Consider the following 72,089-nt stretch of genomic DNA (forward strand, 5'->3'; position numbering starts at 1 on the left):
ATTAATTTCTCTGGCTGTTAGCCCAGCAGGATATTGGGTCAAAAGCATCCACCTAGTGCTTAGGAAGCAATGAGCTACACCTTCTGGTAGCTTGGCCCATCCTCCTCTTCATCCAGACCAGATAAGTAAGAGGCTAGGTCTGCGTCAAGTCACTAAATATAGTCAGCATCTTCCCCTCCAGACAGCTTCCATTGGTGATATTAGCAAATATGGACCTGAAAATTACTCCTGTCCACACTTAACTCATGGCACAAGTACCGACACCTATGCCCAGAAATATTTCCAACTGACACCATTTGAATAGTTGTGGATACTGATATGGAGATGTGCTTTTGTGGCCAGTGTACTGAAAAGGTAAGCAGGATAATATCTGCTTATGAAGTAAGCCATATGAAGTAGCTCACACTGCAATGGAGCTTAGCCATTATAACTAAAAAGCATTAAATGTCCAGAAAAGAGTGTTACCCAACAGCTTTTTAAGGAGATATGAAAATTAATACTTTGTGTGGTTGGTAGCTGAAGTAATGCCCTATAAAATGATAGCATCTTTTTTTAATTATTTTTTCTTTAGATTAAAGATAATATCTTGGAAGAAAAGCAGAGGAGTCTCAATTTTGAAGAAATGAAAGACTGGGGATCAAAAAATATCATTAAAATGAACCCTCCTACAGTAAACAAGATGTCAAATTCAGTTGCTAATTTACCTCTTAGGTTTGGAAGAAATTATCCAGAAGAAAGAAGCATTAAACCAATTGCTAATTTGCCTCTGAGATTTGGGAGAGCTTTTGCAGTGAACATACCTAGGCGTGTTCCAAAAGTATCACATAGGCTTGGGAGATCTCCACTTGTTAAAAGTTCCGGTCAGTCACTTCTAAATTTGCCACAGAGATTTGGGAAGTCATTGTCGACCAGTCTGTCTCAAGATGTTCAGGAATTTGAACCAGGTAATACGATGCAAGCGTTCAAGCCATATATTAAAATGCATATTAAAGAAGGTTAGCAATGATCAAATACAACCACACTTCCTCAAGGGATATTCCCTAAGCGTTTCAGTATGAGTCCAGTTTGCCGAAAGAAAGATTTGCAGTTCATCAAATCAAAAAGTTTCATCACAATAACTAGTAGAGAATCTTTTTATGAAATCTCTTCTAATGAGAAGATGCCAAATAGCCAAACCCGAAAATGTTCATATGACAAGATGCGATTTGACAACACTTTTTTAGATCAGGTTTCATTTTGAAAAGTTTAAAGCTTTGGCAAAAAAGATTTAGACTCATTAAAATATCCCATTTCAGTACTATAAAACGACCAAACAAAACTACCCAAAAATTACTCTTGCATTTTCTAAATTTATGCAAATTAGAGTTAACAAAAAGACAACATTTCAAGCTGAATTGCAGGGTTTTGAAAATGCTAGTTTTTTTCTCATCCAAACCTTTTTTCTTTCAGATTGTCTTACTGAGAAAATGTTTGAGATTTTGATTTTTCACTCCAAGTTAAGATGAAAATTTTTTTTGACATCTCAGAAATTTTTTCAGGATAGGAAAAATATTTCCATCCCTTACTAAGAATAATTTTAACCAGCTCTTCAATAACAGTCTTTCTTATCATATCTGCTGCTTTATCTGAACTGTCCATATGTTTTGGAACCAAGTTTCAGTTGGCGACCCCTGACTTGCATCTGACACATGCGTAAAGTAGAAGTTCAGGCCAGGAAAGATAACTGACATATCAGAAGCCAAGATTCTTTCTTATTTAATTTGATTCCTTTCATTCCTTTCTCTCTGTCTCACCTGATTGTAACAGATTATGTTTTATTTGTCTGATATTTTTAGGGATGTGAATTCTGTTACATTAATACTGCAATGAAATCATGAAGACAGAAATTGAGAGTCTTGGAAAAGCTGCAATGTGTTTTCAGAACTAAAGGTCATGAAAAGGAAACATGAGAACTGAAATGTAAACCAGTCTTCATGTTATGAATAATGTATTTATTCTGCACAAACCCTGATGTATAAGGCAATGATAATTGTAGTGATTGTTGTAGTAGTTTACTTCAGTGGCAGTATAGCATAAATTCTATTTACTTCCGTGCGACTTATGTCCTGTTGGTTGTAAAACCTAATTTCAGAACAATGGCTGTATAATTGAAAGCATTTTAAGCAAAATTAAAAGAAGCATAGTATGAATAAAGAAGCATAGTACAAATAAAAAGAAGCCTATGGTCTGAATTACAAACAGAAGCAGAATCAAAACCACTGGTACCCTTTGTGTCATATGCAGCTAAAGAAAATCAAGTAAAATGTAGAGAAAGCACTTTTCCTGTTGGTTATAAGTTATATTAGATATAAATCTGAAAGGTGACTTGTCAAGAATTTGTCACAAATAAAACTTAGCTTCTTGGACCCCCACAGAGGAATAACACCTAACCAAAGTCATATTCTAATGCAATTATCTTGGGTTTTATATCTGAGATAATGCCCTCCCTAATGTCCTACAAGTTGTGCCCTGTGGGTGTCCCGAGTCCTCTGTTAATGTGAATGACATTACAGCTACCAGATATACACACAGAAGGGGCTAATCCATTATAAACCCGTATTTCCATTTCATATTTCTTATGAAAACCATTCCCTTCTAAGTGGAATACTGTGTGTTTAAGCTTCCTCCAAAACTGAGTTTTCAGTAAGCTTTGAAGATAAGCTGAATTTGCATCAGTTACAGGGAAGTCAAATCTGGTGGACTATGGAATCTAAGGGATTCTTACTTCTGGCCATCATATACTGCATTACCTTGACACCAGGTCTGGCCAATAGTGGGGCTAGGCATCCCTAAAAAAACATACCACATGTACACACACACACATATACAGCCACAGCTGACTACCAGCAGACGAGAAAGCAGCACCTTTCCAGTCTCCATATACACACCAAGACGACTCACGTAAACATACAAATGGGCTGATCCTCTTCTCACTCCCAGGCTAGTCAGACTGAAAGCTTGCTAGCAGATCTCCCACCCCAAAACACACAAACAGGTCCCTCCAGTAGCTGTTTCAGACTGGTAGTCTCTCCAGCAGCTGGCTTTCAGACCCTTGGTCCCTCCACTGTCCCATCCTATGGTCTCTGGTAGCTGGCTCCCACACCTCTTCTCCTGCTCACCGGTTACTCCAGCTTTAAATTCCTATTATAATCACACACACAGATGGGTCCCTTCATCAGCAGTTCTTAGATGCAGATGCTCGATCTGTTCAATAGCTGGTATCCAGACAATCAGTCTCTCCAGTTGCTAGCCCTTCAATCCTCAGTCTCTATCTCCAGTTGCTGGCACTCAAACCACTCACTGTCCTCACCAGATAGCCTGGCTTGAAATTTGCCAGCAGATCATGCACACATGCACATAGAATAGGGAGCACACTCACATAGGAAAACATTCAATTATTTAGTTTAACAAGAAGATAGGACACACTGTGATGATCACGCACAAGGCATAGCCTGACAACAAATACTGACAGCAGCTTGACTGCATGCAGACGACCTCTTTTATCCCCCTCTTTATTTTCCCATGCTTCTTCATCCCCCATCTATCTTGATGCCTGCCTTTGACTGTCTTTGGCTGTCCCCTAAACATCCCAAAATAAGTTTAGCACTTTCCCACATCCCTTAAAACATCCCATAATAACTTTTATGTGATCCTACAAGCCCTCTCAAATATCCCATTGTGAGTTTGCTCTTTCCCATGAGATCCATGATAACCAGTTACAGAGCTCTGGCTGAACCTCCTGAATGCGTTGGGTAGTTCCTTTAAGGTCCCATCAATCAGTGATCTAAGAGTTCTGCTCTTTGTTACTGTCTTGTTATCTCCTCTTCCTCAGGGTATGGGTATCTGAGAGTCTAATTTATTACTTCTCCTGTCTCTTGTCTTAGTCTTTTATGCTGAATAGCCAGTAACCAGATATCCTTACATTCCACATCTCTTTAGAGGAACCTGGAAAAAGCCCTGATCAAATTGATCCTTTTTATCAGGTAACTTCATAGTTGGGGCAGAGCTTGACTTGCCATTCCTCTACAGTTAATGCAGCTACTTGAAACACAACACTATTCCACCTGTGGCTGGTGAATTTAATTCAATCCGAAGCAGAGAGACCACAGTCCTGAAAATGTCTAGTCTCTCTGCTCACTCAGACTAGAAATATCAAAGTGATAGGGACATCTAAACAGATTATAAACAAAGAGAATGTACCTTTTGAAAGTCAGAGTCCCAAATCAATCTTTGGGCTTCTCTAGGAGTATCAGAAAACACTTTACCTAACAAGTGCTGGTGAAACACCAGTTTTGCAGCACAACACTTGGGTACTGCAGCCAAGTCCATGCTGATGGACATTGGTCAATAAATTACCTATGTGGGGGAAAGTCCAGAACCCACCCTATGAAGCAAAAAGTCTTGTCATTGCCTTCCACCAGAACAGGATGTTATTCTTTCTGTAGTCAGGAAAACTGTGGGATTTTTTCGTGATTTACAGCCAAATGAACAGCAGAAAGAAATGACCTGAACTTTGAGTTGTGTTCTGGTCCTGCAAACCTTACTGCACATCATGTGAACCAAGAGCAAACAAGATTTGTGAGAATCCCTGAGCAGCAATAGGAGCTGCTTTTTTTAAGGCACATATCACCTAGCAACAGGGAAAGGGTACACATCAATTGGCATTAATGATGGCTGCTGTGGGAGGAAAGCAGAAGCTCAAACATTGGCCCAGCAGCAAGTACAATTAGGTTGCCCTCTTATTGCAAGCTCCACAGCACGGATACAGGAGATGGATGTTGATTTATTTTCTCTCAGCAGAGGAAGAGCCAGGTGAAAAGTACATAAAGGAGGAATTATGCTATGCTGTGCGAAATTTCTGTTTGGTTTGAGAGCATGTTAGCCAAGAAAACAATCACTGGATAGTGCAACGGGAAGAGAGAGGGCACAACAGGCAACATACATTGCTATAGCTATTACTCACCAGATTATTTATTATCCATATACAGATATTATTCATGAATTGGGAAAAAGAAAGGCAAGGACTCAAGTAAATCAAGTGACAGACTATTGAGGCTTACCGGCATGAATTCTAGTAGGGTTCAGGAGCTCCCAGCCTTTCCTGCCATACACGTAATATTTATGTCTGTTATTAAAGCTTCCATGCAAAAACAACAGCAGGCTTATTTTAGATTCTGACTTAAGCTTAGAGAGAAGACAGCTGACAATCTATTGATTAATTTATAAGTCAGAGGGCTCATCATGTTGATGATTTCAATGTATCATTTGGACAGATTTAGTGGAACGTAAAGAGACACTGTTGTTTTACCCTCAGAAGGAGCCAAAGGCTTGGGCATCTGGCATTTGAAATCTTTCAGTCTTAGATTCACTTCAATGCTTTTGCACCTGCATTTTCTCCAAAAGACAACAACAGGGCTAGCCTTGGCCATCACAGACCACTAGAAATTGCCAAACACTAAACAAGACATTTTTAAAATTGCCCCCTCTTGAAAAGTACCCATTAACAGGAAGTGGAAATGTTTTCATTAGTGACACCCACTGAAGTACATCTAGCACAGTTGCATGGACACACATAGATACCCAATTTGCACTTGTGCTTCTCTCCTGATGACATAAGGCGTAGAAGGGCTTCAGCTAGTGCCACTCAGATCTTTTGTAGCACAGAATATTGATGAGAAAAATCTGTGCTATTAGGAAGGGGAAAAGAGGCTTAAGGTATCCTTATGTGTGTTTTATCTCAAAGAATCACAGACAGTATAAAATATTTTTTTTTCTTCTTTTCCTACCTATGCACATGGATCCTATGAAGTGATTAGCCAGAAGTTTGGTCCTATGGCCTTACCTGATACCATACCCAATAAAAATTTTCGTGAAAACCAGCAAAAAATGGCTTTATCTTAGAGATGTCATCCCAATTATCCATTTAGAGCCCTAGAATCAACCGGCAGAAGAAATACTCTAAATAGGCTTTCAGAAAACTTACATATATTTGCAGGCTACCATTGTACTTATAAGAAAAGTACATGGTTTCAATAGTTTTCTAAAACCAGAAGGTATTAAATGCTACTCAAGTTCATTCCATCCCTTTATGGCCATTCTCCAACCTGCTAATAGCGTGTAAAGTAAAAGGAAAACCAGAAGGTTTTTTCTATTGTTTGCAAGTCTCTAAAAAGAGAGTCAGGTGATTAAGACAGAAATAGGTCAGAAAAACTTGCACAGGAAAATTCATTTTCCTACATCCCAGATTTTCAGAGGCACCCAAGTACTGCTTTGCCTCACACAGCAGCATCTCAGCAGATCATTATTTCTTTTAAGGCCCTCCTTTCAATAGGAGGTTGGACCAGGTGATCTCCAAAGGACCCTTCTAACCCACATGGTTTTTTGATTCTACGATTCTTCAAGCTTTGAAGATGCAAAGCTAAGACAAAACCATTACTTCACAAAGGAATCTATATTTCTATTTTCTTATATACCTTTATAGCTTTGACCCCAAGTCCCTCAACAAATGTAGGTCACTTGCCACAGCAGAAGGCTTACTAGTCAATAGCAGCAATGGTGCAGACAGGTAGGAGCCTTTAACTGTTCCCATTTTCTGGAACTTGTTGACCACTTAGCTCTTTCCCCCTGCTTTGTCATATTAGGTTCTGATTTTGAAGCTTTTGTACTTAATATATTTATCTCATCTCTGATGCTCATAGCAATTGACCACACTTAAAACTACTGTGTTCATTGTCCTTAGTATGACATCCAGCTACTTTGTCTCTTGCAGCACATTGAGAATTATAGGCACAAGCCAGCAAGCAAATAGAAGTCAGTTTATGGCTCAACAGAGTTGAAAGCAAAGCATGTATCACAAACTTTCCTCCTTCACTTCTCTCATAATTCATGCGATTCAGGTGGATCTAAAGGGTTGATCTTACATATACAGCTAGAGGCAGCCAATAACCAAATAAAGAATATTTTCAATCCTTTCAACTACAGCTTCACATTCAAAATATTTATTCTCCTCTTTCCTCACATATATTTGGTAGGTCACCAATAATGAAAGAAAGGGTTAAATATTAGAAACAGGAGCTAAACTTTGCACGCTTCATACTGTAGCACAAATGCACAGACATGCACAATGCAATACATACATTGTAGGGCACATGAAGTCATCATATCTGACTTTGAAAATACCACATTTGTGCATATATTGGTAACAAGTGATAGATGAGCAGTGGTTCAAAAGCAGCGGCAACTATTAGGCATTTCCTAACACAAAATCGTGCTTGGGTTTTGACCCTCAGTGCCTAAAGCCACCCTGCCTCACATCAAAGAGAACATATTAAATTATTTTGCATCACTGAGATTCAAAGTATACAATAGGCCACCTTATATATTTGAGGAATTTTATAACATTTTTTTTCAGTTGAAAACAAATAGATTTACAATTTGTGGAAATGCTAAACAGAGCCAGTAACATCTGATGAGTTCCATGTGCTGTTCATTCCCAGCAGGGCTTAACTGGCCCATTTGCATGAATTAGTGAAGGAGAACAGAGAGGAACTTTTTAAAATCAGCCGCTTCTCTTAGCGGCTCAACTCTGTGAGTACATAAAATACATCTGCATCTCTGGTTAATAAAAGTGCTTAGAATTAACTGCATTATATGAACAATATGGAGAATTTTATTTGTAAAAGAATGAAGACAAACTTTCTTTGAACCCTGCTGTTGAAGACAGAGGCTCAAGGAAAAAACAGAAGCATATGTTGGGTGCTGAGCTTGTCTTTGAGCACAGTTACCTTTTTGACCAAGGACCTACTTGCCCTTAGGCTCATCAATTCACTGTCAGGAGGCATTTCAAATGAAATGGTACAGCCCAATTCAGCAGTTGATTTCTTTTGGCAGCCATGAAAGAAAAGTCAGAAGTTTAATTTAGATGCCTGTGAAGAAATTAAATGCTAGTGAAGGTATACCAGGGTACTTATACTGGGATCACATATGGCTTATGAAATCTTGAAATAAGGAAGTGTGAACCCAGGTGATTCTGAATTGCTTTTTAACTAGAAGTGTCAGTCTTGTGTGGAAAGAGCAGGGGTGGGGAAAAGAGCAGATAGTTATCAGAAGGTACTTCCCGTGCCGACTCAGCCACCACTGTATGCTTCTCAAAGATCCATATTTCGAGACTTTTTCTAACAAATGTATTCTTGCACATAGTTATACTGCATATGAATTTATGAATCCCCAGGGGTGGCCTGGAGGATTGCAGAGCCCACCCCCCTCTCAAATTTACAACTAGTGATAAATTCTTTCTAGGTCTTATATCCCTCTTGTGCTAAGGGCAGATGGTGCACAGTTTGGCACTGGCACAACAGCAGTGCAGGCTGTGCCTGTGCAGTGGTGATTTTGCTAGTTACCCCAGAAATCACAGAGATAAGGATATGGTAACTTGAGCTGTCTGGGAAAAGGGGTACACAGGAGAAAGTCTGCAGGTAATGTATAAACGAATGACTTCCCCCCACTCCCCACCCCCTCCTGTTTTCCAGTGTATAACAGCAAAATATTCTCATCTCCTTAATATTATCTTGACAGTGAATAATCTATTCTTGTTTTTTATAATACTGTTCTCTTAAATCACTATTGCATTATATGCTCTCACACATCTGCTACAGAATTTCTTTTTCTGATGCTCACCAGCTAACAAGCCCTAGAGACGCTACTGTGCGTGCATCTACACCTATTCTGTCTTTGTATAATTGATTGTCAGAAAAAGTGATAAGTAGAAGCAGCTCACTTTGGCCTTAACTGAAACTATACAACTCTCTATAAGCCTGTATTTGATAGCATTATTCATACAAGGGACACATGGTAACCTTTAAACTGTATCGGACATTTGTAAAATATAAATTGGCATTGTGGTCTGATCCTGCCCTCAGTCTGGGATAAATCTAAAGTAACCCCACTGTAATAAATGTATTTATTGATTGCTTGATGTGACATGGAACCTGACTGCAATTTAACTCATAAGTAAGTTAAGAATCACTGCAGGTGTGAAGAAGCTGGTGCATGCAATTATGCAACAATTTTCATCTGAACAGGTCAAAAGTGAGGCATGGGCCCTTGAACTAAAATTACCCTAGTGGCTAGAAAAGAAATTATTCTTACCTGTTTCTTCTAACATACAAGCTACATCTTCATCTTCTGGGTTATAAGGTACAACTAAGAAAATAGTATGTAATTAATTTGACAATCTAAATAGTCAACTGCTGTACTCAAATGAAAGATACACATAAGTACATTATATAGAGAAAAACTGGCTCGGGGATACAAAATGTTATGTTTGTTCTCTAAAGCAAAAGCAAGACATTTGGGATTATCGAAATGCAATGCACGTCGTCTTTGAAATTCCCGTCACTGCCAAACTGCAAAACTGCCTTGTGACCACGAGAGGGCAGAAAGAACATTCCTTGTAAAGCCTGATTTTGGGGAGAATCGTGTATTCCCTTACAGAACCTGGGCTGTAAATTGCCGTTAAGAGGCTGCTGGAGGAGTTAGGAAAATGCAAACTACATAGTTAGCTTTACAAAAGTATCATCTCATAAATTTTCAACTTTAACAAAGTCTGATCATATTAAGCTTTTCATTTTTAAATAACTGTTCCTAGAACAGCTAAACTAAAAAAAAAAAAAAAATAAATCACAATGGCATTTGACGTAAAGATTGAAAAGAGCATTCCTTGAAGTGTGTATTAATCTGTGTACCAATGCTTTCTAACGTTTTCCTTTCAGCACCGGCTTAAGGACAAGAATATGTATCATTTCTCACTTCAATAAACAGGTTGCTTTGGCTCTTTTTGTATCCGAATGCATGTGTAGTTCTCACAATATCATAGCTATCAAAATCAGTGAGAAGTCCAGAGAACGACATCACAGTCCTCTTCACTGAAATGCTCACATCCCTCTATTTTTTCCACCACAATTAGGGAAAAAATGTGGATTAGAGAAATTACGTCTCCCTATTTAGCTGAGCTGGCCTCACCTTTTCTCAGCCAACCACCATTTAGGTAACAGAAACACAGCTTTAATCAGTTAGAAATGATCTTTCTGTTTTGTTTCCACTGGCCATGTCACATTACACCACCTGAAGCATATTCAGTTTCAGCATGGAGCGGGCTGGAGCAAGGCTCTTTCCTCTCTTTGCCCAGAAAAAGGGATAGTTTTCTTTATCCCACTTTCCACATAACTGCCACAGCATGGGGACACCTTTGACAGCCCTTGATTGTGGGACTGTAGGAGCAAGCAGTCAATAGGGCACCGGAGTAACAGAGGGCAGCTCTCAAGAAAAGCCATAGACAGGTAGATGTGGAAGGACTACATGGGGAACTCACTGCAGGACATCTTTAATATGCTTGAGTAGATAGCTTAGTAAAGTTGTCAGGCTTGTAATTATCATTTTTAGGATTGGGTTGAGGTCACCTTTCTTAGGTGTCCTGAATAGCCTGGGAAGAATCCTTAAATGATCATGCTTCTTAATCACACCTCATTTCTGCTTTTGCCTTCTGACTTGCACAGCATTTCAGAAATAGAACTAGTTATGAAAAGCTTATTCTCTATATTCTTCATGACACAAGACAGGACCAAAAGCACAAGAGTGTTTAAAAAACCTTTAAAACACACATACACAAGTCTATGGGCCCTGATGGCATGACTACTGAGGGAGATGGCTGATAACATTTCAAGCTCACTCTAAACCCTAAACAATCAGAGCAACTGGGAGAGGTGTCTGAGGATTGGAAGAAAGCAGATGCCATTTGTACCTTCAAAATGAGCAGGAAGGAGACTACAGGCTGGTCAGTCTCACCTCCATGCCTGGGAAGGTGATGGAACAACTCACCCTGAAAACCACTTCCAGGCATATGAAGGAGACAAGAAGGTGACTGGGAGCAGTCAGCATGGATTCATCAAGGGGAAGTCATGTCTGACCAACACAATGACATTCTATGATGAAATGACTGATTTGGTAGACAAGGGGAGAGCAATGGATATTGTCTACCTTGACTTCAGTAAGGCTTTTGACACTGTTCCCCATAAAATCCTCATAGAGAAGCTGATGAAGTATGGGCTGGATGACGAGACTGAAAACTGGTTGAATGTCTGGGCCCAGAGGGTGATGATCAGTAATACAAAGTCTAGTTGGAGGCCAGTAACAAGCAATGTGCCCCAGGTGTCACTACTGGGGCCAGTCCTGTTCAATGTCTTCATTAATCATGTGGATGATGTGGCAGAGTGCATCCTCAGCAAGTTTGCTGATGATACAAAATCGGGAGGAGTAGCTGATACACCAGAGGGTCATGATGCCATCCAAAGAGACCTCAACAGGCTGGAGAAATGGATTTACAGGAACCTCACACGGTTCAACAAAGGTAAGTGCGAAGTCTTGCGTGTGGGGAGGAACAGCCCCAGACACCAGTACATGCTGGGAGCTGACCAGCTGGAAAGCAGCTTTGCAGAAAAGGACCTGTAGGTCCTGGTGGGACACCAAGTTGGACATGAGCCAACAATATGCCCTCACTGCAAAGGCCAATGGTACCCTGGACTGCATGAGGAGGAGTGTGCCAGCAGGTTGAGGGAGGTGATCCTTCCCCTCTACTCAGCACTGGTGAGGCCACATCTGCAGTAATGTGTCCAGTTCTGGGCTCCCTAGTGCAAGGGAGAGATGGACATACTGGAGAGAGTCCAGTGAAAGGCCACTAAGATGATGCAGGGTCTGGAACATCTCTCAAATGATGAAAGGCTGAGAGACCTGGGACTGTTCAGCCTAGAGAAGAAAAGCCTCTGAGGGGATCTCATCAATGCATGCAAATACTTGAAGGGAGGGTGCGAAGAGTATAAAGCCAAGCTCTTTTCAGTGATGCCCAGTGACAGGACTAGAGGCAATGGGCACCAACTGAAACACTGACGGGTCCACCTGAACATAAGGAAACACTTTTGACTGTGAGGGTGACTGACCGCTGGCACAGGTCACCCAGAGAGGCTGTGAAGTCTCTGTCCTTGGAAACACAGTCCTAGGCAGACTGCTTTAGGTGGCCAGGCCTGAGCAGGGGTTGGACTAGATGACCTCCAAAAGTCCCTTCCAACTTCAACCATTCTGTGATGCTGTGATTTTGTGATATCTATCTTTCTCTGACCTCTTTGTCACATCAGCACAGAATAGCCACTGTAGTGTGGTAAGGGAGCTATACAGAGAGGTATCAGGGACCTTAGTCCTACCAGTTAGTTGTTTCCTAAAGAAACTCACTAACCTGGAGATACGGGTGACAGAGATACATCCAGCTTAGGTATGATAGATTTACATGTGGGGTGACCTCTTCTGTGTGAAGATTTAGAGGGTAGAAGTGATGTCCTAAGCCTTTTTCCTCCAGTCAGCACACCCTCTATAATAACAACTAAGGCAGGTCATTCCCATAGTATCTTAAAACCACAACTCTAAATCTTCCATAGTATTTTTTTTGGAAGGGAATAACAGTTTTTCAACAGCTGAGTAATTAATTAAATGAAGGAAAAGGTTTTGCTGAGCCTTTACATACATTCAGCTCTAGACTAAGATGAAGCATGAAAAAGAAACACTAAAAGTACTTTTTTCAAAATATATTAAACTTCTGAACTCTGGGAATTACTAATACAGCTATATCACTTGTACATGGCACAAACATTAAAGTGTACTTCACTTTAATGTGATGGCCAAGCCATCCATGTTAAAAAGAAACCGGTGGTCCAAAATCAAAATAAACCAATTACCAGCTCCACTGGATAATAATAACACAACAGTGCATTTAATAGGTATTCAGAAAAGCTATTTATGTATTATCACTTGCCAAAAGACTTGCTTCCAGCTTTTTTCACACTGCTTTTCCAAGAAAAGTAGGACCTCCAGCTAATTTTACCCTGTCTGGTGAAAGAAACAACAGAACAAAACCACTCTTTTCAAACACATCCATTTATTTTGACGCCAATTCAACTCAAACAAAAACCACATTGAGAGAAAAGAAAAGGTCAGCAGAAGAGAGTAAAACAGATCAAAATCTATCACCATGTCTGTCAAACACAGGAAGGCAGAAACATCCAGCATGCCAACTAACCATAATCCAAGCTCCACCAGTGGCCAGGTCCAACTGTTTCAAAGAATGGTGTGAAAATCCCACACAAGACCTAAGCAAAGACTATTGATATCTCCAAGAATGGGAATAAGAAGTGTCAATTCACAGAAGTCCTGCTGCTGTGCTGCCTGCCTTGTTTGAAATGTTCTAGGCTCAGCCAATCTGTCAAGAATTGAACTGACACTCAAGGTAGAACAGACCATCATCTACTTGTGTCTTGGATCCTAGCTCCCAAGTGTGTTCTAACATCGTCCCCCCTCACACGCTAGGTAATCATCTGCTGATATCACCAGCTGCCTCATTCTGTATCACCCCAAAAGACCCCAACACCCTCTCACTGTGATGTCACGTACTACCAGAACACGGGCCAGAGCACGCTCACAGTGCACTGCACCGAATGAGAAGGTAGGCTTAGTTCATAGATCTGCTCTACACAGTTTCCTTTGTCTTCTGCAAACAGACAGATAATAAAGCTTGTGAGGAGAGGGGCTACTCCCCCAGATACTGTCTCCTGCTTTGGAATAATATCTCTCTGGTGTTTCATAAACACAATATTTGAAAGGTTGTTACATGTAGAAGTTAATTTTTACTTAGGTATCGTTCCTCAGGACAGAAATGTATTGTTTTCCTATACCTTCCTGCCTTACCCCCCTAGAAGCTTTTCCTCATCAAAAGGCTCATAGTGAGATAATTCATTCTCTTAGCCATGGATTTCTGAAAGCTCCGTCGCTGAAATGTGAACGATTGTGTTTCCTGCTTTGGAGAGACCACCCAACCCATCATCTTGGAATCTAGTGATTTCCTTTGTAGGTGATTTCCCCTGGATCAATAAGGACTTGGGACTTTGGTCCTGCCAGCAACTGCCTCCACCTGACTTCATCATCTTTCTCCTCCTGTTATCCTCCCCTATCCATTGCCAGACCTCTAGCCAGAGCAGCCTCACTGAGCTATAAGCCTCTTGGCTTCTTCTGCCAAGGAACCGGGCCAGTTTGACAGGGAACAGAACTGGACAGCGGGTGTCCTCCTGCATGCACTGGACTGTGTCCAGACAGCGTTGTTCATAGGGATGCCTTGACCTTTGGTCTGGATCCTGCTGATAAAGGCAGGGGTCAAAGGCTGGCAACCTGAGGTTCCCCAGCCAGCCACCTGGAAATGCTGTGCAATGAACTATGGTTCTGGAGCTGAAGGTATGTTTTAGGATTTGTGTGGTGGCTTCAGACTTGTGCAGCTGCAAGGACATGTGACTTATATGTTCAGAATCCTTTTGATGAGGGGTTACGGACTGCTACCTATCAGTAGGGCTGGTGTTGGTATGATGGGTAAGACAGCAGATGGATGTAAGTCTGTATGTACTTTGTGGATTTGAAGCTGAATGCAGTCAGATCACAATCTGGTGCTATGGACAATGGCTGAAATGTCAGGAGACTGAGGAAGTAAAATTGGTGGTGTAGATCTCTGCCTCAGTGGGCAGTTGCTGTCATGGAGCTGCAAAGAGAAGCGGTGAACTGTGGCACCTCCCTGTACGTGCAACAGACAGGGGCAAAAAAACCTACTAGTCGTAGGCCCAGCTGTAATTCTGGCAGCCAGAAACAGATTTCCCAGAAAGCTTAATCAAGCTGGATAGAGAGGAAATTCTGCTAGGGTCTGAAAAGTGTGGACTCAGAACTGCATTACATTGCAGAACCACAGCAGTCCTGCTGGAAGGAAAGTCTTACTTTTGTTTCTTGCCCACTTGCAGATTGCAAATCAACAACTCTGAACATTTTTCTCTTTGCAAGCCCGTAGTACAAATCTAAGTCATTAGTATGGGATTCCCATAGTGCTCATGTAGATATAGCATATCACACAACACTCTAGAAACTGCCAGCAGGACAGAATTCATTTGAATTTTTTCACTTGAACATGCTACATCAGCTTCTTTTCTTACAATACATCCTAGAAGAATAACATATTTCAAATATTTTCAAATTAGTTTCCCATTTTAGTAAGACAAAGCAAAATCTTTTGCATTTCACTGACATATGCCTGAGAAGAAAAGGGCTTGATCAAAATACCCTTTTTGTCAAAGTTAGGATAGCAAATATACCAGTAAGATAAATGTATATTGCTCCTTTCTCCTTGAGACTGTCCTCAGACTCCTCTTGCCATTGTAAGATCCATATCCAAAAGCTAGCAGACCATTAAGTGCAGAGCAACACAGAAGTGGCTTAAAGCTACAACTCAAAACGTAAGGAGGTAAAACAAAGGCCTCTCAGCCTTCTCCATGTGATGAGCCACTGGTTTTTAGTCAAAAGGAGCCTTGTCGCAGCTTGTCGAGAGCAGAGTGAATTCAGTGCTTCCCTTCGTACCTGTGAACTTCTAAATATTATTACATACCTCTGCTGGGCTTGTCACAGAGCAAACAGGCTCCTGAGGGCTTCCTCAGGAAAACCAAGGATTCTCCCAGAAGAAGGGAGATACAGGTACAAGGGAATGCTCTGCTGAATCCTGGTGGAGGGAGAGGAAGCAGTTGTGCTGCTTCATATACTTCATCTAAGAAGTTGCTAGCGTTGTTTGAGAGAAGGCTCTCAACGCTGTAACTGGAGCTTCACTGCACAACAGGGCAGCTTAGGACAGAGACAACTTGCTCAGATACAAATGTCTGCATGGCATTCTAGAGAGCAGAGGGGTTTATGCTGAGCTAATATAGCACCTCTCTTCACAAAGAGCTAAGCAACCAGTGCTGAAATACAACTTCACTCAAGTGAAAGGAAGACGAAAGCATTTCCCCTTGGCACAGAGGCAGAAAGACAAAAACCATGGCAACTAAAGAAAAAAATATTTTCCATGAGAAGTATCATGGATTTAATATCGTCCTTTTCAGAGTGGGACTAGAACTTTACAGTGAATGCAAATTCACCAAATGAGACTTTCACAAGTGAGACTTTCTGAGTGCAACTCCAAACTTTCTCCTCCCATTACTTGAAAGTTTATTTCTAGCTTCTGTTTATCAGTAATACAAAGCAACAATATCACATCTCTTGAAACTGCCTCTTTTTTATGTTATTTTGCAACCTGGAACAAATAAGCGGTAGCAGTAGTAAAAGCAATCAGTTTCCTGTTGACACTTGCCAGAATTAGGCAGAACTCACGTATGTTTCCTCCTTAGCATCCAGATACACTAGCAAAACTTTTGATATTTGGTATTTTATCCCTGTATCTTCCCCTAGAAGCTCAAATACGAAACATGATGCTGCTGCATGACCTGCCCCACTACTATAGACAAATTGGGGGAACTGAAATACTATCAAGAACCTTTGAGTCCAACGAGGTACTAACTCCACTTCAAATTCCTTCTCGTCCAACTGTCTCACAAGATAGGTAAGAACAGAACTCGAAAAGGTAAATGACTCCATTAAAAGTATTTGATATCCATTTGTTGTTACTGGAAGTATTTTCTAATGGTAATATTTTTCTGTCGAGACACGATTTTTTTTCTTTTCATTTTAATGAAACAAAATGTTTTCTACTTTATGCAATAGTCTGTAAGCTCCCCGGGAAATATGTTGATTACATGTGAAAAGAGGACTACTAAAATATGTTGCTATGGGGCTCAAAATCTCTTGAAATAAGTTTCATAATGAATAAAACCAACATGTATATTGTATTTCTAATCTGGAAAAAGTTAGCATATTTCACAAACCGATCACCAACATTTATCATGTTATTCTTTGATCTACTCCTGTTTTGAACCTTTCTTTTTCGCTAGATTACAGGTTGACCTAGAATTACTGAGATAAACTTTAAAATTAAAATTAAAATTACAGGAAGCCTGTATTTTGCTTTCGTAACCATCAAGGTGTAATCAGGAAGTTTCAGGAATCAAGGCATTTTTGCTATAATTTGCAGGTCCAATTATACTGTTAGCTAGGGGGCAGGATATGGCAGAATTCCGGCAGTTTTTAAAGGTCTGGAAAGCTGAACCTCCATGGTGCTCAGTAGTCATGACAATTTTTTTTAAATCTAAATTTCTATTTTTTACATACATAACAGATTCCAGAGTAAGCCTCAAGTCTTCCAGTTCTTTCATGTGAGATTTTATCTCTTTTGTTAGCAAAATCAATTCTTAGTTTCTATCTTACTGACAGCCTTTTTGATGTACTACTACTGCTAACTTCTTCCATTATTTGTATTGTCCCATGTCAAATTGTGTCTTGATGCCTCCCACTTACATATTTTCCCTGAGGCAAGTTTTTGTTGTATTCCTCGCATTACAGGAATTTGGGTGAATTTCCATCTGAACCGTTTTAACTATGGACAGACTTGAAAGTTTACTGAATTATAGGCCTGATCTAAATTTTAGTGAATGTAAATTTTAGTGGATTCTTGAAGCACATCTTCCAGTTAATTTCACCCAGAAGGAACCCAGTACATTTACTGCAAGACCAAGGCAGTGCAAAATAGAGACCATTGGGAGATTCATGTCAAAAGTGCACTCCTGATCCGAATTAAAATGCCAGTGTGAATGCATCCTACGTGAACTCATACAGAGGCAGGTCCTAATCCTATCCCGCTAAGAACTCTCTTTCCACAGACCTTATGGAAGCTGTTGGCAACACACCCCATCAGTTGTGTTGGCTTCATGCAGTGATTAAATCAATTACTGGAGCCCTTCACAAGCTCACGATCGAAGACACTTTATTCATACACCCCTGTTCGAGTTCCCCACAACAAAACAAATTTGAAGGGAAAAATGTAACTTTTAAAAAACAAAGGAGGCACCAGTAAACTAATGTTCTGATCCCAGAACGTTAGCTGCTTTTTTCTTTTTTTTTCTTTTTTTTCAGAACAAAAGAGACAGAAAGCTGGAAGTTGGCTGTCAGAATTCAGAATACAACTACAATTGTGGAAGTTAGAAATGGTGTCTCTATTAAATCATTGATTATATTGCTGAGATTCTTGAGGATTGTTCATGATATGCTCTTTAAAACTTTTTTCACCCTAGCCCTCGTTTGACGTTCTCTGTACACAGAATTTTTTTTCCTTGTCCTTTAGATCTTCAGTAACACTGGATCAGTAACAGCTATAAACGTTTCTTTGTGAAAAGGAGACTTGGAAACATTTTAAGCTTAACAAAGTCCTGTTTGGGATGAATGGATGATCACACCTTTGTGTGAAAAGCTTCTCTTTTCTGTCTAAGATAAAGTGGTGGTTCTGCAACTTACTAACCTATTGATAGCAGTCAACAGGAATGATTTATTAATGTTTCCAGTGAGAGTCGGCTTAATGAATACAAACACCACAACCATGCGGGTGACTTGGCATCTGCCTGCCTGCTTTCAGAAAGGGGAAACAAGGCTTTAGACAGAACATAAGAAATGGATGCTTGAGTTCCTTCAGAAACTTAAAAACAGAAAAGCTTTCTGAAAGTTACTGGACATCAGATTCTTATTTTGATTCATCATACAATACAAAGATATTGCAAAATGGATAAAGGAAACAGCATCAGGCAGCAGCAGAGTGGTGCTGAACCACATGGAAAGAACTACAAGATAGGAGGGCACTGCACTGCCAAAAAAACCCAGAGAGAACAAAACACAACACAGCAGCGCTGTCTGTGTCTTGTCATGATCTCTCCCATAGATTTCCCTAAGATCTGTCTAGATATTTAGGACTCTGCCACAGTAGGAGTCTAAATGTACTCTGAGAAAAAGTTTTTGTAGCCATTATTTTTTCTCCCTTAAAAGCCTATACTCATAACGAAGGTCAGGATTGTAATTGTCATTGAAATGCTCATAGCCACGTAATCACGAACCTACTTCCCCTCACACCTCACATTTTAGGAGATGAGGGCTCAGGGATGTTATTCTACCTTTGAATCAAAGTAAGATGAAGTCAGAATTAGGGGAAACTTGCACCTGAAAAACAGCACAAACCTGAATCTAGCTACTACCAGCAGAGTGGCACTTTTTCCCAGTATAGCTTGATAAAAAACACCCTCTCCCTCCATCTCTAAAATAATGATCATCACTAGCAAAGATTAATAACATCTCTGCTTAAATAGGGATTTCTTTAGTTGATACACATTCCTCCATCAGGAATCACACATCCAGAAACCTAGCGCAACACCATACTTCAGAGCACAGGGCAGAGAAACCCAAGATAATTGGGAGCAAGTTGGAATATCTGCATGATTCACCACAGCCTGTGCTGTGACAGCAGTGCAGTGGCTACACCACAGTCAACAAAGGCACTCCTACCGGTCTGCAGCCATGTCCAGCTGCTTCACTCATCAATAAGCAAAACCACCCAATATCGGAAAAAGATGGTAGTACAGATGAGGTCTGGCTAAAGCAAGAATTGGGGCCGCTCAGTTATGGAGGGGCTGATAACAAAGACAGACGTGGCTCCTGGTTCCCAACCCATTGACCTAAACATCACTCACTCTGGTTTCATATGAATGAAGGCAGCACACCAGTAAAACATCTTGAGGGTGACCATCCCCATCACATACCACAACAGTTCATTACTTCCTTGATAAGGTTTTCAGAAAATCCTGGACAACTAAGTAAAATTTAAATCACCTTGGCTCTGATGAGATCACAGAATCACAGAATATATCAAGTTGAACGGGACCCATAAGGATCATCGAGTCCAACTCCCTGCTCCTTGCAGGACTTATCACCTTAGTAAGAAGACGGTTGGCTGTGCATGTGTTCTCCTGACTGGAAAACTGCTGCCACCCAAAAGAAAAGGAAGCTTTAGATTTTCAGTGAGTTTGCTGTCCATCTTTACAACACTGTAAACTAAAACTTTATGAGGTGAACATGCATCTAAATGCTTTGAACTGCTCAATTTCACATGACACAGCTGGATGGAAATGTACTGAATATCCTCAGCCACTAGCACATGCATGTGAAGTGCCTGACGCAGCTTGCATTCAGTGTGAATTACAGCTACTAAACAGTAACATTTCTCACCTCTCTAGAGATGAAGAGGGGAGGTTTTCAAAGGCATAAATAACAAATCTGAAATCAGTGGGAATTAGATGCTAAAGCTTCCATCTGTGCCATTGCATATATTTGCTGTCCACATGCCACTTATGTAGTGTTGAAGGGACAGTGCAGGTATCTGCGTGCTGGCAGCTGAGACTCGATTACACTGTGAGATGTACATGCTGCACTTATCTATCAGCTTCTTTCTTCCTATTGCTGATCAAAGCATAATGGACTTGATTCAACCTTCATTAAGCAATTGTCAATCACCATTGTACTTACTTCTCCTAGTGCCAGTTCACCATAATCGCATTACTCAGAATAAGACTAACTCAGAACTAATAAAATAAAGCCAAGCTGTCATTGTTTAAAAGATTTCAAGTAACCAGCACTGTTGCTGCCATTAAAGGACATTTTGGGTTTGTTATTTTTTTCAGATATAAAGAGTTCAGGGAATCCTTTCATTGCTGCAAGCTTCCCTGGGAAGCAGAAGGGGAGCATGGAGGAATTGCACTACCTGTATTGCCAGAAGATCACAGGGCAAAGAACAAGTCTCCATGTGCATTTATTAAAGGACATCAACATTATGGTAGTGATGTAGACCCTTGGCCAAGGTAGGCTAGACAAATACTTCTCATAATCAAAATGTTTAAGTGATGGGTTTTTAACAAGAGTAGCAACAGACAGATAATAGGTTAGACAGCAATGTAGACGAAGACATACAAATATCTGCATTCCAAAAATGGGCAATTTAAGCTTCTACCCTTTTCACATTGTCCTAAATATTAATCTGGGAATATACTGGTACCCACAAATCTCTGCACAGTGGTTTTGCTGAAACACTTAAAAGTTCCAAATGACCATATTTATTTTTTGCCCATCATTTGATAATTATTTACTGTTGGCTGTTGTCCCAAACACCCTTCCTGACCTTAAAAAACATCACTACTGGCCTAACTTACACTGATGCTCAGCATCCACAAATCCCATAGGCATAAACATGAAAAGTCAGTGCGCAGCTTTTTCAGAAGAGATCTGTCTAGACAACAGCTGAGGTCCTGCTAATATTGAGGCACCCAAAAGTGCACACAGTACTCAAGGTGGGGCCGCACTACTGCAGTGTAGAGGGGGCAATCACCTCCCTCAACCAGCTGGCTCTGCTGTGCTTGATGCACCCCAGGACACAGTTGGCCCTTTTGGCTGACAGGGCACACTGTTGACTCATATTCAACTTGTCACCAACCATAATCCCCAGATGTCTTTCCACAGGGCTGCTCTCCAGCCTCTTGTACTCCAGTTTGTACATATAACCAGGATTACCCTGTCCCAGGTGGAAAATCCAGCACTTGCTCTTGTTAAATGATGCTGATGGGACTTCCATCCCAGGAGCATGACAAGGTTCTGTGAACCTACAGTGATAATACCAGTGCAAGAATGTGTAATGAGCTTGAAACAAGAATTTTCATTGCTCTTGTGTTTCTCTTTTCTAAATATGCAATCCCTTGGATTATTTGTTGTCTAGGCACACTAGTGTAGAGCCCCTGATCCATCTAAGTGAATTCCACTCTGAAGAGAAAAAGAGGTCCAGAAACAAGCCTACCCTTTTCCACAAGATGGAAAATGCCCAGGTGGCATACAGTCTGTGTAGCTGTCTCTACATTCCTACCCTCACATTTCAAGGAAACAACCATTTTGGCCAACTCAGGTGAAGTACATAGGTAGGAGTCACAAGGTGACGAATAGATGAGTCACAGCAACTACATACCCCAGCTCAGAAAAACAATTTAGCAGTCAGAAAGGGAGAAGAGGTTGGCAAGCTACTTTATAATCTCATGTTCATGACATCCATTTGTTGTTTGTCTTGGACAAATCTCACAGTAAAGTGATACTGCAGAAGAGTTGTTCAGAGCATAGCCAGATGTCACAATCCTGATAGTGCTACCGTAGGGGCAAAACAGAGTTGTTTTTCCACCACACTAAGTTTCTGTATTACACAGATTAGATTCCAGTTAAGTAGCAGAAGTAAAGTATCCCCAATGGCACCACCTTTACTGATCTCAGTGCAACCTACAAGAGATACAGGCTAGAAATTAATTAGGAATTTACTCTAGTGCAAACAATTATAGAGGAGAAAGCAGAAGTGGGCAAGATGCAAATGAAGTACTTTCATGGCTATGCCTCTGATATCACTGGCACAAATTTCAGCAGGGGAAGTATGAGAAGCCTAAATAAATATGTTTGTAATACAGCCTCGCATGAGAACTGGAAGGCTAGGTCTGACCATAGATGCCCACGTTGCCCAACTGACAGCACCCATGGCACAAAAGTACACATTACACTGGACAATGCCAATGTGGGGAAGGGCTTAAAAAAGAAAGAGAAGACAATTTCTGAACTCATGGTTGGACCCAGAGTATTATGAACTTATTCCCATTGGACTGAGCTATAACCTGCAAGCCTTGGGAGCCCATTGAACCAGCCATAAAAGTCAAACAAATCCCTTCTAATTTCATTTCTCTCCCTTTCTTGCAGCCAGCATCTCTTCTTCAGCCATCCAATTAAGGTCACTCATTCCTTTTAGCAACAGACACTTCATTAGACCCTTTGGGTCAAGCTCAGCTTTAGCAAGGCCAGGTCAGAACTATAAGGCTATTTCTAATACTAGGAAAATCTTATTGATTATGGCTGATTTTTCCGACTGCATTTCCTTCATTTTGGCAGTCCTATTTGATTTCTTTTCTGTTGTGTTCTGTTTTTTTTTTACCTGACGTCCCATACTAAGAACTGATTTGTTTTCCATTGTTTACACTCAAAGACAGGTCAGGTATGGTGGTGTCTTCTTGTAAGATTCTCTTCAGTGAAAAGGATGGTGCGGTTTGGCTGGATTCTGGGAGCCCATTGGCTGAAAGTGATCCCCATAACGTAGGAATAATTTAACTACTTATGGGATCAAAAGGTAGAACCTGCACCCATTCAAGGCATTCCCACAGCTCCTACTGAGTGTTAGTGGTGTGTGGTGAGGGGCTGTAAGGGCCAGGCCTTCAGAGAGGGAAATACTCAGTGTTCTCAGGAACTTTGGATTCAGGCATGGGTGCTCAGCACCTCTCAAAATCCAGCCCTGCAGGATTTAGATTTTGAATCCAAGGATAGATTTCCACACTAGCAACATCAATTAGTTTTGATATTATGGCTTATTTGAGAAAACAAGACAAAAACATATCAATTGATTTGGATTTTTATAAGCAAATAGAGCATAAGCTGTCTACATTTATGTTTTCTCTTTGCACAGAGGCCTTCCCACTGAGCAGCGCTGTGATGTCACCCAGCTGAAAAAAAGTGATATCCGTATGAATGATGAACTGTAAGTTTAAACTGTGTGTTAATCACATTGTGAATTTAGTGAATATAACAGCAAACTGAATATTCATTCCGCTCTGGTGATATTATGCACATATGATACGAAGTGCAGATATTATATGAAATCTGAAGGGCTGTGTTCTGTAAAAAGGGATTTGCTAGTAACAAAGGAGAGCAAATGCTGTTGGGAAGAAAATTCAGAATATGGCATTGTACCCCTTCAACAAGGGTCTCTGAGTTTACTTGAAAGGTTGTTCGTATTTATCAATTTGTAATACTCAAAAATATTAGCCTTTCTACTGGCTAGAATCCGGATTAAACTAAAGTAACTAAAGTAACCACGAAATCATGTGTATTTTAGTCCATTTTTCTGGTGTGGATATATATATGTAGATGTATTTTTGGAGGAGGCTTGGCAAGGATTATTTTTCTCACTGCTGCTGTTCAAGAGATATCAGTCTGAGTGAATTTGGATGCTGCTGGAGTTCTGCAATCCAACATTTCGCCACTTGATGGCAACAGCAAAACACTTAAACTTGATCAAACTACCGAGATTTTATATTAAGGTAATTTAAAGTGTAAATGTAAATTCTTCAAAAGCAGAAAATGAGCAAGTTACACCTCTCATATTAGCATTGATAACTAGAGCATATTAGAAACCTGAAAATAATTCTGTGACGATTTCTCAGTCATCTTTATAGAGCTGTGAGGCGCATTGTTTGACCCCACCATTCTCCCTTTAGCCTCCCTGCACCTGAAGTACCTGCTCCCTCTTTTTTGTAAACTTGGACACTCTAGAAAAGCAGGAAAGCTAATTGTAAACAGGTCACAGAAGCTACACAAGGAAACCTGCAACTTTGCTCTTTGCAATCCATTGCTTTTTGCAGGCTTCTCTATTTATTACCTTATTAGAGCATGCAGCACAAGCAGGAGTGTGGTTACCTACAAGAGTGTACAAGCCAAAATTCCTTTTTACTGGGACAGCTTATGGCCTTTGACCAGCAATGCACATTAGAGGCATTGGCTGTGCTGCTTCTGCAGAATTTGATTACAAGCTACAACGAAGTAGCAAGTTTCCCTGCAAGTTTCTTCTATAACTCTCCTAAGCACTAAATGACAAGAACTAGCCCATGCACTTTTGTAAGATAATGGAGCACTTTTAAAGTTGTTTTAAAACCAATATCCATGCAAAGAAGGCACTCTCATGTTGCACAGTCAAGCTGGGTAGTTCTGTTTCTTTACTTAATCCATCCCCAAGAAAACTCTATTGACTGCAGTGGAATGATGCTGGGGAACAATTTTGGCCACTGTGACTTGCTAGTCAAATAAAAGTCCTGTTATGTGACACTTATATTGGTCTCCCTGAAACAGCAGAAACACAGGCAAATTCTAGAGTAAAATTTAAAACTGGGCTTCACATGGGTCAGGACGTCTTCTTGTGTTTTCAGTAATTCCTAGGCTGGCCAACCTCAAATGCTTCTTGGTTAAGGATGCCCTGGGACCCATTCACTTCATAGCAAGAGTGTTCCTCATGCCAGTTGCTCCCCAGAGTGGATCATCCCTGTACACAAGCTGAGGCAGAGATCACAACACCTTTCTGGGGATTTTCTTCCTTAAGAGGAAGCAACCAGGGACTGCTGTGACTCTATACCTTTGTGCTAGCTGTACAAGGAGGAAGGAGGTTTGACACAGGAGTAAGTCAAACTCTGCCCCTGTACATACTGAAAAGTACACAGCCTTGGACTCTGAATATTTGATCAACAGCACATTGATATACTTCCCCATTATTTTGCACTCACATGTTAACCTGAAACATCCTGGGTCTCTCAAAATATTTTATGGTCTATGCTTTGTCCTAGTTTGAGCATTTTGTTTTCCTATGAGGTTGAAATTTCTGTCTTTGAAAGACTTTTAAATTGAAGGAAAGAATATATCCTTTAAAGCAAAAAGTGAAACACACCAAAAAAAAAATCTTCCACATTTATAGTCCAAGGTCATTCACAGCAAATACTCTTCCTGCTGTCAGGGACTATTAAGCGGTGACAGCCAAATGGAACCTTTTGTGAAAAATACCCTCCGAGTGGTGCTCTGCAGGTCTACCTGGGAGCTATTAACACTCAGTTTATTTACCTTATAGCCTCTGAGGGCTCCTTTGAGCCATTACTGTCTTCTGTGGGAAATGAATTACCAGGCATTTGCAATAACTCTGTACACTTCCATGGGACAACTATGCCTTTGCCTTAAGTATGCACACTACGTATCCTTGTGCAGTTTTGCACTAGAATGAATCACTGGGTTTGTGCAGCTGTGCTTTGATAAGTGCATTAGCACTAGGCCACCACATGTGCCCTCCCAGTCAAATGTACTGGAGAAAAGTAGTTGCCTCCTGCCATCTAAATATGTAATGAGTCCTCAAGTTCATATCAAACAAGACTGCAAAATCCTGAAAGGCCTTGAAAAACACCCTTCAGCCATTGCCAAGAGCCCTAATTATACACACACACACGCTCTACATCAGTCTACAGCATTTGCAGCTGTCCTTCCAAAGACAAGTCACACCAATGAGGCTTTCGGTGGGTCCCATGACAGCACAAAATGAATGAAAACTGGCTTTCTTCCACGTGGGTTTTAATCTGCCTTCACTGTTTATCATGCCACACAGCACTTCCATTCCTCTGGCTGTCCCGCAGCTCCCTGACCCCTGGTGGTTCCCTCACCTGCGGCTCCTTGACCAAGCAGGTTTTAAGGTTAGGCAGATAAGTGATTGCCTCCCTTTGAAAGAACAAAGGGCTGCAGGGAAAGACAATTTACACATGAAACATTTTATTCTTCAGTCATAATTTCCTTCCTGCTAAAACTGGCAAGAGTGATACATCTTATTCTCTTAATAATTTACTGAGTACATGCGAAATTAACAGGAAAGAGCAGCAAAAAGTTCTCTGGCCTGATCTAGAAAAGAATCTGAAGGTCATGAGGCTCTCCACACTGCATCACTCTCAGGCCAACACCACACCTGAGAGAAGAAACAGCTCTTCAGAGGCTCCAACCATGCATCAGAGAGTTGAAAAATAGCGGGAAGTGGGAGCTCCTCATGAAGGTCACACAGGTTCCAATGTGTCTTTTATTACCATTACTGAACAAGTGTGTCCCTGCACCCAATGCTCAGCACTACATCAGGAGGGGAGCCGCAGAACTACTGCAGGCGAAGACAGTGTTTCCATAAGGGTACTTTCTCTCACATGAAATGCCTATTTTATCAAGAAGTGTTTGATGAGTGCCCACAGTACGCTCATTGCCAGGGAAATAGGATGGTGTCCATCTGGACCACTGCCTGGATTTGTTCTGGGGCTTTCCAAACTGGGAGCATAAGTCCCTCCAACTTAAGTCTGACTTCTTTTCAAGAGACTGATAGACTCCATACCCTCGGTGGACTGAACATAAAGGGGCAGATAACATAATACTTAGCAACTGCTTCTTGTGTTATATTGGCAGACTCTAGCAAAAGACTACTAGAACTACTAGATCTCAGTACCAAATTTGGAAGAGCTGCTATTCCTTTCTTCCTTTCCAGCCAGAGCTCTACTTTTCTATACATTGTGGGTAGCTTCAGGTTTGATTACCCAGTTTGAGTCTTGAAAGTATAAGGAACACTCTAAAAATGCAAAGCTTTGCTGGCTGTTACAACCTGAGCTCACAAAGCTTTTCTAAATCATGGTAGAGTCACGAAACTGCATATTCATCATGATTTTATTGCTGCCTTAAGTTTAGATGTTATAATGAAAAGTGCTCTACAAAGGTACTTAAGTAATTCTGCCATGCCAGAGCACAAGGTAGATTGACTATCCTTATTTTTGCATATTTGTATCAGGAATATGTGCAATGAATGCAATGAAGAATGTAACAATTTACATTGTAACACAATGGAACAGAATGGAAATGGAAATTGAAACTACTTCTTAGTGTTTATTTTCAATTCACATTGTGTAACAATTGTACAATGTTATATCTTACAATTGTAATATTGTAACACAATGTGAATTGAAAATAAACACTATGAAGTATTTTCCTTCATGTCTACAGCAGCAGTAGACATACAGCACCAGTTCTAACTGCAGAAATGGAAAATCAATCAGAACTACCTGTGGAACAAATTTTAAAGATTGCTGTTTTGCAAGTATGGCTATTTCTGTAAAAGCTTTCCATTTTCAAGACACGCAAAGTTTGACTCAGTTCCAGGTCATTATAAATGTAACAATATACAAATGGTTATCAGAATCCCCAACACTTTGGTTAAGTCCTGTTATCTTTGTACCATCAGAGATTAGAAGTAGATCTTTTGTTCAACCCAGTTCAGGCATGAGTTATGCTGGCACGGTACTTTGTGAGATATCCCACCTCATGTTGATTGCACCAAGTCCCGTGGCATCACAGCACAGATTTCACAATGAAATGCATGACTTCTGCATGTTATATCAGAACGTGTGAACAAAACTGATCTGGCACTTGAAGTTTATCTTCAAAACAGCCATGCCAGTATGGAAAGAAATAAGCACAGGATTGTATTTAAGTTCTTTGAGCAAGGGGGCATATTTCCTCTTTGTAACAGTGCAACAGTGGCCAAGTTGCAGCTCTTGAATCACAGGTGACTTGGACAGAGGTTGGGTGGAGCTCCCATGCCACGGCTATGTCATTAACCAGGCTACTGGGTAAGCCCCAGCTGTGGGAGGCGGAGAGTTCCCAGAGGAACTGCTAAGGCTGAAATGATGGAGACCGTGTGGGGCCCATTAACATCCTACACTGCTCTGTCCTCAAACTGAGCAAGAAGAGGAGCCCTGAGAAGTTATAACCATCTCCTCTTTGGGAATGAATCTGGGACATCCCTCTCCTCACTGAGAAAAACAAGAGGTTTTGGCAATATGAAGATTTTGGTATAGAGCTTGTAGAATCAAGAAACTTTGTGTGATCACTGTAAAAATAATAAAGCTTAAAAAAAAAGACTATCATCAGTCACACAACCTCTCCTACCCATATATGGTAAAGCAAGACCTGGTAATTAAGGCTTCCTCATGAAATACATGAGATTTTGGAGCTCCAATTGAACTACTTAGATTAGTCCAGTAATATTGTCTTTCAGGCTTTTTTTTTTTTCATCATACTACAAAGAACCATTAAGCGAATTAATTAATTTTTTAATCTTTGACATTTTTCTGACTTGATAGAGTTGCCAAGAATCTCCTAGCTAGCCTCAGTGATGAAATTCTTGCCCTTTAAAGATAGTGTTTTCTTTTGATAGCTTTAAAATTTATTTGAAGCATAAAATAAGTCTCCATGGTAAAATATAAATAATTTATCACCATGGAATGAAGAAGTATTTTCTCTGCAAGTAGGAATGGGGTATGTTTTCTGTTTTGTATTACTGATAAAAAGATTTCTTTTTACCAATAGCACATAATTAATATTGAGCTTATCATACAAAAGTGTAAGAGGATAGATTTTTTCCCTTGCTCCTTTTAAAAAGACATTCTGCACATCACTTGTTCCCAGTGCCTTTTCAGCCTTTGCACCTGGCAACACAAACCATTCCTCATGGAATGAGTGGTATCAGTAAGAATATTGTCTGCACTGCTTACATATTGATTTGTCCCTAATGTATATTGATTGCACTGATTCAGATAAAATGTGGGAGGTGCAAATGAACATGGGTGACTTCAGGTAATTAATTTATTATTTTTCTTCCCTAATATAGGCTTCATAAACCACCAGACAGTTTGGCTAAGTAAGTACATTTCTCTTATATTATATCTTACCTTCCCCTAATGAAATAAAAAGTCATAATTGCACAGTGCAAGTTCCTTAGCATTAAGTAGCAGCAACGCAAATAGGTAAAAAAATCTCTCTCAAACGAAGCATGTAGTAGTGATAGGTTTATCAGGTTAGCAGTGTTTGCCTAGCTCACCCACACTCCTAACAAATACTCATCTTGCCAACTTACCTATGGACTAACTGGGTTTTCTCAGCTATGTTGTTCATGGCCGCTTTACCCAATATGAATTAAAGTGTTTTGGAGCATCTACCAAGCACAGATAAGGGATCTAAAGTATATATAAAGCACATTTATGAGAGAAAAGCCTCAGAAAAGCCCAGCCTGGTAAGATGTCTTGTTACGTCATGATGCACAGCCTCAAGAATGCAATGAATTTGGCACCTGTATAAGTTTACAGAGCAACTGGGGAAAGGCATTTGCTCTCACTAAACTGCTGTATGCAGTTGTGGTAAAGTTTAGTAGAATCCAAACAGGATACTAGTCTCTCTTACTGTAATAAACCGCTGCTTTCATTTTCCTCAGAAGATTTCAGGATTCCCCTGATTTTAATAAGTTTTTTAATTATTCTATCATGAAAAACTGAAAGCTGAAAAGAACAGACAAAAGAACATGGGCACTCCATGAAATCCCAGTTCTCAGTATCCCATAAAAACTCTACAGTTTAGCTTTATCCTCCTTCCTCCCAGAAATAAATGTCTTCTTAGAGGCAAATTTTGAATTCACAAGCACAAACTTAGTTACTATTAATTGGAGCTGTGCAAGAATCAGAAGTCCACATTTTCCTTCCATTAAGCCATATAGAAGTAAATGTGAATTGGTATGACTGATTATGTACAAAAGCTGCAAGGGAATCATCATCATGAATTCTTTGCAGAGTGCAAGCAAGAGGGAATCAGAGAACTAAGATACTGCCTTGCTGATTCTCACATCTCTCCCAGTTCTTACAAGGTGTTATATTTAATGCTAAAACTCTGTGAAATGCAAAATAATGAAATTTTCTTTCTTTCCATCCTTCTTCCTGCCAACTCAAACCAACCCAAGACCACTGTGCCTGCCATTTCCCATCTCTCATCCCTACCAGACACACACCCCTAGGTACTCCATGTTCCCAAACTTCAGATCACCTGAGGATAGAGACACTGGGATTGATGCAAGCAGTTATCAGCCTTTTCATCCCAATATCCCTACCAAGGCTTTTGATGTGGTTGTTTTGGGAAAGACCAGAGGTAAGACAGTACTCTGTTGGTTTACTATTTATTCTTGAAGCTTACTTAGGAACACTACTGAAGTCACACTCTTTTCTACTGAAGCCTAACAGAACCAGAATCTGAATATGCCAGTGGTCAAGCTAAGCATTTTGGTTTAAATTAGAGCTCTATGAACTGATAGTTGCAGTCTCCATGGAGGACACCTCATCACTAAGAACGATGAATAAAGCCAACTCACATGACTACCTTGTAGCCTCAGAAGCCAACAGAGCTATTAACATAGCTGCTAATCCCCACTAAAGCAAGATGGATCATTTAGTGTATCTGATATCTTCTGTCAAACAAATAATTCTTCATACTCCAAAAGAGTGGAAGAGAAAGGAAAAAAAATGCATCAGTGGGATCAAAAACTAGCAATTTGTGGTCCAAAGTAATGCCTGCCATACCTTTGCTGAGGACAACAGAGGTATCCCTGAAATGAGAGCTGAATGATTTACAGATGATAGAACAATGTCCAGGGAGAAAAAGCAACTCTTCTTATCCCTTATGAAGACTGAGATGAAGCCCTAGAGATTCATTATTTATAGAACACCATGTAAGCCATCATGAGGTGTTTGTTTTTAACCCCAGCAGCATTTTACCCTGAGAGTGGTTTACATAATATATTGGAGGAAAAGGGCATGAAATTTTTGTTCTTACTCTGCTTTTCCCTGGAGGCATTCTACTACATTGGGATTTTGGCAGGTACTTTGTTTTGGGAAACTTTAAAGATCACCTGCGTGAACTGATGAGGAATCCTTGGCAGCTGCTGACCACACAGGGTTATGCGGAATTTGGGACAGTAAAAAGCCAGCACGTCTGTGTGCCATGGCAGTGCTTGCCAGGAAGGGTTTGTCAAGAACTGTGTGAAACAGAAAAAGCATACACTGGCAAGGATAAGAAGCTTTTCAGCAGAGTAAAAGCTGATAATGTTATGTAGGAGGTCAATTTGCATTAATTAGCTGCCATTCCCAGTCATCGGCACAATGCTGTACAGTTATGTATATAATTGGGTACATGAGCCATTTTTAGTGGAGTATTTGTCCATCCAAACTGAAAATCTTTCCAAAGAACATGTAACACTAGGAGTAGTCTTTTTTAGTCAGCTTTCATTGACCATTGGTCAATTAAATGCTAATTATTTGTGGAGGTGGGCTTACAAAGCCTATTTTTGCACAACAGGAGGTCCATCAGAGGCCAAGGTCTATTTCCAGCAAAGCTTAGCAGGTTCAGAATTACTAGCTAAGGCAGCAGCTACCACTGGCACTTAGAAAGTACTTGAACTTCATTTGCTGTTCCTTCCATACGGTTTGACTTCCTTGGAGATCAGGACACTCTAGTTTTCAGTGACTGAAGGAGAAATCTCTGGTTAAGTACAGACAACACAGACCACACTCAGGTGACTTTTACCACTGGAAGACTGTATTTAAAAGCTTTGTGCCTTTTATACATCTCACCTTTACAAAACTCAGGGTTGCGATTATGTAGTTAATGCTGACAGCATCATTATGAGGTTAAACGGGAAACTGAGGAAGAAAGACTGGAGAGAAAATGCAGTGATAGAACCAGGGTTGGAAATCAAGCTCTTCCAAGCATGCACTGCAGTTTAATTTTTAAGACATCTAGTAGCACTCAGTTATTTTCCTGATGGTGACATTATGAGTACAGAGCCAGCTCCACAATTCACCAAGCTTTACTGTTGCTGCTGTTTGTAAAAATCATGCACGGAAAATGCCGTAAGAATCTTCCCTGCTGGTGTGTGAAGCAATCCAGAACTCCTGCAACTGGCCATGGACAGATTGCCTTCTGCAGAGGCAGCTTTATCTGGTGTAAGATCCAGCCCTCAGTTCCTTGTCACCACCTCTCTGCCTAAGACAACTAGCCTTGCAAGTCTGGTGGTGCAGGTAATCACATTGAGTGCTTCCAAGAAGACAGCTGGGTTAACTTATGCTGGTTAAATGAGTGATCTGATCTAACCCTGCTGACTCTGTACCAAAAGAGTGAAGAAGAGTCTGTCTGCAGACCCATGAGGTCAGTCTCCCAAGGTAGAGGAGACATTAGCAACAGCTCACAGAAATAACCTCTTTCACCAGCACAGCTGTCTTTATAATGAGCATACATCTACAGCTTAAAATGCTAATCCATCTGTCATTCTGATCAATGATGTTCCACTAAAACATGTTAAATATTTCCCCTATAGGTAATCCATATAGGCGTGAAGTTGTCAGCATTCCCTCTGACTCCCAGAAGAAGGCTGTGCACTGGCCAGGACAGCGCACATACTTCCAAGTACGTAGTTCATACAGAGAAGAGCAAAATGCCTTTCTTATTTTTTTTTTAATTAAACTTATCTGCATCTCTCTCATGGGAGACATTTTTACACAGAGAGCTCCTGTACTGTTCCAAACACTTGCAGGCCATGAATTAGGCATCATGCATACAAAAAGTGAAAAGCTTTAGAGACAGTTTCCAGCCACCTCAGCAATATATAAACAAGATCAGAAGCTAGCAGGCTGTCCTGTCGCTGAAGTCCTTTCACTAGTAACTAGCTGTCATAGGACCTAGCCAAGTAGCTCTGGAGATAAGAAGAAGAACATGAAGCAGCAATAACAGCTTCTGACCATTGGAGAAGGGGGAGGGGAGGCTTCATTCAGGAGCCCAGATTAAGGTCTGCAGTCCTTCAAAGAAATGGGTTTGGGCAGCTGTAGATCTTTGCTCCTCCTTACCTCTCCACAAGTCCTGCTAACATACTGACAGGCTGGTGTCTCTATTTCCATGTCTTCAAGAAAATAGATGTCCTCTCTTTGACTCCACCCTTGCCTTCCCCAGTGTAATGATGGAGACTGGGCTGGTCCATAAAACATAAGAGTTAATTTGTTCATGAATGATCATGTTTCTACTATTCTTCAGCTTGGCTAAACATTAGTTCTCTTCCCAAAGGGACATAGCGTGAAGTTTGATGACAGGCAACAGTCATGAATAGCGTAGGAAAAAATAACAGTGAACAAAGAAAGATACATCTTTTGTAGACACACAGTCTTATACATGTGGCAAGGGAAACAATAACCAGAAGCATTTTAAGGCAGTCTATAATTCTAACTAAAAAGAAAGCTTATATAGCATGTAATGTTCTGCCTAGGTGTAGCTACTATGGAGAACTTGATTCCAAGTTATTTGAATTGAGTTCAGCTGAATTTATGTACCTGTTGTATCTTCCACTTGAGTAGTAATACTGTACTGAAGACGTTTCCACCACATTTCTGTTTCAGTAGCATTTACTAAACAGATAACTGGGGGAGAGGAGGGCGATGTGACGCATGTTATTCCAAACCTTTAAAATAGTTTTTTCCATCCAGCGCACACATGGTTTACACCTTACCTATTTGTTCTTATCCTTCAGCTTCCTAAGACTGCTGAACAAAAGGGTCAAATATACTATCCAAATCCACCAAAAATAGTGGCCCCTAACTCCACTTTTCAAGGGCTAGAATATAACCTGTCTCCAAGAACAACCAATATGCTACGAAACACTGAAAGGGCTCTGGGGATCACAACATACACTCGGGACTTCACAGGTAAGCATTTTTTGATAAATTAATTTACTTGGGATAGCAATGAAAGACCACAAAGTGTTAGCCCCTAAATTTCTCAAAGAAATTCACTTTTTGTCATAATTAACAAAGGCCACACAAACTGTAAATTATCTGAGGCTTTTCATGGGGACTGTGCATGAATTCTGATTTTCCTAACCAATAAAAACGTCTGACAATAATATATGTCTCTGTTAAGGAAGAGGTCCTATGAATCCTCTTATCCTGGATAACTATTACATGAAAGCAGTTGGCAGATTAACTGGAGAACTAGGTGAAGACGTGGAACTAGTAAGTACTGCATTTACTAAGAATTTCCTGCTTCCACCACAAGTAATACTGTCAAGAGATTACCAGATTCAGCTAGCAGAACTAAGCCTTCCCTTTGATCATACGTAAGCACAGGGCAAGGCTCGCTCTAACGCAGAGGCAAAAGTTCAGTATACTAAATCAGTCCTGACACAGCTGGTTGACAGAACTTCTGCAATGGATTAATCCCTTGTTCAGGGTTTGCAGAGGGGAAAGTTATTGTGATTATCTGCTTATTTTTTATCTTATCATTTAAAGTTGCCACCAACACGACAGCAATTCAAACGACCTTTTGCCTTGAGAAGTATGAGTGACAGTCTCCATAAAACGAGTTTGCAGCTCTCATGTGAATGGTGCAGCACTGCAGAGACTGAAACATTAGCTAGATATTCAGCTGGTGTTAATCAGGACAACTCCACTGAACTCATCAACCTACTGTCTTTATTGCACACTGCGTATTTCATAAGTGACCTATTACCATTGCAGGCTATTGCCTCCTTACTAACTATACCAGTTTAAGTTTGGCAGAGTTTCTATGATTCATCCATTTATGTGAGTGATTTGCCTTTCTTGCTTAAGGGTGCATCAGTAACATTATCAGATTCTATTTTAATGCAAAGATTTACTCTGAAGAATGTATACAACTATACTGGAAAATGCCATGTTTATTGTTTTCAACAATTTTTATATTCTGTGTGGCCTGTAGAAAAGTGAAAAGATACTATTTGTATTAAATGCTACTCCTGCGAACAAAGCATAACATGGTATATAAGCATGACAAATCAGGTTGAGCTGCTTTTTTCTAATGCGTCAGTAACTGTAATGGCTTAAGCACCCAGTGACACCTGCACATTGTCATGCAGAGTACATACACACGTCTAATTTATTATAACTGACTGAGCAATTCTGCAGGTAAAACAGAAGGAATGGATTCCTGCTCACCCTTCCATAGCACTGCTGGCTTTACAGCACTTCCGGGTTCAAACTGCATGGACATACAAAAAGCAGGGCAACTAAGTAAGATGCTGTCATTGTCTTAAAATCCAACAATGACCCTAGATAAAAAGTCCCCAAGTTGTCCTGCTTTTTTTCTATTGGATTTTAAAAAAAAAAAAATCCAAGTAAGGAAATCCCTTTTGAAATAGCATTTACAACTTTCTGATAATTGAATCCCTGTATCTGAAATGGAAAAGCTGCTTAGCTTTTTCTCTAGTGTGATGAAGAAAGAATGTTTCACTTTATGATAATGAACACTTTAAAGAAAAGTTTCAACAGCTGATCTCTGGAAATGAAAATCCAAACTAGCTGCTTACATTAATTCAAAACTGAGCAGCTTTATTGCCCCCTGGCTTCCAAAATGTGATTGGCAGAAGCCTACCCTGGGCCATGCTGATTTATCTAAACATTATTCCACTTAAAACATACATACATTAAACATCAGACATTCAGATTGTTCAGCACAGTAACTGCTGAAGTTCACTATTTGGCTATAGGACTCAAACGTAGTTTATGTTTAAACAGTTCCTATACAATAGGGCTTTGACTCTATACCAGTATCTGAAGCCTCAACAGTACAAATGATTAATACAGAGCAATAGTACACAAGCAGTGGGTCAAACTGTGATTGAGAGAGCTAAAAAGCCACACACCTGTAAGCATCCTCAGTCCCCCTTGCAACAGTTCCTAAAAGAATTTAAAAACACACTAATGCAAGTCACCATTTATACTATCATATTGCTTATGAGAGCACAAATGGAAGACAGATGCTTATAGAAGACAGATGCTTATAGAAGAAAGGAGAAGAGAGCACATGTATACCCATTTATATCTTATGCATTGGGGTGGAGCAGAATATTTTATTTTCCAAAGCACAAAGACCGACTCTAAGCTCCCTAGGGGCAAGGCAGCAACGAATGTCTGGGCTGCTTCCCTTTGCCTGGGAGACCCCTAACTGAGCCATTTCACTAGTCTCAGACAATGGGCTGCTAAAATAAGCAGTCCCTGCTAAAATAAGAGACTTAGATGACAGTGTAAATCCTGCTCCTTCCTCCATATAGAAAGAAACATTTCTGCCTAGTCTCTCACAAGTGAGACCTCTTGAAGGGCGCACTGCACGTTTGCTTCAAGGTCGACGTCCCCATGAATCAATTCTGCAAGAACAGCACTCCTCCAGTGTTCAGATGCCTCCACCTTCAGGCAGAGTTCCTACTGTTGAAGCCAGCTACTCAGACACAATGCTGAGTAAAATAAACACAGCAGCCAGTCTAGGTCACCAGCAGAAAGTGACAGAAAGCCCAGACCAGAAATGGGATGTGAGCCAAGAGCAAATGACTCTGTCTCAGACATGCTACCAGAAAGTTCATTATCTGGATACAAGGCCACAAATAAACAAACTTCAGAAAAACACTGACACATTGCAAACAGAAACATTGTACAGGGAGCAGCTTTCAGGAAGGCCTGAACTTGAATCCCTTCCAAAATCTGCATGTTCCTTTTCCTGCGAAGACTTCAGGCCCAGACATTTGGATCAAAATACAGTATGGGAAGAAAACCCAGTTAGTCCAAGCAAGCCAGGCTTACCACTGGATCTAAGGAGTGAGGAAAGTAGAATGCTGTTGCACAAGCTCTGGCATCAAGAAGCATGTCACTCTGCATGGAGACCAGAGGACAGGCCAAGAGAGACAGAACTGCCTGAATGGATCCCTAGCTGTGAGGTTCCTCGGTGCCAGACAGCCCTGCTGGAGCTGCAGCATTCCTTCTCTAAGACAGCTGCACAAAAATGTTTTCATGATACCATAAGAGGAGAGACAAAAGACCTCAGAGATAACATTACTGAGGGAATGAGACACAAATTTTATGGTTTCAATGCTTTTTATTTCTTTAACTGACACATTCCTTTAAAAACAGAGTAACAAATAAAAAGTACCTCAATACAAACTGTCTGGCCTTTCCTAGAGAACCCCAATAAATTCAAACAGTAAAGAAAAGACCAGTTAGGGTAGCCCAGGACATGTGCAAGCCTGTCTTGGTCTATAGGCTGTGAAAACACGACTTCTTGAGAAACCCGTAAGTGGGATAAACACTGGTTAGGGAAGGAGCTGGTTCATTAAAGGCCAAATGGATTCACAAATTAGTGTTACAGTCTGATTGGGAATAAACTCAGGCTGGGCATCACAACATGATTTTTAGTGATCACAGAAGGGAGGTTCAGGGTTAGCGCTTCAATAGATGAGGAGAGGATCAGAACACAGGCTGCTTTAGAATGGACCTAACCAGTTTATGAACGGAGCTATGGTTGTCCGCAACAGCTGGGGATTATAGTTAGTGACACAATGAGGCTCTTTGCAGGCCCTCACAGGCATCAAACTTCCAGGTCAAAAGCACCCTCTGATACTCTGCAGGGAGTCAAATTCCAATAATGTCAGCACTACCAAGCACACAGAGGGACAAACACGATGCTTGAGAGCCGTCGAGTCTCTTTGTCTGTGCACAGCGTATTCCCAAAGCCTCCATACTCTAAGGTTGACCATGGTTTCTGCAAGCCTACATTCCTATGTCAGACTTATTGTGGCTTGTATTTCAGATTCTTCTCTCTCCTTTTTCCTCATTGTCTAAAACAGGAATGTTTGAGAGAACAGGAAAGGCCATAGAGACTGTATTTAAAGTGCAGTGAAGACTGGTAGGGGGAGAATGGGACTTAGCATTCCCTGCAGGGCTTTGAATGAGCTTCAGAATGAAGCAGGTAAGCTACAGAAAACATGTAATCTGTTTTTAGGAGTTAGCCCTAGATGGCTGCCAGTGGTCAATACAGTAGCTAAGGATTAATAGCAGGCATTAACTTGATGGTTATAAAAATAGTTAAGAGCTGCTGTGTTGTGCTCACTGATCTGTTTAGGATTCTTGAAAAGTGTGAACAAAAACCAACCAAATGAAAAAGTCCCCAAATGCAATATATTTAAACATCTTAAATAATTTTTAAAGTCTTTTGAAAATAAGAAAGCAGAAAAGGAAACTTTAGTGGAAAGCTATCCCATGGATTAGTAACTGGCTTTTCAAGAAGAATGCAAAAAATAAGCTTAAATTGCTATTTTCTGTATGCTGACAGATTAATATTGCTACTACCCAGAATTCAGGAACAGAGCTAATATTGGTTCAATAAATATCTTAAGGAGCTGCAGCCAAGTGAGGATTAGAGAAGCAGAAACAGCACATGGGCATTCACTGGGGTTTTTTTTAACTGCTTAATTAAATGAGGGATTATTCAGTTGTTTCCCAGGGAGGGCCTGAAAAGGGAGCAAAATACCATTGTATTTTTCATTGAGAGTTTTTTCATTGGAGTCTTCTAAACTGTCTCATTAAGAGATCAGATATATTCCCCTCTCCCTTCAAGCAGATCACCAGAGTTCAGGAGACTGCCAGGATCATACACTGAATATATGGCTGAAATAGAACCATGCTTCCAGCTAGTCATTATCCACTGGACTTTCCTTTACAGGAAGAGATACTAGCAAAGAATCATGGCAGAAACATAAATCCCTGATTACTTTATTCATCCATGAGATCTTCAGGAGGCCAGTCAGGACACAGTGCCCTAGCAGTGCACTATTTTCTGTGCAAGTATTCAGAGTACAAAGGGCTCAGTGTCTACCAAGAGGATATAAGGAAAATGATGTGACAGGAGCCAGAGAGCTTACTTTCCATTAGGAGAGGATACTCACTTTCTATTCCACCATTACACATCTCAGAAACAATTAGACTTTTGGTCTTTTGGTTCTTAAAACAGAGATTATTAATGCATTTATTAGGACACAAGACCACAGGAGTGTACCTAGATAATTTACTACAAAAATAACTGAGCAGCATAATAACAGACGAAATTTAAAAGTGAGGTATGAAGAAACATACTGCAAACAACTGTTGAAGACAACTCTGACACAAATGGGTTTTAAAATAGCTTTTACCTCCTGGATTTCAAAAAAAGTGCAGACTACTGTCTTTTGCTCTGCCTCTACCACCATTCAAGAGAGATTAATCTTAAACTGCAGAGAAGTCAGAATATTATATTATTTCATAATCCTCATGTATCTTGCATTTAGTTTTGTTCAGCACATTTCATAACTAACCAAAAGCAAAAAAGTCTGGAAAAGAGCAACAATTACTAAAAATAAGGGATTGGTTATACCCCAGGAAAGATATGTGAAAACTGAACTTGTTATTTCTGGGAAAAAAACCAAACCAAACCTAAAAAAAAAAAGCAACCACACAAACAAACACTCCCCTCCCCACGCACCCCCCCCCCAAAAAAAAACCCAAAAAACCACAAAAAAGCCCCCAAAACTATAAGGTACCACTTAGCAATGAGTACATAACACATTTACTACAGAAAAGTTTCATCAGTCATTTGTATCATGTATCTGTAAGACCCTAAATGAAAAAGCTCTGGGACTTTATTTGATCAAATTCATCAGACAAAAGAAATCTAGGAAGTACACTAATTTATTTGCTTAGTTTTCTGCTTGGAATTTGATGAAGGCAAAGAGCTTAATATCATTTTAAAAAAAGGTCCACAGACATATCCTAGAACCGTAGTAGTAGTTTGGATTAAGTGTTCTCAGTGCTTTGAGACTTCATGCTTTAGGATAATAAACTCATCCCGGGCAGTTTTTAGTGTCTGCAAAGCATCCAGCATTGCTCATTGTCAGAAACAGTGCTAAACCACTAACCTGCTCTGATAAAACACTTGACAGGTTCCTAAAGTCATATGTAAGAAGAAGCATACAATCAAGCTGGGATATTAAAACCTGATTCTAAAACTACCAGCCAGGTGATTACTTGGTTACCAAAGTCTCGAAAACTTGACAAAATAGGCAGCAAAACTAGCAGAGAGAGATCTCTGCAGGGAGAAATCCCAACTCTCCACTGAGACAAACACCCCATGGGTGCTACCACCGGCAGCAGTGATTTCCTCCCAATGAAGGAAAGACGGCCATTAACTTGATGTCTCGTGACTTAGCTTCACATTCAACTCCTGCTGCTATACACAGAGCCATAGCACGCTAGTTATATTTCTACAGGAGAACACAGCTAAATTTGCCAGTTTATGGCCTTATTTCTACTTATAAGTAGACCATTTATGTTATAAATGGTTTCTCCTTTGAAAATCATAAAATAAGCTCTCATCTGAATTATGGGGCCATGCTAATGCTCTTTATTTCATGAAAGGTCCTGCTGTCTGGCCTACAGTTTAAGTACAAGAACTGTATAGGCTTCAGTAGATTACATTAGATTAGCATATCATCATTACATAAGTACACCCAACCATACAAATCTCCTTACAAAAGGAGTCTTAATTTGGAGCTTTTCTCAGGGCTAAGTTGATGCTTTGGAGACAGATTTGACAATATCTTCATTTAAGCTGCTGCAGAAGTACTTTTTACCCTATAGCTTGGATTATTCAAAAGATAATGTCCCAACTGATCATGTAAATCAGAGGACAGTAATCTTTGGCTCCCACAGATACACAAAGCAAACGTATTATCAATGTAGGCAATTGTCATCCCCTCCAAACAGGATATGGCTGAAATTGTTCCATCTGATTCATTAGAAAGAAAAATCATTAAAAAAAAATTTGAAAATGTGGTAGCTTTGACCAATTACTTGACACCTAAAAATAGAAATTGAGGCTAGCAGCAATTAGTGGTTTTGTATTACACTGTTTTGTCAGATGGAATCAGACTCTCAGACAATGCTCAAGGACATTTAATATACCTCTATTATTTTCAGCTTTCCAGTAGGCTGCAGCAGACTCTACAATAGCATGACGCTATATTTAAAGTTAAAAACATAATGGACTTAATAAAAGGATACCCTTTTATTTGTCTTCTAATTCTTGAGCCCTTAAAGTTCTTTTCTGAAACCTCAAAAGCAACAAAATTGTGTTTTTAAGAAAAGCTAAATTTCTGACAAATTGCTAGGTCCTGAATCTTTCAAATGTGAACGTCCTTGTCAGTTAATTAACTTTGGCCTTGAGTCCAAAAATGTTCATTTTAAAAATTACTATCTTGAATCACCTATCTTTTTAGCCTACTTTTACTATGGGAATTGGTTTATAAGGATTTAGACTGAGTTTTGTGATAGTAAAAGAGAAGTTGATGCAGTCCTGTCCTAGGATAACTCTTGCTTTTGGAAGTTCTTTCTCGCTATTCCATGCTTCATTGCAAATTACATAACTTGATGCATTTATGTTTTGTAACCACTACTCCTCTATACTCATCCCAAAAGATGCCACTGTTGTGTTACTTGTCTCAAACCAAGAACTGATTACAGAGATGTTGTATCCCACACTTCTGACTATCTTATATGGAGGTCCAAGGCCTCATTATATTTTTCTGTGAGTCTACAGATAACTAGACCTCTATCAATCTACAAGCATCTACTAGAACAAATGCTTGAGCAGGGCAGTCCAGTATCTCAACACAGAAAAAAGCACCACCCTCTTTACTGTTAGGGTGGTGAGGCACTGGAACAGGTTGCCCAGAGAAGCTGTGGATGCCCCATCCCTGGAAGTGTTCAGGGACAGGCTGGATGGGGCTTTGAGCAACCTGGTCTAGTGAGAGGTGTCCCTGCCCGTGGCAGGGGGTTGGAACTAGATGATCTTTATAGTCCCTTCCAACTCTAACCATTTTATGAATCTATGATTTTCATTCACTCTTCAGTCTATGTTTTCCATCTTTGTTCCTCACCTGTTTGGGTGAACAGGCTCCTGTCATCCATTCAAATGCCCTGTAAAAGACATAATAAACATAAGGCCATCAGTATATTCCAAATGACAAGACTTGCACCCTAACAGTGTTGAAAAGTAACCCTCAAAGCAGACACTTGCCACTGCACAGTATTTTTGAAGGATCCTAGCACCAAGGATTTTTCAAGCCCAGCCCAGAATCGCTCTTTCATGTTGATAAACCAGACTTTGAAAAAAATATGGAGAGATACTTCTCTCTCCTGAACAATTTCAAAGGCAAAGATATATACATATTTAAAAAAAAAAAAACAAACAACCAGGTCCTCTGAACAGCTTCAGTACAATTCAGAAATCATAATGGTGCAAATTAGTCAGTACTGTTTTGTGATGTGGTAAGATGACTCGGGGTAAAGTTCTTTCCTAAAACCAGCTCACACCACTGTGAATGCAACACAAATCATGGACTCATCGACACTGGCACAGTTAGCTGGAAACTAGCAGCGGGTCAGGCTCGGCCCACTTCCACGCGGTAATAGGATGAGAAGGTATTCAAGCACCTAATCCCTGATGATTTCAACACAAGAAATGGATTCTAAGGTATTTGTCAAAGACCAAATGAGAAATATATCACAGAACTGAATAAAAAAAAACAAACGTTCTCCTGAGTTCCAGCCTAGGCCCATAAGGCCATCTTTCTTTTATTTTTAGCAGTGTACCTCTTAAAGAGAACAGGTTGGCTCTTTTGCCATGTTTCCTTTAGAATCATAGAATCTTCATGGTTGGAAAGGACCTTTGAGATCATCGAGTCCAACCAAACAACCTACGATCTCTGCCACTAGAGCATGCCCTGAAGTGCCACATCTAGACGTTTCTTAAACACCTCTAGGGATGGTGACTCAACCACCTCCCTGGGCAGGCTGTTCCAGTGCCTGACCACTCTTTCAGTAAAGTAATTCTTCCTAATATCTAATCTAAACCTCCCCTGCCACAACTTCAGACCATTTCCTCTGGTCCTGTCATTGTTCACCTGGGAGAAGAGGCCAACACCCACCTCTCTCCAACCTCCTTTCAGGAAGCTGTAGAGGGCAATGAGGTCTCCCCTCAGCCTCCTCTTCTCCAAGCTAAACATGCCCAGCTCCCTCAGCCTCTCCTCATATGACCTGGTCTCCAGACCCCTCACCAGCCTGGTAGCTCTCCTCTGGACACGCTCCAGCACCTCAATGTCCCTCTTGTACAGAGGGACCCAGAACTGAACACAGTACTCGAGGTGAGGCCTCACCAGTGCCGAGTACAGAGGCACGATCACTTCCCTGCTCCTGCTGGCCATGCTATTCCTGATACAAGCCAGAATGTTGCTGGCCTTCTTGGCCACCTGGGCACACTGCTGGCTCAAAGTACTGGACTCCAGCACGTATTTGGTTTATTTTTCCTTCCATTGGGACAGAATTACATAGCCATAATTCCGATTGCAAAAGAATTGTTGCTCTAGTGCATAATGGCCTGATGTAGTAAAAAGACAAGGGTATTTCAGGTGTAACCACAGTGAATAACTGAAAGACTAAAATACAAACCTTCTAGGCAAACCGCATCAAGGTAAACATTCTAATGAATGTTAATACATGTAGGAAAGTAATACTGCACTGAAAATGTGCCCCGAGTCATTTTAGTTTATTCCAGCAATGCCAACCCACAAAGACAGAAAAGCCCTGACTTTGTCTTCAGCATTGCCTCTAAAAGTCCCACAACATATTCTGTCCTACCAAGGATATCATACAACGTGTGCAGGATTCACGCTAACATGCACTACAGACGCTATATTTAGCAGACAAGGGTAAAATTTCACTATTGCTCTGTCCCGTTGCAGAATGTTTCAACACTCAAAACACTGGGTACCTAGAACAACCCCCCTTCCTGCACTGTCTACTTACAGACCAGTTCTTGCCACTGCGTTGCTCCAGATTCACGCTCAGTAATGCCCAAATGGGTTTAAACAAACTAAGTCAAGTCCTCTCCATTCGAGATACCTCTTCTTACTGGTGAAAATACATCTTCTAAACTAGTATGTTTTTGTATTTGACAGAACCTCTGCTTCCACTAACGATACAGTATGCAAACCCACAAATACTCTGTTTGTAGCATTTACGCCTTCATGAAAGGGTATTGCATCATGGCTGCTGGCAGCCACTCACGCAGCAGACGTCTGCATGGTGAGGTATAAGGCAGAGAAGACAACAGTTCATTTTACAGACTGGTCTTCAGTGCGTTAATCTTTAGTGTTGAAAACCTCAGAGGTTCAGTATTTACCCTGACAGCATTATTTCCTTATTTGAAAAGTTTAACAAAAAATTACTCAACTGCCTTAATTAAGAAGAAAACAGCTTCAGGGAGAAATATTAAAATAAACTTGCTACGATGTCTCTCCACATGCATCAGAAGGGTTAACTGTTTAGCTCAACATGCAATGCTCAGTATGGAGCACACATATTTAGAAGGCAAAACTCAACAGAAATTAAGAGTTACAGATACTTGAAGTCTGCATTCTGTAAAGAAAGGGAGAACCTTTGAAAGAATGTCAGTGGGCATCATGATACATCAAGTGCTTAAAGAGTGTTAAGAACTTATACTACTGTAATTTCTTAAAGCAGCTTAAAAGGTACTTTCAGCTCCTTCCTCGTTTAACGATAAGAGATACCATGTGTCTTATCACGAGTCTTGAGATATTAAGTCACATACATCTGGCTGCTGGAATCACGTAAGACACAGAAGCCTTACTAAAAAAATTACAGTCCTTACAGTCATGGCAAAAAATCTAAAAACAGGAATGAAGCACACCATGAAGGTTCAAAACCAAATGGCAAATAAAAAAAGCAGAAAATGCCTTGAGTTTAAACTCGTATCTTTCCAGTTAACCTCATAACTATGGGAGTCTGACAGGATTTGAAATTTGAGTTGGGCAAGAACAGGAGAAGTCACAATGCCAATTTAAAGTGGTTCCATTGCACATATATTACCTCGCTGTATTTATGATATACATTTAGCTGTATATCATAAACAGATTAGCTTTATTGTCGTAAGCGTACTGTCAAGAGTACAGCGTTGATTGCTAAAGTTCAGGAGTGTATTAATAAAATATTTTGTGTATACCTTGTGATGAAATGTTAGAAACTGCAAACACATGTGTCTCATGCTCTAGACACCATGAGCATTGGAAAACACTTCACTCTCTCCAAACTAGGAAGTGATAATTTGCTCAATATTCTTATGGATTGTCTGCAAAATTCTGCCATCAGAGTAACCTTTGATGTGTTTTTACTCTGTCCTCATTCTCTCTTGCTTCATGTTGGCACTTCAGAAGAGCACTCTCCATAGAGCAATTAGAGGAGCACCAGTTCCAGCATAGCATAGAAGCACACACAGAAAAAAAAGTTGTTCAAATGCCAGACAGTGGGAAATTCTCAGTTTTTATGTCCATGCTTAAGGCAAACAGTTCGCCTCCTGTGATCACTGCCTTTTGATCACTGGACATCATTACACTAGGCTTTTTTAACAGTTCTTCCTCCTCCCTGCCAAGACGACTGAGATGGTGGTCATGTCTGAAATTAATTACTTAAATTCCGTTTAGATGTCCATAACATGGATATTGACACGTCCTCTTCAAGCACTACAACACCACCCAGCCTGCTGGGAAGACATCCGAGGCATCTTTTCTTGTGGTGGGTCCCTTCGGTAGCACTTTCATCTACTTCAAAACTGTAAGACTTCAGTATCCTACAGGAGGTGTAGGATCCAACCGTGCACCCACTGCCCCTCCAGCTCCATGTGGTCACACACTGGTTGGCCCTTTTCAGTTCTGGAGGGGTTTAGCCTCACTCTTCCTACCTGTGGTGCTTCCACTTCTTTATTCTCTAGGGTCTCTTCATAGAATTGTAAGAAAGGCAGGTATTGCTTTTGCAGAGGAGAAAAGCCGTTTCCATCAGAGGTGACATGATAAGGGAATGACTAAGACAAAAAGGCTCCAGCAAAGGCTTGTAGAACATCTCTTATCACACAGACAAAACGACACATTGATTCATACTGAATTAGTGTCTAGAAGGGTAGTCAAACATTTAACCAGGGCTAATGACATTGAGCAATTTTTTACCAAAAAAGAAAGAAATAAACTAGTCAGGTAATCCCTGTAGGTGTAGCATAAAGAGAAGTAAACAGAGGCAGGACATCCGGGAAGAATTTTAGGTGCCTCAGACAAACTGTGAACCCTGGAGTACCTTACCAACAGGAAACAGGGGAGGGAAAAATTCAGCCAGCAATAGGAAATAAAAAGGTGTCTCTCAAGAACTGAAAGTGTGCCTACTTGTTAGGTCACCCATTCTTGCAAGAATGTTCAAATAAAATGTGCTTCGTATCGTTCACTGCCTGAGCTGTTGTTACTGGATAAGGAGCGTTTCTCACAGGATCACCTAGATTGGACGGGACCTTTCAGATCATCAAGTCCAACCATTAACCTAACACTGACAAGTTACCACTAAACCACGTCCCTAAATGCGACATCTACATGTCTTTTAAATACCTCCAGGGATGATGATTCCACCACTTCCCTGGGCAGCCTGTTCCAACGTTTGATAACCCTTTCGGTGAATAAATTTTTCTTAATATCCACCCTCGACCTCCCCTGGCACAACTTGAGGCTGTTTCCCCTCATCCCGTTACTTGGGAGAAGAGACCGACCCCCACCTCTCCTTCCAGGTAGTTGTAAAGGGCGATAAGGTCTCCCCTCAGACCCCTTGTCTCCAGGCGAAAAAAACCCAGTTCCCTCAGCCGCTCCTCGTAAGACTTGTTCTCCAGACCCCTCACCAGCTCCGCTGCCCTTCAGAAAGTTTTTAGAACTCCATGGCACACAGGGCGGGAGGCAGCGCTCGGCCCGGCCGCCCCACGGCTCCTCTCCTCGCCCCTGAAAGGCGCCAGAAACCGGCGGCCGCAACCACTGCCACACGCGCCCGCGGGGCAGGGGGAGGTGGGGCTCCTTTACGTCCCGGCCCGGGCCCCGCCCACCGCGCCGCCACGCGGCCGGCCCCACCCGCCCCCTGAGGTCGCAGTCCGCTCGCGGCGCCGCGCGACCCGTGCGCCGCCTTCCGCTGTGCGCATGCGCACAGAACCCGACCTCCCGCGCGCCCTGGCGCTCCTGGCGTATCAGAGTTACGTCTGACGCCATTCCGTAGGGGGCGGGGGGGGAAGGGATCCACCACCCGCCGCCGCAACCTACCCCGCTAGCCCGCAGCGCCGTGACGTCCACCATGGCGGACAGGCGTAGTAACCAATCAGAGGTCCAGAGGGCGGCATTGGATTGGTTGCCGCCTCGGGTGGGGCGGGCCGAGTGCCGGCGCGGGTTGGTTGCGGCAACACCGGTTTACATAGGGCGGAGTACGGCGTGTCCTTGGGCTCAGACGCCGGACGGTGCGAGAGTTAACGGGGTTGCGGTCACTGCCGTGGGCGCAGCGTCAGCGGGGCGGCCGGACAGGCAGGTGCGGGCAGCAGCCGGTGGGGCAGCCGCCGCCGGGGCCTGGCCTTGGGCTCGACTCGGCCTGGGCCTGGCGCCGGGGCCAGGCGGGACCGTTAGCCCGGAGCGGGGCGGTGGGGAGGGCGAGGGACGGGACGGGACGGGGCGGGCGGCGGTCTCGTCTGTCCCGAGACCGCGATTCCCGCCTCCGTGGGCTGGGGCTGGGCACCCGGGCGCCGCGGCCTAAGGAGGCGCCCGGGGCGCGGCGGAAGGTCACGGCGGGGCCTAGTGCTCCCACCTCGAGAGGCCGCGGCCCGAAGGGATGTAGGGGGACCCGGCCTGGCCGTGCTCTCCCGGCGGCCACTCGAGGTAGGGGGTGGCGCGGCCCAGGTCTTTTGCCCTTGTGGTGTGAGTGCGCCAGGCCCCGCTCCAGGGGTCGGGCCTGGGTCGCGGCGCTCGCTTGGGGGGTCCCCCCGCGCCGGGATCCCGCTCCCTGGCTGAAGGTCAGGCAGCGCCGGGGTAGGGGTGTAGGCCGGAGGTGCGGTTGCCCTTGGGCGCTTTCGCCAGGCCGGGCGCAGACAGCGCTGGTGGTGTCGGGAGGCATCCCGGCTTCGGGGTACGGGGGGGAGCATGCCAGTGCTGTGCCTGCCGCCCGCTGCCCTTGCCGAGGTGGTGGGCTGGTGGGCTTTTCCAGCTGGAGAGGAAAAACATGCAGACAGCCCTGTCCACTTACACACAAGGTTATTTGTGACTAGAAAACTTTACTATTACAGTTACACAAGCTATATATGGAAGCTCAGTTTACTCTTCAAAAACTCTCTCTATGCTGTTCAAATGCTGTGGGGTAATTACTTTGGCCGAGGGCAGGTTTCTCCTGAATGTTTATCGCCTTGGTACTTTTTACATAGTTTAATGATTCTATGCTAATCTTCAAACCCAGGAGCTATAGCTTGTGGTGGATAGGAAGTGTGCCGGCGAATTACTAGACTGGTAGGCTATATATACAGTTTTGTAAACCAACAGGACGCTTTGAATAGGTGACCTTGAAATTGCGATACTGACCTCTGTGTGTTCTTGGTCTAGTACTGAAAATGGGAGATATTGAGAAGGGCAAGAAGATCTTTGTCCAGAAATGTTCCCAGTGCCATACAGTTGAAAAGGGAGGCAAGCACAAGACTGGACCTAACCTGAATGGCCTCTTTGGACGCAAGACTGGACAGGCTGAGGGCTTCTCTTACACGGATGCTAATAAGAATAAAGGTAAACTTCAAGCTGTTCTTATGAGTTACTAGGGACAAAAATACTCAGTTCTTGGTAGTAGTTCTAGAAAGTACTGATGTTAGCCCAAAAGTAAAATAATATGGAGGAAAAGAATATAAATATGTTTGTTATTTTAAAGTCACTGACCATCTTTTTTTCTTCTTTCTAGGTATCACCTGGGGTGAGGATACTCTGATGGAGTATTTGGAAAATCCAAAGAAGTATATCCCAGGAACAAAAATGATTTTTGCGGGTATCAAGAAGAAGTCTGAGAGAGCAGACTTAATAGCATACCTCAAAGATGCCACTTCAAAGTAAAAGTTATCTGCTGCCTTATTTATTTCACAAAGGAGATGGCAATGGAAATGTCTGTGATGAGATTGGTTTTTAAACTTTCTATTTTTACATGTACTGTGTCTAACCTTAAAATCTGTCTCACCCATCAAATACGGTGTGTCACTGGAGTACACGCTTGTTTGGCAGCCATTAACTTAATGGAAACTATGTAATTGGGTTGATTCAAATGACTATAATGTTCAGTCATTCTTGATCATAAATTAAAAAAAAAATAAATAAACATTTCCTGCCTCTTCATTGTTTAAAAAGATATCTATTAATAATCAAATGAGTAATCATCAATGGCATAACAGCTTTGACAGTCCAACTCTTCCAGCTTAAAAAGCAGGGCGGTTTTTGGCATCTTCCACCATGCATCTTCTGTTACATAACTTCAAAGATTTTAAAAAAAAAAAAAAAACCCAAAACAGCAAAGGCTAAAAAAACCCAAGATAATATTTTTCTAAATTTAATCAATGCTAGGTGTTGTGGTATATATTAATCTGTCTAAAGCTTGCGATAAGAATTCATTTCATCTGACTTAAGTACTATTTGTGAAATGGCAGTTGTGCCCAGCCACTTTTCTTTTATCTTGGGGAAGCATGTTACCTAATTTATCCAGACCGACAGCTGCATGCACCAATAGAGTATAACTCCCCTTCAGAAACATCTTCAGTTTTTTACATGGTATTGAAACCTTTTGTTCAGTAAATCTTCCAAACACAGGCATTCTTGGTGTAATGAATAAACAGAAAAACATCCTGTTCTGGAAATACAAGTGCTAAAGACCAACTGAGAGTTATTAAGTCTTCTTAATTCAGCAGAAGCATTCACCTAAAATCTACTGTTACAGGCAATTTCAGATGAAGGGGTACAGGAATGAATGCTCTGGTGGACTAAAAGGAAACAGTCTTCCTCTGTGCCTGGCTGTAGCTGATATTACTTCTGAAGGTTCTGTTTCGCACAGTGTAAAGCGGTATTTTTAATGTTTTAACTGCATTTTTTTCATACTAAGTGAATTGTTCAGATGAATGTATTTACTGTATACCAGTAAGGCATAACTCAGAGCAATCAATACTGTAAATTAAAAAAAAAATTAAAAGTCTTGTTTGCTGTATGTGTCTGAAATTAAGCGAAAACCAGCGGGAATGTAGAGAAAAAGTAGGGTGTCCAGCTTTACATCATTAGGAAACAAAACTAGAATTAGCAAAGTGTTCTCTTTAGCAGCACTTTTGGTGTATTTCCTGAGTGGAATGGGAGAAAACGTAGCTGGAAAGCTGTAGCTGTGCTGTGGGATTGGCTGAGTTTGAGATAACGTCATGTAGAATAGTGTGCTTAATGACTGAGTTGCAAAGACCTGTTACTCAGAACTAATGAGTGGAAAGAATTAAGATTACTAACAAGTTGTTCCAGTGCTACAATATGTTTTGTGACTTTTTGAAAATTAAATGTGAAAGCAGCATTTCCTGCAAATAGAAAGGCAGACTTAATATTAACTAACAGCAGCTTCTTTACTAAAAGCTTGTTAAGAGATACTGTCAAGTTGTAGTAGTTAATGACACTTCCAGTTTTCGCAAGTGATGTCCATCAAAGCACCTTTATGACTATGCAGAACTTAGATTTCAGCGTGCCAGAATCCTGAGAGAGTAGTTGTAGATACACAATGGAACCTTACCCAGCTCTGCAGTCTTCTGAAATAGTTAACGGTGGATTGCATGGGGAGAGTTGTGACAATTTCTGTTCTGTTGGCACCTTTATGAGATAACAAAATACTTTGTGATTGCTAAACTGCTCTTCTTCCCTACTTGAGCTGGAGAAGAAATGGACTGTGGAGAAGAGGATTTTGCAGTAAGGTGGCATTTAAATCTGCACAGGCGACAATTTACAAAAAGTCAGTCATTCGTCATCAGGAGTAAGTAGAGTGATCCTTTGTCCGAAGTAAGTAGGGGACGTGGTTTAGCTTGGCTTGTTCGATCTGTCTGTAACTCAGATGCCTTGGTGCAATGACAAGTGCAGCTTATACGTACCACTGAAGATGGAGGAAATTGACCTTTTTAATTCTAGACTGGGGATGCATCCTTGTGTACGTTTTAGGGAAAAGACCCTTCTGACCCTTGAAGTTTCATCTTTCCCTTTGTGTATACAGCCCTAAACAGCAACAGCTGATAAGATTTGCTGTAGCCATTTACCACTGGACAAGCCCAATACTATAGTATTTCTACTAGTGGATCAGCAAAGTAAGAATATTGAAATGGCAGAAAATTAGATTATCATTTGTTGAGATAAGTATTAATGCAAGTGTCTGGGTGGGTTTTTTGGAGGGTGGGAGGGAGGCATACAGATTATTTGCAGAATCAAGCTTTAGTTCTTTGATTTGTAGTTTTACGGAGTGGGAAGAGTGGGGTTTGCCTTTGTTTTACGAAGTAGCAAGTTTAGTGTTTCCCAAAGCAATATCAGTCTAGACATTTTGTATTTCGGTAGTTCCTTTACAATTCCGAATTAGGGAATCAAGGCACCATTGCCAAACATTGCACCATGCCATAAAAATGATTCTTGGCTATGAGGTTACAGATTTGATGGGGCATGCCTTTAAAACTGATCTTGAGATATTTTCACATGTAGTTATGCAAGTGCGTGAAGATTGTCAATGTCAGTAATGACTGGAAAAAAAGTAAAATTCAAAAGTACACTTTTTCACAGTATGACTTTTCAAAACCCAAATGGGACAGGTAAGATACTTTTAAAGTTATAGAAGTTATTATTTATGCATCCCAGTGAAATTCAGCAATACATTTCTTTTTTTTTTAGTCTTAACAATTCAAATGTAATCACTCTATAAACAGCTAAATTTGGGAAAGTTCCATTTGTAGCCATCTATGCAATTGTAGATAATTGCATCATTTAAAGATGTGTTCATTTTAATAGATCTAGTTTTGTGGGGGATTATATAATGCTTTTTTTGGTATAAAATATAGTATCAGTGATCCAAAAAAAATTTGATACGTTATGCTTCTTTTATGGGGGAGAACAGAAATTAAACAGATAATAGTTAAGAACTATTAGATATTCTAGTCTCTCCTGTATATCAGAGGTCATTAAAGTGCACACATTTACCTCTGTAGTAAGCCTTTATTTTGCCTTTATCTAAAACATATTTGCCTAAACACATTTATCTAAAACACATCCTAAAAATTCTTCCAGGGCCAAAGCCAACAGAAATCTGTGTTACTGCACATAGGATGGGTTGTACCACTTCAAATTGATGTCCCGAAAACCAGGTTATTCTGGAAAGGGAGCAGCCCAGAGCTGGCAGGAGAAAATGTTAACCCTGGGGAATGGTGTGAAATCCTGTCCCTTTCCAGCGCTGTAATGGCTGAGTCAGGACTCCAGGTAGTTACTGCTTTCTGCGCATGATTCAGAACTTGCATGTAAGTATTTGCATGGTTTCTGCCAAGATCGTTCTTTTGATCTGAAATACCAAAAATATGATGGTCACCGTCTGAAGAATTAGTTTCTGCTCAGAGGTCTCAAAGGAGGTGAGAGATGTGGGTGACGTGTTTGCTTCTGTAACAGGATACAGATTCATATCCCCAAATTTCCAGAAGGCTGCATTAACCACCAAACCGAACACATTTGCTGGGAAGAAGATGCTCTGTACCTCTGTCAGAGCTGTCATTATGCAAAAGGAGAGCCAGAAAGAAAATGAGCAAAGCTAACTATAGCATAGTGTTCAAAACACATACCTTGGAGCAGGGGAGAAGGTGTGTTCTTTCCAGGTTGTTTATGTATTTAATTTTAAACAGTCTTGGATAAAAATAAACCTGGCAGTGGAGTTCAGAAGTCATTACTCTGCTGGTTTTACATCTCATTAGCGCTGTTCACTGCAGCTTGCTCAGGCAATGTGAGCCCCTGCCTTGTTCCTTTCAGAATCACCCACTTTCCAGATGCATCTTCCCTTTCCTTGTTCTCCATGTGTCAAAACATGCTTTTGTATGTATGACTGTGCTGTCCCTGTCTTACCACACTGCCAGTCTTTTGGTCATAAACACTCAAAAGCTATTGACGGAAACATGGAGTCGTGTTCTCATCCTTACAGTAATCTGCAGAAATTCACTGCTGATGTCCCCATTCAGTCGTGGCTGTCTGGTGATAATTTCCTCTTGAGATGTCTGATGGTTCATAATCTATGTGGCATTGCCTTTTATTGATCTTTTTTAATTCTATATTTTTAACAGAGCTAACTAAAGCAGGTATTTTTATGTGGCTTTCACCTGCACTATGTCTCAGGTTTGTTTTTTTTTAGTGACGTGCCTCTTGGTGATGTGAGCATTCCCTGATGCGTAGTGCTTCCAGACAAGTAGGAAAAATGCACCACATACATACATACACTGAATTTCAAAAATATCATTGGTGTTGCCTACATGTCACTAGTAGCCTCAAGAATCTGGTGCTCTTACTCAGGTTTCATTGGAGGAATGTGCCTACGCTGAGTGTAACCAGCCTTTCCCTGAAAGCATTTCTCGCATTACTCCTTCCATTGCTGATTCATTGTTTGGAGAACAGAGAAGAGTGGAAATCGGACTTCTCTATATCTTACCATGTTTCCGATAGGACTCTGTCGTTTTATTTCCAATTATTCTGACAGTTTACCTACTATTGATATTAGATCTGGAGTTCTTCCAGTGCTTTCTTTAAAGGAAATGTATCACATTTTCAATTCCACGAATTTTTGCCATAGTGAATGATTTTAATTCTAATTCTCATGTACAAATTATCACTGGTTAGCTTACCCATCTGGTCTTTCTCTACTTCATTTTACATGTTACTGTTACAATTTATACTTCTTTTGTGTTGGCTGAACTGCAAGCAGCTCCTTGTACTTTCCTATTCAAATGTAGTCTTTAATTTACACATCTCTTAACTCTGTAGTGGAGGGGTTTTTGAAGTTTCCAGGTAATTGCTTTATTTGAAAAATCCTTCTTTCATTGCCTTTTTCGTTGTCCAATTATTTTTTTTTTAATTCATCGTAAAGGGTTCTTTTTTAACTGTTCCTCAGACAATGACGTTATATTTAATTATTTTGTATACACCATTGTTTTGGACCCAGCTATTCTCATGTATTGAACAAGGATTGTGTCCTTCACATGGATACCTTTGAAATAGTCTTTTCTTGTAAGCCTCAGAAACGACACCTCCAAAAACCAATGATGGTTAAGTGCTGAGAAACTTCGGTGACTGGCACTATTTAATCAGTTTGTTGCTTACGCCAAATGAACAGGAGGGGGAGCCAATGTACTAAAAAGCTGCGGAAGAAAGCATATGCATGTAAAGGTAATTTTGAACAAACCTCCGACAGTTTGAAAGACGAAGTTGATTTGTACAAAAAGCGGTTTTACTGCAAGAGCTCAGCAGAAAGCGCTGGCGATGGTTAGTACAGCCGAATGCACTGATGTGTTTGCAATAAGTTTAGGGTCCTCTGGATTCTTACAGTGATTCATATTTCATCAGGATAGCTCAAATTTGAAATGCCCTGTATTAAATTTCAACCTATTAAAATGGTAAAAGATTCAGTTTGAAAGCAAAATGTTTCTTTCTGACTACTCAAAGAATCTTAATCAAGAGCGGCAATCTCTAATGTGTACTCTGGCTTTGTTTCTGCTGTGGAGCTCACCTTGATATCATCAGTTGAAGTATTACGCTTGAAATGGATATACAGGTTGTAATATAGTTTCACCACTAGCAGTTAGGTAAGAAAATGATGACCTTTGTCAGTAAAAATGCACTTTAATTCTGGTTTTAATACTGTTTTATGGATGGCGTTTGATGATAGACTTGAATTACTCTGAAAACCATGATATTTCCTCATACTAGTATAACTGAATACTAGCACTATTGCAATTTAAGGTCCCAGGAAAACTAACACTTGTAACATTGAGTCAGAATTTTACTTAGCTGGGATATTTCTCATGGGGCTATCAATGTTAATTTAGCTATCGGTATGGATTTTTTGGCACCTGCTCAAACATGAAAGCCTTTGCAGCTCTTCAAAAGACCATGTTGCCTTTCTTCATATCAGTCTGGGGTCTGCGCATATGTTGCAAGTTAAGCTTGTTCACAGTGCCTAACTCTATCAGGAGCGGTGTGATCAGACATTAAAAATTTAGCTCTTACGTGTGTTTGCTGTCACTCTGAATTCTCAGAAAGATGACATCTCTCTTTACACCAGCATGCAATGACACATCAGAAAAAGCTTCCCACAGAAAGAAGCAATCCAAAGGGAGAGCTTTGCAGTTGAAAGATATTTCAACATCAGAAAATCTATCAAGAACACAGAGGAGTCTTTTACAAATGAACAGGGTCACAGGATAGATATCAAGATGACACAAATGAAGCAAAGAAAGGGGAAACAAAGTGGAAATGAAACAAGGTTAGCGCAGGGTGAAATATTATATGTTCAGCTTTTACAAGGACTGTGCCTGTGCGTTAGCCTACGAGTAGATGCCAAGTATTGCAGTATGAAAGGAAAAGCAGCAGAAACCCAGAAGCAATAAAAAACAAACTTGCATACTTTCAGCTGAAGGTCTGGCAACTCTGCGTGTGTTCAGTGAATATCCCTTTGGTTGGATGCCTTTAATTTTGCTTCAGGTCTGTGAAGTCATCCAATTGATGCTACCTGGCTCCAGGAGTCTGTACTTTGCTTTCACTGATTTTAGTGAGATATATTCCACATTAGCAAATCAGCCAGCTGAGAAGTGGTGTGATGTTTACTCCGTCCACGTATCAAATGATGTTTTGCAGGGCTGTAAGCTCTGATCCTTCTGTAACACTAGAGCCTAATGTACCCACTTACGCAACATGCTTGAGTTACACTGTAGTTGATGGCATAGCTTTAAATTTTGCTCCAGCTTCAGATCTTACCTGAAAAGTACAGGTCAGTAATCTTCAGTAGCTACAGTGAACATAATATAGATAAAAGGGCAACAAAGAAGGACTCTAGCACAGGAGAGAGTAGTCATGCAGTGGAATCAGCATGAAAAACAGCCTTTGTTTCTTAGCCAGAATATATTACAAACATTGATGGGGATCATGCCCTAAGTTATATTTACGTTGCAGATTTATTTTTATTTTTTTTTAATTTAAGGATGCTAGTTCTCTGAGCTGCTCTATGACAATCCAGAACTCAGTTGAAAAGTCAAGTCATCAAAAAAGTCATCAAAAAGTGAAGATGAAAAGACCCAAAGCCCAGTGATTCCACATCTTCTATAGTGCCATTGTCTGGCTCTTTAACTGTCTGGCTCTTTAACACCAGTTTTCACTTTCTAGACAGTGCAGCCTGATGCTCTGGCTGATCAGGTTAGCCAAATTTATGTTTTTCTCACAGAAAATGGTGTCTAATTACCTTTTTTCATTATTTTAAGAAAACTATTTCTTTGGTAAAGCAGTTGGTTTTATTTTTCTCTTATCAATCAAATCAGCGCTGGGTATAGCACTGATGCTATTACCAGGATAGTAGGAGAGGGAAAAATCACAGTGAAGGCTTCTCCCACTGCCTGTGGTGAACTGGGATAGTCCCCTTCAAGGGTTTCACATCATAGCCTGGAGACAGCACCGTCACAAGTTGTGCACCCACGACCATTTGGTGCCTGGGGGCTGGGGTGTTCTTGCTATGGCTCTCGGAAGCCTTTCCCAGTCCCTTTCTCGTGATCTAATCACATCAAGTCTATGCCCACTCCTACGGTGGTTAAAAAAGGGGATGGAGGAAGAGACACAAATTGTTACCATGTGATAGTATCAGATCCCTACATCCATGTGATGTAGGGATTCAGTCTGGGAGAGTTTCCAGTTTGGGCTGGTGTGCTGAGAGACATTTTACGACCCAGAGTAATCTTTAATCTTGATCTTCGCACTGCCCATTACCGTTAACTCTCTGCTACGCCTCGCATCCCCTCACTGCAGCAATAACTTCCACCAGGTCTTGGGCACGTTTGACTTCTTCAAAAAGGGGGACAATCTCCACAGGGAAAAGTGGAGTGATTTCCAGGTGGGCATGATTTTCTTTCTATTGTATTACAATTTCCAAACATCCTTTCTTTCGAACCTTAGGTCACAGGTTGTGGTTCTTGCTTTAAAGAGCAGCACAGGATGCTCTCCAGAACAGTGATTTCTTAGCCGGTCTTTTGATTTCTTCAGGTCTTTCCTGGGCAATCCAATCACCCTTTTTTGTTTTACCAAAAGAGTTGGGCTCCTTATTTTCTGTAAGATCTAAGTTTGCGGGGGGGGGGGGTGGGGGGGGTGGGGGGTGTCTGGGTTGGGTTTTTTTGTTTTTTTGTTGTTTGGTTGTTCCTTTGTTTGTTTGTTTTACAAGAACTAATAGGTTTTAATTTAGAGAGTGTCTGAGTGGCCCAGCTAGTCTCTTCCTCATGGGAGAAGAATATAATAACACAATCACAAGGGGTTTGCTTTTTTTCTTATTTCTCTGACTGCTTGAAGGTGACCCCGAGGGACTTAAAATACTGGGTAATTATTGGGTAAGTATTTCTTATAACTTCATCTGATGAAGTTCACTTTATTGGTGCACATCAGATGCTCACTTTCTCTTCATTTATGGGCCTAATGTAATTTGAGAGCTTGTAACTCCACTGAAAGTAGTAGTAAATATCAGGTGTCCATTTTATGACAGCACTCAACATCAAAAGGTTTCAAAGGCAATTTTCTTAACTTTCAGTAGGCCAGGTGCATGAATCTAAACAAAAGCTTTTTACTGTCATGATGAGATCTTTAACTTGGGAGTTTCATATTAGACCAAGAAAATATGAATGAAATTTTGAAATGTCTGACCCTCTGGTGACCCACCCCGCTTTCCTTTGCTGTTTTTCAGCTATTACAGCTACACACCTCCAGAGAATCAAATACGTGGCTGTGGTGATTGCTAAAACATTCAGCTAGCAGATGCTTGTTTTAAGCTATTTTTAAGGGAGTTCCTGCATGAACACAATAGCTTGTTAATTTTTCTTTTATTTTTGTTTAGCTGAGGTCATTGCCTCTCTCAGACACACGTGGAGGGTGGAAGAGGAAAGAGAGGGGCTAGCAAACTCTGGCCACTGTACAGAGCAATTTTCCATAGCTATGGATGTGCCCTGTATAGGTGGGACTTTCTTTTTTCCTGTGACTTGTTTGTGGGTACCATTTCTTTCCAGCCACAGAAGAGTAGACCTTATTATCCCTTTTGTAAAACCACCTTCTGAAGGAAGACCTGTTATTTTGCTGCCTAAGCCCGTCTTTTCCACTAAATGTGTATTTCAGTAGGTGGAACCAGTCTGACTTTGTACACCCTTTGGCCCATTTCTGAAACTGTTTCAAGTTTTAAGTGGTGCAAGGGGTTTCCTTGATTAAGAGGAACAGAGTTTTCACTACTGTCAGGAGCGGTACCCACTTGGACTTGTAAAATTGAATGCTTTAAACTTTCTAACTGTGGGCAAATACGCACTTCGTTAAAATTTGCAAGTGGGTGGAATTTTTCTGTCTTGCCGAGCTTGGTAGCCATCACATAGTGCTACAAGCATTGAATAGACTTCGCTTAGTTCAAAGATGCTAGGGTTTTTCTCTTATGTTTTAATGGATATATGATACTGTGAACCTGCCAATATCTGTTTAATCACAGAAAATGCGAGTGTCAGTAAGTCCACACAATGTGTACAAGCGTGCCAGAGGCGTGAACTTAACTGTTTATTTCTTGTCAGTCTCAGGAAAATCAAGGTCTTAAAAAACTACAGGTGTCAACTAGAAATTAATGTGGCCATATGTCTCACACACGTCTGCCTAAAGTTTGACTCCTACACTCAAACTTCATTGGAGAGGATTTACTCTAAATATTGGCCTTGGTTTTAGTTCCCTGCCACCGTGACCAAAATGAGAAACCTCTTTTGGGCACTGTATTGGCAGGGAAAGCTGTGTGTAGACCACTGTATTAAAGCATCTCAACAGGGGCTTGCAAGGCTGGTGCGTGTATATATTTATATATGTTAGGCCTGAAGGTTTGGGTTTTTGTTTTTCGTCTTTGTTTGTTTCTTGCTGATATGAACTTTCCTGGATTAGTTCTCTTTAGTGTCAAAGCTTGCCTCAGAAAAGCTCAGAGGCCAATATTTGTATTCCATGTTTAAATTCCATGTTATGGAAGACATAGGAGAGGCAGTCCAGTACTTAAAAAGAAGCGAATGTTTTGCTGCTCTTGCCTTGAATCCCTTATAGCAAGAAAATCTAATTTAGTGACTGAAGCAACAACTTTGGTTAAAAAGACATCCTATAGCTGGAATCCCAGATTTATGTCCTAGAGGGATCAACTCTTCATCCGGCATTTATCCAGCATTAAATTGTCTATTCAGAAAGAGCTTGTCTACAGTGAATGGATGATGAAACTCCCCCCCAGCTCCTTCTGAAAAAATTGTGGTTTCTCTATTCTCTCTGAACAAAGTCTTGTCTTGGTATTGCTCTGCTGTTTGGTCATTGATTACTATCTCAAATATATATATGGTCTACTTTCTCTTCCTGCTTCACAGTGTATGTACAGATTACTAGATATTAAAAGTCCGCACCATATAAATTACTAAAATAATAATTACAGACTCTGTGTCCTGAGTGATTTTTTTTTTTTTTTTTTAAGTAATGGTCCCTAGCAGTTCAGAACTAATAAACTGGATGTTGGATAAAGATATCTAGCCCAGGACAATGTTTTCAGCAGCCCTGTTTTTGCAGCTCCTTTCCTACTATTCATATGCATTTTCTCAATCTGTGTCTGAAGCTCAGGAGGAAAATAATCAGCTTTTGTGGGATTTAGACATTACAGTGCTTCTCTATTTCTAAGCACTCAAGTAATAAAGTCTTTGGTAATCATCTCCAGCGTACAGTATTACCATCTTTCCAAAGCTGTCATTGCTGTTAAGTTTAATGGCTACTCTACAACTTAGAAGCAGCTATGAAAATCAAAAAGGATGGCACCACAACTAGAGACTGAAATCCAGAAAGCTGTGGTTCTTGCTCCAAGAAAAATATTGAATGCATTAGCAGAATATGACTTCATTAACAGCATTAAAAGTTACCATTTACAGGAAGGCAAGCTCTACTTTGGCACATATTTCAGTGAATGACAACAACTTTTTGAATATTTCAACTAACATGCATCGACAGCGAGTTGAGAGTAGCAGGTCTAAAAGCATTTAAGATTACAGCAGTGTTCTTTAGAGTAATATGAAGAATTGTTATTGCACTAATTTTTTTTTCATTTTAAAAAGACATTTTGCAGAACGTTTAGTGTATACTAATGTTCATATATAATTAAAACCACAGGCATGTCTCCTAGCTAATTATGTTGGCCACTATCTTTCTAAAAATACTGTATTTTATACTTTACTTTTTCTATAGAGTAGAAAGAGAAACATATTCTAAATTTTGCTCCTTCCTGGCTTTTATAGTTTTGCTTAGGATTGACTCAGTTTCAGGACTAGGGGGTTGGATTGTTTCCTTCTGCTTCTCCCCATCCTCACCTGTATACATGGAACCTACATAATTCTCATCAGTCCTTCCTGCAGCCCTGGCTGGATTTGTTTATTATCTCTTATTTCTATCTAGCCAGCAGTGAGTCCTCTCCTAGGCTTCCGCCACTGCTACTGCCACACTGAGATTTAGCTTTTGTGGTGTTATCTGTTCTGGGAACAGCAGTACAGATTTCTTGGATTTCTGCAAGCCACCTACCTGAATAAGAATATAGCACTCCGCAGCTCAAAGACTGCTATTGTTTCCTGAGCCAGAAAAACAATATTGATTATATTTCTTATCTGTTTTGACAGGTTTTTTTTCTTCTCTTCTGTCTCATGATTGTTACATGAATAGCTGCTATAATTTTGATTTAGGACAGCATCATTCAATGTTTCAGAAAATCAAAATCAATTTCAATTAGTCTTTTCCAATTATCTTTTACTTAGAGGAAAAAATTAAAGTGGGTAGGAATGCTATTGTGTCTCTGGAGATTTCTTGTTTACAATTGTAAGGCTTGATTCTTTTCTCTTTTACAGTGATACAAATCAGGCATAAATGTACAATGTAAATGTACACTGCTGTAAAAGCAGGGGGGAGAGAGGAAAGAATCTGGGCCTAAGATGGGCAAATTGGTGAGTATTTAGATGCAGGTAGAGTGCATGATCTTCAAAACAGAGGGGGCAAAGACAGGAGCTCCAGGAATCCGAAGTGGACTGGGAATCTGAACTCAAATCCTGCAGAAAAGCATGACAGGCAGCTGGTTTGTTGCCCCTGCCCTGTCTTGCCACGATTATCTGTTCTCAGGTATGGCTCTTCAGACAGGAAGACATACAGGTAAGATACCTGGCAGACAGAAAGGGAATATAACCACGTAAGACAAGCCTTCCCTCCACATCCAGGAACTGGGAAAGGAGAGGAAAGACTAACAGGCTGTTTCCATGTCCTAACTGGTTCTGGGTGGCTGCAGGGACCAAGCAGACCTCACCATAGCTTAGAGTACCCAGGGGGGTTCTGGAAACCAGGAGAGCCTCTCAGCAGCTGCGATGCCTGAGGTGCTGCAGATCCACCAGGACCTGCCTCGCCGTGCCCAGGCGTGGGAGCAGCTGGCGTAAAGCAGACTTCTCTTCCAGGCAGTTAGAGAAGTCATGCAAAGCCTCATTTGCTGTCACCACATCCTAACAGGGCCAATAGCCTCTTCTGTAGTGGAGCTGGTCACTATTGCTATCGTACTAAGAAGGGTGAAAAATGAAGTTTAAAGAAATGCAAGAAGAAAGCCATAAAGTAAATAACGTCAAGATAAAATCAAGCCTGATCTTTATCTCATTGCAGAGTGGGGACAAGAAATAAGCAAGTTCTTGAGGGAAGGAGAAGGGCACTACATCAGTTAATAGCGGGAACTGCACATGCATGATGTTTGTGCCTCAAATATTCACCTTGTTGCTCACATCTGATTTCCTACCAATGTTTTCAACAATAATGGCCATTAAACACCACCACATATATACACAAAAGCTTGTATTGTGGAAATGGTATTCTCTTCCTCGGTCATTAGGCATACCCTGTGGCACTAAAGAACTGCTGGTGCAACGCAAGGACTTGTTCCCTCTTGCTGCCACCGGCACTGGATCCCTGTATCTGTCCTTCCTTCCAGTTACTGAACACGGGCTTTGGCACCCCTGACCGAGCTGCAATGTCACCAAAAAAAGCAAAGTTTCCTCAAGTCACTGAAAAATCAGCTACATAATTCACATTTGGTAAAGGTGTGGGGAGGAAAGAAAGTACAAATCGTGGGAGCAGCTGGTGTACTCAATATCCAGCACCTAGATGAAGAAATGCACTCACACTGACATAAAAGGATGAAAATTCAAGTGTAGAAAGGAGTAAGGAAGCATGGAAGGGTCAAAGGGGCTAAGGGGAAGGTGAAGAGACTTCATGGGGGAAAGAAGGTCCTCAAGACTCCCATTCCTTAGGAAGGAGAGAATAAAAGGACTGGCGGTAGTCAAGGGAAAGGAAAACTGGTGAAGTGATCAGGTGGAACTTGGGAGGCAGACCTGGTGATGTTTACTGGAGAAAGAGCGCTCAAGGGAGACAAAATCATAAGGAAAGCAGAAGGCTTTAGGAAGAAGCAAAGCAAATGCAATTTAAAAGGACAGAAGTATTTCCATTAAAAGTGTGAGAAATGAAAAAGACTACAGAAAATTCACCTAGACATAAGATGATGCTGGAGAAGCAGAAAGTAAGAATCAGAGCAGGACTAGGATGCTGCTTGCTCTGTTTTATTGTTTGGCCCATCCAGCATTCTACCCTGTGAGAATCCCTAGATTCTGCTCCTTTGAATACAGTCTACACCAGCCTCTTCTTTTTTCATTCTGAAAAGCTGACTGATCTTGCACTCATACAGCTGCAAGTCCATAAAAATTAAAAAAAGTAATCTTACAGCAAAAAGCAATATTACAATAGTGAAGAGCTGGGCCTTCACAGGGCAGCAGCTGCAGGAATGGGGTCTAATTTTCACTCTGATCAGCTCTTCTGCTGAGAATTTTCATGTATCTGTGGTCTCATTCTGTGCAATAAGCAAGAGGCAACAACTGAAAAGTATGGAGGAGCTTCATATTATGAATTATGTAGTTACACCATTAGTGATTAGAACATATATAACAGGAGGACATATACACATGCTGAAACAATTATAAATTATTCAGTTGAAACCACACTTACCAAAATGCCCAAGCAAATTATGCTCTTTTATATGGTTTTGAGCTTTGTATCTTATTGTTCATAAAGATGTGAATCCTTTAATTTCTTTAATTTGTTCTCATGTAGAAGAAAAAGAACACCCATGATCCCATTTTCTTTGGAGGAATTTCAGAGCAAAGAGTATCTCTGGTAGTGCTAAATAACTCATTGAACTAAGCCTTATGTGCAAACTCATAAAATGATGGTAATTCTTGCAAGCATTTTTCATTGCTGAAATTGAGAGCCCTATACAGTCGTCTTCTGATTAAAGATGCTTTGGAAATATGGAGTGGGGAAAATTACCACCCAAGCTCTTTTTGTTTTCCTTTTAATAATATTGACATACAGTTCAGTAACAACCAAAATGTTGCTTATATGTAAATATATGGAAAGCTTCTATACTCTGATAGTAAGTAAATATCTAGGAACATCTGAAGCACAGGTTTAATTTCAGCTGGGTTTGTTGAGAGATAGTAGTTGTTTAGCTTAAATAAGTTTTAATTAGAATAATTAGGGTTATAATATGGTGTGATTTATGCTGTTTGCTTAGCTTTACTTAGCATGAGTACCTAGATTCACTGAAGCGTTTAGGCCACAATAGAGTTAATTTTCTTAGTAATTTTCCTAGCAGGTAGTACAGTGCTGTGTTTAGTCTTCCAGTATACGAAAAGTGTTGGTAACACACTGATGTTTTGTAGTGTTTTCCCTAAGTCTGGGGCTTTTCAGTTCCCCGTGTTCTGCCAGCGAGCACAGCTGCACAAGAAGCATAAACCAGAAGATAAAGAGGCTCCAACTGTCAGCAGAGACTGCAAATCAAGAAGATAAGAGCACTCAACAGCCGGCCTGCCTGGACACAGAAAGAGAATCCAATAAGGTGTTAGAAGACACCAGGCCAAAAATCACCATTGGATTAAGAGACGTGTGAACGTGAGGGGCGGGTGTATAGATCGGAAAGGGTATAATGCCCAGAGATTTCTTTGTTCGAGGTTCCTCCTTTTTCGGAGGCACCCAGTTCAGCCTGACCTTGCTGCTGCACCTTTCAATTAAATTACTTATTTTTATAAAATCTGACCCCTGAGACTCTGCTGAGGGAAACCTGGGGTCAAGCTTGAAGAAGGAGGGAACGTGCCTGAGAGTAAGTGTGTGTGTGAGGAGCCAAAAGGGGCACCCATTGGCTCACTGGGGTCACCTGCAGCGAAGGGACCCTGGTCCGAGCAGTGACAGACTCGAGTGGTGCGTGTGCACGACTCCTCAAGTGGTGTGCGAGTGCTCGGGCAGCAGCTTCTCCTTTAACATGTTTTAAAGAAGTTCTCATGCCTCACAGGGCAGGCGCTTTACTGCATTTTTGACGATAGTATTTTCATTCCTGATGAGCTTTCTCTGTTTCTTGAATTTGTGCTTAGGAGAAGATCTGGTTAAAAGGATGTTTCAGCAACCAAGTAAAAACTCCTTTAGGAGGCAATGTACTCCAAGGTGGCAGCAGAAATGGGAGCTTCCACTATTCTCTCCTGCTCTAGGCTTGCTCTGACTTTTCACCCTAAGGGTTGGGTATACCTGTGCTGCACAATGCAGCCCGATGGAAAGATTTCCAGACTAATTCTTACTGCGTTAGCGTTGCTATCAAAGACATGAGAGCTGCATTAGCACAGCACTGCGTGAGAGCCAAGTTTTCCTGCCAAGAAACTAGCTTGGATGCCTCTACTCATTTAGCACTAGGTCAGGCATCACAGCCAGGCACAACGTTCCGGCCTGGAGATGTGGGCAATGTTTATGAGGGGAAGAGCACTGACAGCTTCCCCAGGCATTTCACCAGACCAGCCTGCCCGTTAGCAATCCCTGCGCAGTGGCCTTCCAAAGGACACAATCGGTCACAAGTGACACAGCGAGGCCGAAAGACCTTTGCATTTTTGGCTCCTGACCAAACTCCTCCATGAGAGGAGAGGCAGATGGTTGGCAGGGGCTGACCGGGAACATCGATCTGGGTATTGATTTCTTTCTTCCTCCAGCCTGAGTAGAGCGGGATCCTGCCCCTCCTTTTGGAGGGAACTGGCGGTGCCGGAGCCCGAAGCAGAGCAGTGTGTGTCAAGTGCCGATGGAAACACTGGGGGAGGCTCTGCAGTCATTGCAGCCGACGCTTTGCCCAGCACCAGGAGCAGTGCGATCGATTTTGCTCCGTTCTCTCATCATCAAGCTGAGTCAAGACTCAGTTCTCCTAAAAGCTGCCTCAGAAAAATGTCAGCAGAAGATCTGCTGCAAGTCCACGTATTGTTCAGAAAGCTCGTGGGATTAGCTGGGCCTAATGCAGTAGGAGAGTATATAATCTTTCTCTTCGGTTGCTGGAAATCTGTTGTTATGCCAGGCTCTGCCTGTCCTGAGAGAGAAGGAGTATTGTGCCAAATTTCATACTGAGTGAGTGCAGTTCTATAAATCACATTAATGCTTAGCTTGTTAGAACTACAGGCAAATAAGAGAAGGCTAAATGAGCAATATTCCGTACTTAACTATGTATGAGGTCCAATTCAAACAGCACAAGTTGGACGTACTCTCAGTGGACTCACTAATAAAGCCGTTTACTGGGGAACACTCACTTTCCTTTATCCAAATGACAAGAAATCCTTTTTGGCATTGCATGACTGTGACGCTGCAAGTTTTGCAGTGCAGAAATAAACTTGAAAATTTAATTTAACACTGAGCAATAGCTTGCTGATCACAGACTGTAACTTTTATCTTAAGGTAAATCACTTTTCTCTAGACAACAGCAATTAATGCTTAGACATGGAGGTATAATGGGCAGTTCAAAAAGAGAGTAATGTGTTCATCCCTGTGTCTCATAAACTCATTGTCTGGAATGTACATAGCTCTGCTTAACCTTCAACAATGTCCTCTGCAGAACTTCCTGCAAGTGTTCCAGACATTTGCTTCTTAAAGGATGACCAAAAATATAATCAGATGAAAATGGTTGTGATTTATTCTTGAAGCTGTTTGTTGCAAGATTCTGACCCAGATTCAGTCCTCCTTAGGGCGGTTTTGCGCTGCACTCTGGGCAGAATACCCTTGAAAAGGGCAGAGCTGGTGGTGTGTTTGTGGACTACACTCCAAGGTGTCTGAAGCAGCAAAAGTCAAACTCTGCTTGCTCTGTGGATTTTTTTTTTTTAATTCAGAAAAAACTAAAAGGAAAAAAAGAAAAAGATCTAGTCTGTAAAGAATATGCTGTCTAAAGCTTGTGTTGAGATCATGTTTGGTAAACAGTGCACAACAAGACATCAACGTGATTCCTGCCAATAAATCTGAAATCAGACCTTACTGTTAGAAAAAATAAAAGAGGAGATCAGCAATTCTAGCTATCACCCTTTGGGTTTGCACTTTGGCACTGATCCTGAAAATGCCAAGTTGGCACTCAGAGTTCAGCTTGACAAACACGACCTTACTTTTACCTTTTGCTGAAATGCTCTGTAACATAATGGGTCTTCATTTCCTGAGATGGGCTTTTGTCATTCCAATACTGCTAGGAAAAAGAAAGGCTCACAGGAAACACCATCATCTCCCCTGGCTTTAGCTTATACCTGAAACTTACTGTTCTTCCTCCAGCCTGTCCTTTCTGCATTCTCCTTCCTCACATTTTCATTTCTCTTCTTCACCCTCTCCCCCTCCTTTAGCAGGTAAGACTGCACACCTCCGTGATACCTGGATTAGAAAGCTGTGCCTTAAAGAGGCTGAATGCTAATGCCAGCTCACCAGATTTCACAGGCTGTGGATTTAACCTAGCTGTAAGGGTGCAAGGGGTGCCACAGCAGCACAAGCCTCATCCGTATCTCCTGCACTTTCACTCTGCTGTGTTCACTTCGTTTTGTCTTTGCAGAAACACAACTAATTTCTCAACAACTCCCCAGGGAAAGACTATGCTTTCTGTTCTTCTTTTCCAGAGACTCTTCAGATGTGCTTCAGCCTCTGGCATGATCAGGTAAGTGCATCAATAAGGATTCCTGTCTCACTGCTGCCAGACCAGACAAATCCATCTTGATACAGAGAAAATCAAGTTTGTTTGTCTCACGCACAGAGACACATATACACGTATAGCTTCCTACTTGTCCTTTCTCATCCCTTTGGGCCTGATTGTCACACCAGCAGGCTACAGCATGATGGAAGGAAGTTTTCATTCCTGTATGATTAGATTTGTCCAGTAACATCCCACATCATGAAAGAGAGCCAAGATCCAAAGTAACCTCCACGATCTGCCATTTGTGGCTGATAAGCCGCGGTGTGCATTGGGAATATCAGCAGATGTTGTATTCCCCTACAAGTAACAAACCTGTTCTTCAGTGTTCAGCCTCAATTGTCTTGCTATCTGTCCTAGGACTGGGCAGGCAGTGGTAGGTGGACTCAGCACTCCAAACTACATTTACCTATTTACTGTCATTCAGAAAGATGATTGTGCTAGCCCTGCTCATTCACCTGGCCTGTTTCACCACTAAAATTAGCTTGCCACACGAGTATCTTTCACTTAGAGGTTATTATATAGGAATATAAGAGCACTGTTAGGACTCTTCTGCACGTACCTGTTAGAGGAGGCCGGCACAGCTGATTTGCAGAGCTTGGGGCCTAATTCTTCAACATGAGCAAAGCTGAGATGGAAATATCTCCCCTTACTTCAGCTCATGCAGAAGTCAGAATGGAGAAAACAGCTGCTGTAACTGATAGCAGAAGTAGGCTGTAGACAATCCCAAACTGTCGGTAAGTGCACGATATAAGGTTGGGTAACCATGTCAAAAGATTCAAAGACTGATGCAACCTGTATGGTTTCTATCAGTGTCACAGTTTTGGCTTTCCTCATTAGAAAATAAATGTTTTTGTATCTTTCTCAATGGAAGATTTTAAAACAAGAGTGAAGCAGGTGTGCAAGTGTCAGAAACAATCCCCATACTCTCCCTGCTGCCAGTGTCTTTGGGAGCCGAGATTGGATTGATGTTTTCCTCCTTTAATTATGTCAATTTTAATTTGCTGGCTGTTCATAAGGAAGCCGCTAGCCTGGAACAGCTGCTGGGGCTGTGTAAAATTAACCTGAGCCATGTCCAGGCTCTAGCAGACGGGTGCTGCTCTGCACAAGCTGACACATTTGATGCTGACACCCCATCTTGAAGCTAAGCACAGAAGGCTGAAAGCTGGATATGCCCTGGAGATCCGTATGTCCTGCCTTCCCCCAGGTATATCTTCTTAGGCCTCACAGAGATGGATTTGCAGAGGGGAATCAGGAGGAGTGTAATTCTCCTCATCTGCAAGTGCCATAGCATATTTTGTATCATGAGATGGGGGAGTGACCGTGGCAGGTACCGCTTTCTCCCTGAGAGCAATATCATGACTGCTTTATAACTAACCCTGAGTTATGGACATGCAGATGAGATGATACCTTTGGAAAAACCCTTACTACCTCCCATGCCCTACTTTCCACCCCAAAGAACATGGTAGAGTTTCTTGAACTGAGGCAAATCCGCCTTGCCTGGAACTTTTTACAGCAGCTAAACTTCAGGGTGATTCGTGTGGTAGCAAAGGTGGTTTACCCTTAAAACAGTAGCTTGTGTGATGTTGGTTTAGGGCGGCTACCTCCGGGCTTTTGCCTGGAAATTTTTATCTCAGGACAAATTTTGTTAGTGCTGTTGCTCTGGTTTTACCTGTTCTCTGAATGACATTATGCAGACTCCAGTGCTCCCAATGCAGTGCTTGGCTGCAGTTTGCCCAAGACTCGTTCTGTCCTGTCACTCTGAATGCTCTTATTTCAAATTAAGGCTGTGTTTCATGGGGAAAATCAGCAAAATTATGGTGAGTCAAGAAGAAGAATGAAGTCAGTTGGCATAACTCAACAAGGCAGAAATGTGCACGTTGAAGATTTCAACCTACAAAATGCCTTTGAATCAATTCAGAGCACTCTTTCACCAAGGACTAAATCCCTGAGGATTAAGGACCACTTTAGCCACATTAGGACCACTTTAATCCTAAATGAGGATATCCATTTGGGGCTTTAGCGCATGTTGAATTCCCATAGTCAGATGAATTGGCTTAATTTACCAAGTGTCCCCTTGCAGACAAACCCTAAATCTCCTTTGTTTTGCACTTTTGCCACGTCCTACAGCAAAGGACTGCTGCGTCACGCCTGCTACCCCATGTGTCTAAAATCCTCTTTCCTTTTCTAAGTCAATGACTCATCCCTTTCGTCAACTCTTGACTCTCTTTGCAAAGTTTTGTACGCTGCAAGCTATATAAAGAAACAAATTGCATTCCACTGTATTAGCAAGCAGCCTGGAGGGGCTTTTTATTATTTTTTTTTTTTCTGTACAGTGCCAGAAACCAATTTTCCCAAATCTCCAAACTTTCTGAAACACTTGACTCACATTCCTGAGTTATCAGGACTACTTCATGCCTTGAAATTACTGCATATGTCGGATTTTACTCCTTCATTCACTGTGTTCTTTATTCACAGATGATAATTTTTTCCAAAATTATTTAGACGATGCTACAATTAGCATATTTCACATAGAACTAGCAAGTCCATCTACTCTCTCACTGTAATTAGAGAGAAATGCAACACATTTGAAAATAAATAGCCCAGGCATGAGGTGGTTTTGTGGAACAATACAGAACAAGTGGGTGGACAGGAATGTGGAAATAAAGCCAGGATTCTGAGTGGTAAAAATTGGCTCATCTCCATCAGCTTGTTAGTACTACAATAGCTTGAACTCTCGCATTTGGCAATAAGCTACATAATGATAAAAATACATAGTATAAGGACAAACGTGTCCTTCTAAGCTGTTCTTTCAGTGGAGTTCTGCTGGCAGCAGCACAGCTTCAGAAACAAATGATCTAAACTTAGGTTTCTGTATTTGCACTCTTGGCGGCAACTCACGTGGAGTTACAGCAGGGGAACCGTGCAGAATGGGGGTGTGTCTCTGTGATAGCTAGAATGACTGGAGATATACAAGAGGTAAATGAAGAGATTTCTCCATATTGTAGTGATCTGAGTGACCAGGAAGTACGATGGCCATTAAGCAGTGGAGAGAGAGAAATACTGAAAAATTCCTTGGATTTTTTTCTCCTTCTTGCTAGCAAGGCTGCTTCTTTTCCTGGGTTAAATTCTGGAGTACAGTTTTCAAAAATGACAACATATCTTTGGAAAAATCAGGATGCAGGTTCCAAATTCAAGGTGCTGTTGGAAGTTGTAATTCCATCCTGACAGTCATCCCTAACTTCATATCACGAGTCTCCTACACCACAGCTTCTGTTTATAGTTCCTCACAGGCAGACTTCTGGTTTTGTGAAATTAGTTGGGCTCCCTAGGCATCTTCCAGGAGACCACGGGCAGTCATCTGCTTCAGCCATCATTTTGTTAGCACTAAGAGGAGAAAAGCAGATCTTTGTGACCTGGCTTACTGGTGTAGTATCTATGGATAGAAATGTGTCTTGAAGCAAAACCTTATCTACTTTTTTGTTGCTGTTTCAGGAATTCAAGTCATTAAATCCAGTTATTGATATTGATCTTTATGTGAGATTTTTGTTTGTCTCATTTTTCTATAAGTCAAAATATTTTACGACATCTTAGAAAGATCACGTCATAGATGCACTATATTTATTAGGCAGAAGCCTGATAAGATGTGGCCTTTTCTCCTTATGACTCTCCAAATATATTCTTCCACTCATTTATTTGCTGCTTCTGGCTGACAGCAGCTCTTCTAATGGCTTGATATAGCATTAAATATCATGAATTTGCAGAATATGGAGCATCAAAGAAGAGAAATACATAGTACTGTGTCCTCTCTCATTTCTCAGGCTAACATAAAATGTCATATGCTTCTGTTATTGAATTGGAAACAAGTTGTTGCTTTTCTTTAAATTTAGGTTATGGTAAAAGGCTAAGAGTACTCCCACACTCTTACATGGGAAATATTATAAGTATGAATCATCTTCATTGCGTTTTCTTCCTCCCTGATGCTAGCAGTAGGGCTATTGATCTCTCCCAGCAATGAGGTTGCGTGTACTGTTCCATTCCTTGACGTACATCTGATGGCTGGAATTGGGACCAGTACTTGGTTTTCAGAGTTGTCAGCTGAGTTTCACACGTGTATTACTCCTACCCTGAAATTCACAGGACAAAAGTATTCACGCAGAGCTCTACTGAGCTATGGGTATAAGGGCTATTATTAGGATAGTGTTGGGAAGCAATACTCATTTTTCATTTATTATTGAATAAAGTATCTCAACAAGGTTATTTTGTGTAGCTAACTGAGGTTGCCTACAATGAATGATCCAACAGTCACCTGCATTGCCACTGATGACACAGAGGAGAACCACAGGAATACCGGGGAACGAGAATTTCCTCAGAATTGTTAGTGTTGATAAAGTTGAGATGTCTGTGGCCTTTCAGACAACATCTGCAGCTCAGAGGAGGCTGGGTAGGAAAGAGTCAGAATTAAGAGCCTGAGAACTTGCACAGTGCTTCCCCCCTCACACAAGATGGGCCATCTGG

At 41.1% G+C, this 72,089-nt stretch overlaps 3 protein-coding genes across 3 annotated transcripts in view; all 3 read left to right on the top strand.

The window, feature by feature from the left end:
* NPVF (neuropeptide VF precursor) overlaps positions 1–1,000 on the top strand; it is a 2,375-nt gene extending 1,375 nt beyond the window's left edge. Inside the window, exon 2 of the mRNA XM_054190590.1 lies at positions 572–1,000. Within this exon, the coding sequence (XP_054046565.1) occupies positions 572–1,000 (429 nt within the window). The remainder of the gene's footprint in view (positions 1–571) is intronic.
* A 15,394-nt stretch (positions 1,001–16,394) lies between these two features.
* Positions 16,395–37,366, top strand: C2H7orf31 (chromosome 2 C7orf31 homolog). The gene is made up of 11 exons (XM_054193290.1): positions 16,395–16,537; positions 20,589–20,765; positions 23,441–23,512; positions 29,255–29,284; positions 30,374–30,558; positions 32,780–32,868; positions 33,980–34,154; positions 34,369–34,460; positions 36,536–36,679; positions 36,923–36,965; positions 37,119–37,366. The coding sequence occupies exons 1-11, from the start codon at positions 16,404–16,406 to the stop codon at positions 37,364–37,366; spliced, it is 1,389 nt and encodes a 462-aa protein (XP_054049265.1). The 5' UTR covers positions 16,395–16,403.
* A 10,214-nt stretch (positions 37,367–47,580) lies between these two features.
* On the top strand, positions 47,581–50,414 carry LOC128905924 (cytochrome c). The gene is made up of 3 exons (XM_054192586.1): positions 47,581–47,738; positions 48,797–48,973; positions 49,143–50,414. The coding sequence occupies exons 2-3, from the start codon at positions 48,805–48,807 to the stop codon at positions 49,289–49,291; spliced, it is 318 nt and encodes a 105-aa protein (XP_054048561.1). The 5' UTR covers positions 47,581–47,738; positions 48,797–48,804; the 3' UTR covers positions 49,292–50,414.
* The last annotated feature ends 21,675 nt before the right edge of the window (positions 50,415–72,089 follow it).

This window comes from Rissa tridactyla, chromosome 2 (genome assembly GCF_028500815.1).
Source record: "Rissa tridactyla isolate bRisTri1 chromosome 2, bRisTri1.patW.cur.20221130, whole genome shotgun sequence".
NCBI classification, from domain to species: domain Eukaryota; kingdom Metazoa; phylum Chordata; class Aves; order Charadriiformes; family Laridae; genus Rissa; species Rissa tridactyla.

Coding starts and splice junctions, on each gene's coding strand:
- C2H7orf31 (XM_054193290.1), top strand. CDS start 16,404: ATGATGCTGCTGCATGACCTGCCCCACTACTATAGACAAATTGGGGGA. Junction 23,513..29,254: donor ATCCGTATGAATGATGAACT/GTAAGTTTAAAC, acceptor TCCCTAATATAG/GCTTCATAAACCACCAGACA. Junction 34,155..34,368: donor ATACACTCGGGACTTCACAG/GTAAGCATTTTT, acceptor GTCTCTGTTAAG/GAAGAGGTCCTATGAATCCT.
- LOC128905924 (XM_054192586.1), top strand. CDS start 48,805: ATGGGAGATATTGAGAAGGGCAAGAAGATCTTTGTCCAGAAATGTTCC. Junction 48,974..49,142: donor GGATGCTAATAAGAATAAAG/GTAAACTTCAAG, acceptor TCTTCTTTCTAG/GTATCACCTGGGGTGAGGAT.